This window comes from Opisthorchis viverrini, assembly GCF_000715545.1.
Source record: "Opisthorchis viverrini unplaced genomic scaffold opera_v5_449, whole genome shotgun sequence".
Lineage (NCBI taxonomy): Eukaryota > Metazoa > Platyhelminthes > Trematoda > Opisthorchiida > Opisthorchiidae > Opisthorchis > Opisthorchis viverrini.
The window spans coordinates 42,676-105,073 of NW_008752109.1; the positions used below are offsets into that span (position 1 = coordinate 42,676).

Here is a 62,398-nt window from a genome sequence, read left to right on the forward strand (position 1 = left end):
CCAACTTCGCTTAATTTGTCCAGTACATCTGCACTAACTAGATCACGCGTGTCGTCTGTACGACAAGCACGCGACAAAATCCTGTCCCGATTGCAGCCTTGACCGTTAACATGTACACTAAAACTTCCCATCCGTTTTGTTTACGCGGCTACCACCTGGATCACGTGCCATTCTTACGACCTTCAACCACATCAGATCAAGTTGTTTTCAAGTTTGTGCAGCTATGAAGTAAGAATGGCCACCCCTCTTCACATTGCGCGCAATAAATAGGCGTTCAGCTCAGTTTCCGTTTAATGAGATTTCTCACTTGGGTTTGCTCCTCAGTTCAAACTCTTCGCTTGATGCCTTGTGGTTTTGGGCTAGCTAGAGCGTCGGTCTTCCTTCGTTATTAAGATTTAGTCCCTGGATAATTACTGTGCCATCCTTGGATAGGGCTGCAGCGGTCACTCTCTCTTTCCTCCAACCAACTTCGCTCGAATTGTCTAGTGCTTCTGCACTCACTAGGTCACGCGTGTCGTTTGTTCCACAAACACTCAAATCACGGAACAAATTCGTGTTCCACTGGCAACCTCGACCTACAAGTACACTACTATTTCCCATCCATTTTGTTTACGCGGCTATAGCCTGCATCAAGTGCCACGCTGAAGACCTTCAACCCTATCAGGTTGAAGTTGGTGCAACTGTCAAATAAGGATGGCCACCCCAACTTATAAGGTTGCATGAAAATCTTCGACATACCTTGACTGGTTTTGCCCTTATTGGGGCTCATCAGGTAGGCGCAGTCCCCGAGTTTCCGTCAAAGTTATGTTCTACCTGATGTTCTACCACATTGCATCAAACCATGTTGAATCAAACCAGGCTTTTCGGATTCGTCGCGCTTTGTTGACGCTATATATTTGCAGTTGGGGTATAGAGGTCTCAGATTCCAGTGTTTCATATGAGTTCAAATGCCTTGGTTTGCTCCTTATCTTATCTGAAATCCTTTCACTCACTCTTCTGTCGCCACATCGTGAACACAGTTTGTCACACGATTCCCGCTGTTGTTTCTTCTTTTTGCAGGGAAACGGCAGAAACTTCGCTCAAGTTTTCCAGGCGAAGGTTTGAAGTGAAAGGTGTACGCCCAGTTATGATCCCCCGATGTTGCGGGTGGTCCTGCGCCAATTGCTATCATCGTGGACATTGTCGATGTTGCTTTGCTTCTCCTCGACACTTGAATAATTTCATGTACGATGCGAATTCTGATGATGAAGCAACAGCAATCATGGGTTCAGATGTCTGTTGCAACCACTGCCAATGTCCCTTTCCAGTTGATGCGATATCTTACTATGCTCGTGAATCGGAACAGCTACGCAAGTTGATCGAAGAAGAGGGTTCACGAGCCGTCAAGACTAAAATTGGCATCGCTTTCATCACGTTCACCACAAAAGAAGCAGCTACTCGGTGTGTTTCGCTGTTTTCCATGGCATCTGTCGGGTAATTATCATCTCTTTGACCGAAACGGCTGCCCCTTTAGAAATGATACACTAAAATCTCTAAATGTCCCAAAATTTGGATTTTCCGTTCCTCAAGTGTTTTTGCAGGCAAAACTAAATTATTTTTTTCTGTCTCCAATTAGTATGATCAAGCTCCAATGTACTTGGAGTTTATGACTGATCTTCCGAACGCTTTAGCTGATTTTCGTTCCTTGGAAACTTGAACTGTTGAACTTGGGACTACGTCATATTTTCGTCTTTTTATGGTTGATTGTTAGTGACAACACTTGTGCGTCTTGTCAAGAAGAGGTCGTTCAACAAAAGGTCTATGTAAGACTGAAGACGCATGAACACAGGAGACACTGGCGCCTGGCCAGACAGAAAATTTTGACTAGGGCCAATCAGGGCTTTGGATAAATCTGTGGTCACAACCGCCTACACGGACACTATGTGAGTATCAGCGCCGCCTGCTGAACGAGACGAATAAACAAGATTAAAAGGGGGCGGGACAACTTAATTTAGTCATCTTCCGATTTTAGATACCTCATTTTGGCCAATTTTGATATTATGTTGAAGGTGTCCAAGATGTTCCTGTTAACCTATCGATCAGCCAGTGTATTTTTTCCGCTCTCTTTGATAATTTGCACTGTTGGTAGCGCTCTCCTCTTCCAATGTCCTTATTTTTCACTTGCTGTTTGTAGTTTTGCCAGTGCTTTGTCGGTCTGGCTGAACAATTTTCAGCCAGGGTCGTAGTATGTATGGTTGTGTATGTATGGTATGTGTATGGTGTGTATGTGGTGTGTATGGTATGTGTATGTATGGTTGTGTATCTACACACAATACCGAAAGTACTGAAGAGCCCGGCATGGTTATACCCGAAATAGGTCACCCCTTCCTAGACTGCCTACTAAGGAAACCCCGCCTATTGCTGCCTCATTTTTCATGAACTTGAGACTAGGGAAAAGACAAGTAAAACCTTAGGTATTTCCACCGTCTTAGGCACCAAGTGATTCTATATAGATTTTACTATTTGTCAGAGTCACTCAGGCCGGAATAAGGGGTTTTGCGGTGGGCCACCTGGAGTGAATGTTTAAAAAACTTGACCCATAAGACGATTGGAAGGAGCCCTCAAATCACCTGAGGTTGATGACCACGATTACAATTCATGCGCCCTTTAGGTAACGGGAAACTATCCAGGATGCCCATTGCACTCTGAACAACGTGTACTGGTGAGTTCCAAAAGGATTCCGTCCAGTCACGCGTCCTTGGAGGGAAAGTCGATGACAGTCTTGTGAAATGCGCATATCGTGAGAGTGGCAACTGCCAGGTCCGACACGGCGAAGCCATTCCTGCGTCCTCCCCTTGAATCCAGAGGTTGGCTATGCCAAACAGCCACAACCAATAAACGAATTATCTGTTTTTCACTTGGCCGCCCATATGTTTTTCGTCGTCATGAGAATGCGATCTGTTACTTAGTGGACGCTCAGGTCATTTTCAAACCCCTTTTTATTGAATTCACTCTCCTGTTGCTCTCATTGCTAACTGTTTGCTTCCAGAAGTTTTCGGGGGCTTCGTAATAAACCCCGATTTTCTTTTGCCTTCTGTAATCCCGGTGGTATCGAATCGCCTTTACAGGGTTTATCGGTCATATCACAGTGGAATTCGATGTAATGTGAACTTGCCAGCTTCCAGCGTATCTACTCTCCTCCGTTCGCGCTCCTGGACGGTTGTATATGCCCCTACACCGAGTAACATTATTTGGTGAGTGGTATTATTTTGACCTAGTTGCCATCCATTAAATGATGCTTACTACTGATGCTACGGGCAGTGGTTGTAGCTATATCCCTTCCTAAATGCAATCGACCTTTTTGGAGTCTGTTTATTATCAACCAGTGGTTCCAAATCCATTTTTGAGCATGCACCATTTTTAGTACAGTATTGCATGGTCTGAGTCCAGATAGGTGTTGTAACACGAATGGTAGCCTGAGACTTAAACTTTTGGTCGGCAGATGAAGGTAGTGTGGTTAATTTGAGTCCGTGGTGGAGTGGCTTATGCGAACGCCGAGTAGCTTAGTGACGATTGCAACGCCTGAAACTTACGTTGGCTGAGGACAATCGGCTGTCTGCGCACACATTCAAGACTGTCTTCGTGTTATACAGCCCATGACAACTACGGGGTTATCATTCACTGTCGTTCAGATTCTCAAATCACGCTTTCGAATCTGCGGCCAACAGTACAGCATTCGTCCTTGTGTGCGGCAAACGAACTCATGGATTTGGAGAGAGCGCCGAACTTTATACGCTACTAGGCTAGTTATGGACTAAACGTTCAAGCGAGTAACGCTGGAGTCTTACAATGTGGTTTCTGACGTGCAATATATGTATTTACGTCGTAGATCCTACCAGGACTTCAGAATAGAAGTTAACGTGGAGACCTCGTGAGGGTTCGTCAATGGGGAGAACTCCTGGCCCATAGGTGATCCGAAAAGAAAGCACCAACCTTCTTGAGGTAGTTCGCGAGCAAAACGATTTGTAGAATTTTGTCCTGTTAGGTATCCGGAGAATGTTTTCTGCTGTCCGAATGCTATGAACTTTACCGTCGTAATTTGGAGGGCATGATACTTTCGGGCTGTCCAAGCCAAAGAGGAGACTTGGTTTACGGAGTCCCGTCTGGAGCTTTTGACTGAAGAATAGCGAGGAGTATTTCGGAGACCGCAGGTCACTAGGGGCTGCCAAGCATAAACGTACTTTAATGTGGCAGGTGACCGTATGCGATGTCCAGTGCACCCCACGAACATAGGTGCCAGTGGTCGTTGGCTTGTTCGCTGAGTTGCGCAATTTGATTGCAAACGTTTCATCACCAATCGAGGTGACATCATCAGTGCGTTATTGTGGAGCGTAGCGGTGGTATTATTTTAAAGAAAACAATAGGAGTGGATGGGGAAAGGACCCAGCCCTAACCTACCACAATCATTATCAGGTAATTCCACTTGCAGAGATCCATTTAGGCAATCTGGATGAAAGCTGACAACCACAAGGCCTTTAACAACTATATCTTGCAGAGTCTCCAACAACGCACAGGAGGGACCACGAGGATCCCATCTTGAAAGGCACCGACAGTGCCTGGACTTTTCATACCCCTTTGCCGCTTCGAATGTTGGTCATCTCAGCTGTTGCCATTTTGTAGTAAGCGCTCGCTTTTGCAAATGGTGATTCGCCATGCGCCATGATCAAGCCACCGCAGGCTTTGGTCCTGAACACATCCTTCTGTTGAAGTCCCCCTTGCCCAACCAAACACGCTTTCTGAGTGTCTCGTCGCGAATTCACTGACTCGAGCCACTGGTACTGTACAATGTTGTGTATGTCTTCTGAGGTTTAGTCGTTTCATATGTTTCGCTGTGAAATAACGAAATAATGAGGATACTAGTTGCTTCCTTTGGTCTATTTCTCCTCTATCTGTTCTAGGCAAAACCTCGCTATTTCCCGAACCGTTTGGTGGGTTCGTGCAGTCGCAGTAAACTTATTTGTGTTTATCGTCGTTTTCTTCCTCACGACGCCTACTTATGTTTTAAACTTGGTGAACAAGCTGCGGTTGACCGAACGATTGCAGATCAACGTGAGTTCATGCGTACCATTTTGTGATCGGCTTCTTAATCTCCTTGGTGGTTTGACTCAGTAGATCGCGTTGCTTCGTTTCAACGTCTTTCCTTCGCATGTGTGCCGGACATTTTCAGCACACTTCAGCAACTCTCATACTCCAACATCTGTGAGCGCGTGAAACTTTGTGGAGAGTTTTTTTCCTGAATCTATCACCAAAACCTGTGCACTTCATAATCTAATCTAATCTCCAACATAGGTACCTTTGGGGTGGACGCGACATTAGTTTGTCGATGGGAGGCAGGGCCTACAACGAGGCAGTTCGTTCAATGTTACTTCACGGTTGTGAAGCATGACTGTCTTTGTGCGTCGGTTCATTCGAACCATTACACATCTATCATGGAAGTGCCACGCTGAAGTTCTACGCATGGATTTGAAAACGAATCAGCTGCTTGCCCAACGCATAAGTTGATTCGGTGGTACCAATTACGCTGGTTTGGCAGTGTACTCCATAAGCCGAGCGATCAATTACTTCTTCGTGCTCTGTTTCTGCTGCAAGTTCCGACTAAAGGATATCACAATGCAGTCAGCGCATAAACTAGCATGAATAACATAGAAAATGGTTCCGGCGCATGTCGTCTGCTATTTTGAGGTATCAGAGAGCCGAGGTAGCTAGTTCTGTTGATACGATTTCCATCTCAGACGAGAGGTCAAAAAGATCACCTAGCCGTCCGTGGCAACCATTGGCAGCAGACCCCTCGGAATGCAGTCAGAAGGATTACCGTAGCGTTTTTTTAAGTTGACCAAATGACCAGCGTCACAACCACACCAGCAATGAACCGCCTAAGATCTCATTCCAGATTCCAGATATTTCATGTACGGATAATGAACCCTCTTGAGCATGGAGCTTAGAACCTTCTCGGGAGGGTTCGATAAGATAGCCTGCTTCTTGTCCGTCCACCTCAGTCAACTCGTACGTCTCCCTCTCCTCTGCATTCTGGCAACCGTTCTCACAATGAATTCTATTTTTTTGCTCTAATAATTCCGTCCGCCTCTACGTTGCCTGTTTGAATACCATATCTTTCACATACCATAGTTCACCATAGTTCACCATTGTTAGGTTGTTCCGGCAAATGTTCCACTCAAACATGGTGGTGTCTTTACTATCCTTGCTCTTGTTCAGCTGGTTATCGCTAATTCTGCGGATTTCAAGGATAAGCCTTCCTGGGAATCAGAAAGTATCCTTTAGTTGATTTTTGATGTACCGACGTCCTCCCTCCGCGTGAACATGACCGAAACTACACCATACCTCTTCCTTCTGGAGTGCTTGTAATGTATGTGCGAAATCTCACTGGAAGATGTTGCAGTTTTTCTCTTTTTTCTGCCGCACTGTTACTTCATTTATTGTTCATTTCAGGACCCTTTTGTTATACAGTTCATCCCATCAATCATTCTGTGGTCCGTCTCTGCCTTGTTACCTCTGCTGGTGTACAATTCGGATCGCCTCGTGGGTCATTGGACGCGATCTACTTTACATTTGACAGTAATGACGAAGACCTTCATTTTGCTTATACTGATGGTTTTAGTGCTACCTTCGCTGGGCTTGACATCGTGAGTTGGCTCATTTGCTGGACATAGAACGTCTGGATCGTCATGTTCATTCTGCTTTTTTCAGACTTATCATGTCACATCGCAGGGAAGATAACACACAGGTCTTCTTATTCGTACCGTCTTCGACGCATGATTTAGTCTAAGAGGTTGAGCGGCACAACCCCGTGACCCAGCTTTATTCAGTCGCCGTATTATTATCTCCCTTGATATGAAGGCGGAAGTACACATATTCATCCCTGATGAGCATCTCTTGAGTTTTCGTTCTATCAAACCCATTTTATTTTGTATAGAGCGTTACGAATGACCATTGTGTACAGAAAGTGCAAATTTTATTCATCCTAGAGTTCAGACTTTGTATCAGGCTCTTTCTCGTATAAGAGTAAAAAAATTCTCAAAATTAATGTGCTGAACATTCGATGTCCATTTCCTGTGCACTATCTGCTAAGTCAATTCATGTTGCTTTCTAAGTTCCGAAACAAGTAGACTGTGGATGTATGCATGGACTTCGTTAAATAATGCGAAAATATGGCTCGTATCGCCGGTTACTACAGCATTAAGCTGTTTTCCACATTGTTGTTTTTATGGGTACCATATGGAAGGCTGTTTTGTAAATTTCTCGTGGGTCAGCTAGAGGCGGGCAGAGTAAAGAGCCCATCGCAGTGCGAGGCTTTTGTCATTATAAATCACTTTTAGGCAACGCTTCGACGTAGTGGCACGGCAGCTGTCCCATAGAGTCATCTGTCGGAATGCTAACGTAGGTTTGGGGCATCCGGTCGCAAAAATCGCATCAAACACTAAACCGTGGAGGTGAGAAAAAAAAGAATGACAAACAAGGCTCACATGTTAGAACCAGTCAATGCATAGAGGGAAGCTGGACATGGATTCTTCAGCCTAATGGGAACATACAAAGTGGCTGTTCATGCACTTCGCAAAAAATTAGTCTGAAGCAGGCGGTAGCATTCGTAATTCGATACAAATCCAGTTGGCTTCTCTGCACTTTGCCTAATTTCGTCTGACCAGGATTGACAAGACCGAATTGTAAAGAAAGTAAGGGCTTCTCCTGGTTGCTCACCAAACCAATCATTGGTGATATTTTATTTCGTTCGTTCTCTAATTCATTCAGTCTGTTGACTACCCACTTCTCACGCGACAGAAAGGACGGAATAATCAGATACAATAATACCACAAGTTAAACTCCTCCTCCGAAGAGCCACTGCCTACGGAGAGACAAAAACAGTGTTTCACGTCTGTAATTACCCGTAATGTGACCCACTACCAACAGGCCATCTGCTGGGGAAGTCCAGTGATGTCCCAGTGACGGATCCTTTGGAAAGGGTTAATGCATCCCCGAAAGCTAGGAAGATGAATTCAAGTCTGGGTGATGGTGCGAAAAATACGCAGCTACGAGCGGGGCCGAGATGGGTCAAGAGGTTAGAGCGCTAATTAGCTGACCGGAAGGTCCGTGGTTCGAACCTGACCTCTGTCTCCCAGCTTCCCCTGTCCAGGCTTGGGTAGCCTGGCAGTATCCCAGTCCTCGTACTTCCTTCTGGTGGCATGGCAGCCAAACACCGAAGGGGTGCTACAGCTGAACGACTTTTTTTACGAGCGGGTACTATGGAGTTAATTTTGCTACATAACCACAACCTTTCGCGGCTAGCATAATACATGCCCTCGATTTTTTAGCGTCTCCTGTTTATCATAAGCATTTCAAGAGGTGCGTGTGATCGTCACCTTCCATCAAATAGCACCATTTTAGACCCTTCATTATGGCTGTTCCCCTTTCGAGGAACCACCCTCAGAATAGATCGGTTTCATCTGATTTTTCGGAGCGTCTCTTGGTGGTAATGGCCATCACAAAGCAGAACACCCCACGCGGGCGAGCATAGTTGATCGATCTCTTCAGGTGCACTGCTTAGATGGATGATTTACCGCGCGATAACATGAGTTTACCTCCTTTTAGGTATCAAACGATGTGACGATTTGTCGGCTTTCGCTCCTTTGCCCTGCATGTTTGCAGCACCAAAATGAGCAAACTAATAAACTTCATGCTTGCTTCTTTTCTGAGAGACTTTGATATTTTTACCAGTAATTTTCATGCAGTCATCTCCATAATAATTCCAGAAGCCAGTGGCCAGAACATTGAACTGTCAGAACTGCACCTTGTCCAACCAATCCGATGTTTCAGGGGCTCTGTGAACACTTCTGAGGACTTGGATTGAAGAATTTTTATTTCTTCAATACTTTGACATAACTCTACCCTTGTCTGACTCAGCTGAAGGAAGTCCGCTGCTGTGATAACCGATTTTCATTTAGGATCGCATTCGTACGCCTCCAAAATGAAGTTTTTCACTGACGGTTGTAAGTTACTAGTTATTAAGACCACACCATTGGGCCCGCTCCCCTTCCTGTCAGGGTCGCAGGATTGGGTTGGTGATATTGCATGCACATGTACTGTAGGTTTGTGGGTGTAGAAGTGCATTTTACAGCGCAGGGTGTGTAACATGTGTAACATGTATGTTACATGTAACATACATGTAACATGTATGCATGAAAACATGCATAAATTTATTGAAAATGAAAATGTTTGCAAATGAAATGCGCACAAGCTATGATTTGTATCTTGGGTTGTTGGGTCATTTCAAGTGGTGATTCTAAAGTAGTTACCTTTCTATCTTATTCTAATACTATGATGATTCTCGTGAACGATACTGGTCTTTGTTAACAGTTAATCATTGTGCTGTGGGTTGTATACAGGGGGACCTATTCATAAGAGTACCTTTACTCCCTTCATAACTAATAATGGCTGGACTGTTGTCTGTGGTAGTGCTTCCTCTGGTATTTATTCCCATTGAGCGAGATTCCTCGTTTGCATCTTCGCTATTAGGGGAGAACGAATGGAGCGGATCGGTCAAAGAAAATAACGCATTGGAACCGATGCATGGACAAACTGAATTGAAACTAAGAATAAACTGCATATGTTGTATTCTGTATACCGTCTTTCGAGAGAAAAGTAGCACACAAACAGCATCAAAATAATTTCTGGACTTCCTTTCATGGTTTTCGTCTGCGAAAACCCTACCCTACACTCTCGTACATAACCTTCTGGTTGTATCTTTAGAAAGAAGAATACGGTACTTTGGTTTTTTCTTTGGTTCCCTGACTCTGACCCGAAATCTCAGCTTCCGGACTTAACGTAGCTATTGCAAAATACGGGTGAGCGAATCGTTCCGTCGCGCACCTAACCTCGTGTTGGCTCTATGTGTTACCGCTATTCAGCCGTCTTATTAATAGCACACTTTCACCCTTAATCACAAAAGTACCCCTACCCTGGCAACGGATTCTTGCATTCCACACGATGTATTTCATATCTCAACTCATACCGATTGTTTCGTCAACCAAACAATAGTACAGTTTAATCTCCATGTGTCGCTTCCTCTGCACAGAATCCCAGCTCTGCTACAATGGTTATTTCCTGAAATGCGCTGGGTACCGCTTCAACCAGCGGATCAAAACGGCCCTCCACAAACACCCCGTTTTAATTTACCTTCTGCTGTTCTTTCAACACCGCGCTATTTATTCACCTCTATGATCCATCCGACTGCTACTCCACCAATTACGTCTCCATGGATCCCCCTTGGACCTCAGTCGTTTCAATGGGAGTGCGTGTTTATGCCCGACAATGGCGCCTTCTTTGTGAACTATGTGATCACTTCAGCATTCTTCGGAACAGCGCTTCAACTCGCTCGGCTGCCAGAATTATTTCTTTACGCTTGCCGGATTATGTGCGTGAGATCTCAAGCGGAAAAAGCGAGTGTGCGCAAGGTACGGTTTACTTTGTCCAACCACAGATAGCTTCCAGTTTGGATCTGGTTCACTTTATTTGGCCTCCATATGACTGTCACCCCTTGGGCGTGAAAGGCTGTTAGTGACCAGTAACACTGGTAAGGAGAAGGGGGACGGGAACAATTCTCACTCAGAATACCATTATTAATCTAGGTGAAGCTTACCTGAAACATCCGCATCCATGGATGGAAATTAACGTACAATAGACTTAGAAGAGTTGAAAAGTTTTGCGAGCTACCGTTTCCCTCACCGATCAACGGTCTAGAACGTGCGTTCCAAGTCAGTAAATACTATCAATTTTGGTCGCAGTGGAAGTGCCACTGTTGCAGAACCTGTTGGGTATTGACTTTACGTACGCCAAATCTTTTTAGGACGAAACTCAGCCTGTTTCTCACTAATCCGTCACTGAGTATTCGATGAACCTGCGCCCGCTCGACGAAATTTAGTGTCAACAGCAAAGCATTGCAGTAGACCGACCGAGGGTTTGCTAAACTCTTCTGAAACCGTCACACATTGGTCGGTTCTGGTATTCCACCAGTTGGGTCATTTGATATATTCTGGTTTCCTGTGAACGAATTTTTGAAGACATCCTCCCTAGCTATCTTCTCGTTGCCTTATCTTTATTCAGGCTAGCCAATGGGAATTTGACTTTGGCCTCTACTACGCTTGGACCCTCTGCGTGTTTGCAGTCGTCTCGGCCTACAGCATTTTGTGTCCTCTGATAACCCCATTCGGTAAGTGAGCTGAGGTGACTCCGAATACTATTTGTAGACCATTGCCCCCCTATGTAATTTCGTCCATAGATCATAACGCGACCAAATTGACCACCCATGCCAGAAGTTCGAGTTAACTACTGCATTTACTGAGTTCAGGCTGGCTAACTGACTTAGAGTACATATTCATCATCCCCCTTTTTCATTCTATCTCTAACAACTGCAAGAACACGTCCCATGTTTCGGTACTCAACGAAGATCGTTCGCCACGTCAGTAAAATGTGTACATTCCTCGCCATCACAGGCGTGCACACTGCGGTGCATTATGAACTTAACGTGCCTTCTCACCGTTGTGCGCTGTGTTATAAAGAACCAAACATGGTTTTGGCCCCAATTCACAAATGCCACGAAATTTCCTCCAGTGGGACGCAACCCTCAGACCATAGGAGGACCTATTTTCCCTACTCCTGGAACCCATCAGTTTACTAGTAAAGCTACCCATCATCTCGTGATTTATTCGTGGATTGTTCCTCTGTGGCTACAACTCATCTCTAAAACCCAGCATTTTGCCCAGTTTTCTGATCACCCATTCTGTGTGTTACATTTTCGCACAACTCCGCCCATGTAAGCATCTGTGTCTGGTGTACGCTTTAGTGCATAAAAACGACGGACGTCGCTCTCTTTAGGCTTGTTGAGGTGTGACGGGCAAGTGCAGATCATTCCTATTCCTCAGGCGCAACAACACAGCGGTACAGTTGAGTCGGCAATCAGGAGCGTATGATGCATTCGATCCTCTTAAGGATCTGGGATAGTGAGACCTCTCTGCCTTCAATAGGCAGAACACTGATTTAGCGGTGAGCTTGGGGAGACAAGTGTTAAGTGGCTAGACCTGTCGAAGCTCCCCAAATGAACGAACCATGTACAGTCACGAAACGACAGTGAGCACCCTGCTTATCCTGTGGCACCGGCAGAAAGGACAAGCTTCTTTGGAACCGCGAACGCTCATCGACTAAAAATACTAAGTAATCCCCCAGTTATAACACCCTTTCGGTGCCTAGTTGTCATGCCACTTGAAGGAAGCACGAGGGCTTATATACTGCCAGGTTGCCCAAGCCAAGAGAGGAACGGTCGAAATGTGCTGATGTTGAGTTCGAACCACGGACCTTGGGGTCAATAAGTTCACAACCTTAACAGAGATCCGATGTGGCGCACACACCTTCACAAGTCCAAAATCGAGGTCAGCTGACTGCATAAATCCCATTTTGGAAAGGTCTGCACAAACTCGATCGACTGGTAAAGGGTGTTCTCTGGATCGAATGACAGCTGCATGCATGTATGGGAAATGTGAACGATCCTCGACGGTCTTGATCGTCTCCCTGGATGCGGGCACTGAATACGAAGGTCTGATTGATCGGACCCGAACTGCATGAAAATGAGTAGTATATTGCGTCTGTACAATGTGTCGCAATATCTCGAATATCGTAATAACTGGAACATAAAGCGGTCTGGTGCAGCACGTTCAGTTGCTTATAAACATCATAAACGATAGATTCAGCTGGGTTCTAGGTGATTCTCCCGTCAAAACCAAATTGGCATGCTATTGAGTGTATTTCGTTGGTTTATATATTGTAGGATTTGCACCCAAGCACCTGCCGCAACACCAAATGGCTCCATAAATGGATGGAATGGGGCTCAGGGTTCTACCGAATACCTGAGAGCAACACTCGGGGGTAGGTTAATTAATTAAGGGTCCCTAAAATTTCCAGGCTTGAGCCCCTTTGACCTCTCCCTTTGGGGTACTTGGAGCGGTATGTCCGTACAAGTGGGCAAATGGGCCTTCAGGAGTTACAGTGGAATACCTTATCCCGTGCTACACAACAGATTTCGTACTATTGCATGGACATCATACAACTTATACATTTGGTGAAGTTCTGTCAGTTTGGGGCTCATTTGAGGTGTTACCTTCCTGTTAACTGGGTTTCGAAAATACACCTTTTGGTCCCCTAACAGAAGTAAGTTATGAATGTGTTCTGTTGTGTTCTCGGTGTAACTTTGTACCTCAGCTTCAGTTGTGAGGAAATGCATTTATTATTCTGCGCTTGTAGTGAGTGCATTCCGAAAAGCTGGTTTTACTCTCGTGACTGAGTTGGCTGGATGTGCAGATTTGGCGCATTACTCCAGTCAGTCGACAGCATGTCCGTCACCCTGTAAAACTATCATGACCAAACTGCTGTTGTGTACTGCATGTATAGCCCCTGTTTTACACTCATATAACAGGATGGCGCGTACAGAAGTGTTGTATACACGCCCTGCCATAACTAGGCTGATTTCTCCACTTCACCAAATATGACAAAGTTTCTAATGGCCTAGCGAATCTTCATGACTGTTGACCTTTCTACCTTTGGTACATATTATGCATAGCAGTTATCTAGCTGTACAGATATGTTCACCAGGTCGAAGGCAAGACGATGTTTGACTTGTGCAGTCTGATACCATTTTATTGGAGAGTTTCAGTCAGGGTATACTGAGCGGCACGCGTGTATACGACCACAGTTCCCCCGTTTTCTCCGAAGCACAACCCAACATTTCCGTAGTTTGGGATATCCTGTGCAATGTTGAGGACGTCGTCCATCCCAAAATTATATAGGAATAGAGAAATATTCAGGCGATCTCCGTTTGAGATAGAGAAGAGGGGTGGTATCTCGCTATAACCCTAGATATGCCCAACCGTATATACATACGGTGTTTTAGGATATAAGTAAATTCGTCCGGATTTCACTGCCCGGTGAACAATCCGACACGGTGTCATATGCACCTCCCATATCACGAATTGCTAGGAGCTTGGGTCTCTGGTATGTAGCTCCAGCGGTTGTTACATCGTGACTAGTGCGGACTCAGATTTCGCGGTAACCAGCCTTCGTGTTCTGGGTTTAGTCAAAGAAGAATAACAGCCATTAACATCTTAGATACAACTCTGACCAGAATAATGCCACAATAAAAATTGGAGCGGGGCGACAGCCTCAGTGCTCCAGATAGTGGGTATTTCCTCTGAGATTCACGTAGTTCCTAACACGTTAGTTAGTCCTATGTTAGCGCCGTACCTCCAGCTTTAAGCAGTACTGAGTTCCTCCGGGTGTGGGCCACTTTATCTTTATTGGTGGCCGGTTTCCGTGACAACCGTATAAGTCGTTGATGGGTCTGTATGGAGAGGTTACTGTCAAGAAGTCAGAAGGTTATTGGTTTGGGCCTCAGTGTTCGCACACGGGGTCAGTAGAACTGTTGTGCGTACTCATCCGTCCATTGTTCAAGGCGTCTGAATAGCTTGATCAACAACTGACCGTTTGGTCTCGTAAATTCTGACTTGGATTTTTTTCCATCCAGTTGCCTTAGGGGTTGGAACTGTCTACATGAATCCCTAACATTAGTCTAGTATTTGGTTTCTTTGCTACAATCAGACGATGCGAGCTTCCTTCAGAGGCCATCGTTTACTGACTGATTTGCTTATGGCTTTGAATGCATTCATGTTCAGCAGAAATACACCCAAGTGGGTTAAGCAAAGGAAGCTTAGGATCTCGCGTAGTACAGTCGTCTGCCAACTTATTTGGTTTTAACTCAACTGAAACCCAGCTGATCCACTCGATTATGACATTCTCCGACCGAATGTGATAAAAAAAAGCCGCCTCACTTTACTTACTAAAATATTCAAGATACCATATATGAGAGATTTGGTCGTAATTCAGTTGACCTTCTTGTTAATACCAATTTAGTTTACCAGTTGTGTATAATTTGTGTTCAAGCAGAAAATACGATTGAGGGAAACTCGATGCTGCGCTCATGCGATGGGTCCCAAGAATAGTGATATCCGTCATGGGTTTTCGAAAGGTTTTCAGCAACTTAGTGGTATTGTATCCCGTCAACTACACTATGAACTATCAGTTCGCGACCGGAAAGAATCGCTATTGGCATGGAGTTGTCACGGGTTTGTTTTCCTATGGTTAAAAAATACATGGTGATGGTTGACCACCGAAGTTATTTTTTGAGATTGGACAACTAGTAACTACAGCACGATGGCTGTTGTTAACCATACGAGAGGCGACACCCAACTCCCGAATAGCGGACCACAGTTTACCAGCGAAGAGTTACAGAAACTCGATAAACAACGGAACTCGAAGGTGATTTATCTGGCTTTCGGAAAGTAGACAAAGCCAGAATACCATTCTGTTTCCTCTTGGTTCAGAGATGTGGGTTTGTTCTCAACTGGAACTTAACTTAAACTATCGTGAGCGACAGCGACTCGCGCAGATGGATTTGTTGGACAACTAAACATCCATTCATATACATTCGGTTCAGCGTTGGGATCAGTAAGCTAGCTGATTACCATGTTCAGTTGCACTGTTTTATTCGGTTCCTATTGCAGTTAAGGTTCTCACCCTTGTCTTCTTCATCCAGGACTGATCTACTTGATCTTCAAATATCTAGTGGACCGCCATAATCTGTTCTACGCTTATTTACCGAGCCGTATCGACTCTCGAATTCACTGGCTTGCGATAAACTTCATGCTCGCAGCCGTCTTACTGCTGCAGCTAAATTTGTTCATGTTCATCGCAATCCGTCTTGGCGCGATTGGCAATCCTCTAAGCATTACTGCGCTTGCCGGCTTGATTCTTTCTGGTTTTCTGTGGATTACCACCATCGTCACTGGCTGGGTATTTGTTGGCTCATCGGCCACCCGTTTTCGACGCACCTCTACCGTCCGCTCTAGTAGCCCGGTCGATACTGACTCCGGAGAGTTGGTGGGAACGTCATTTCGGACTGGGACGACCATGCGAGTGACGGATGAATATTATGCCGCTGTTGATCGCACCGAGCAACTTGACTTAGACCCACCAATGCCGGTGAGATATGCTCATTCAATATTTTTGTAGGTTCGTTCCTGGGGTGACATTCACCACCTGTTGCACATTACACACTCACAGATTCCTGTATTCAGTCAAACATCCCTTCACTCAGTCAGACTTTACTGTCTCTGCCTTACCACTCACGTTATGAAATCCACAGATGCGCTCATTTCCTATCGATCATTATATATATACCGTTTTGCGTGTTCACACACACCTATTCCTGTTTATTGCTACTTTAAGGGTAGATGACCGATAATCGATCGATGCTTAAATACGTCTTCTGCCAGTTGCATCAATATCAACTTAACTGACCAACATAGTCCTGAAAAGCCTAGTTTACTTCGAAGTGCTAATTTGACTGAATTTCAGTGACCCGCAAAAGTTAATTTCGCGAAGTTATTGAGCCTCATCCATCTCACTAACCGGTTTTACTTCGGTATGTGCTTCTAGTAACATCCGCAAACTTATTCCTATCCGGTTGGTCAACATGTAGATGTCTGATAAACACTGTCTTCCAACTGTCCGATATATCGCCTTTTTTTCTAAACAAGGGCTAGGAAAGCCATATGGTGTCGAGCTCACTACTTTTACCGGAATCCCATCAACATGTGTGAAAATGTAAATAACTATATCCTCTCGTGCTACGTTGTCTCTAGCGTGCAATGTACTTCAGTGGAAGGGGTATCCAAATTACAGACTGGGCATGTGAATACCAGAAGATGTGAGCGAGATATGTCTTCAAGGGCATCCAGCGCACGCCGCATTTTTGGAGTTAGGTTCTGTGCTACACTAATCCTCTCATCCCACCCGCCAAATGCTGCGGACGGGTTTTGTGGCTAACCCTTCTGTTACACTTTTACGTCACAGGCGAAGTGCGTACAAAAAACTACCTTCTGCCTGGACAATCGGGAGGTAGCATCCGCCAACGTTGAGCAAGGATAGCTGATGGTTGAGTTCAGGAGTTGGTTGCAACATCGGCGACTCCATCAATTCTATCTCTGTTTCGAGCACTAAGTCAGCCATGACCACACTGTCGACCTGTCGGTATTCTTTGTTTTGAAAATAATGTCATCTTTAGTACGCAGTAAGATGAGATGTTCAGTGGGTTTCACATCCACTAATTCAATATACCTATGTGCATTTATAAGGTCAAGTTTTACCAAAACAGCGTTCCGAGCGTGAACACCGTCCTACAGCCAGAACAGTTGCGTAAACAGAGCAGTTAACTGTATCCAAGTGTTCTGAAGTCCAAGATGCTCATTTTGCATTGCATTCAACGGGATAAAAAGCGTATGGTACAAGCGGTCCCTCAACAACGGAGCTTCACTACACCTCATCTCCCCTCTCTCCTGCGTGAGGATTATTCGGATTTTTGGCCGTTTCGAATGACAGCTACCCAAGCGCAGAAGTTGGTAACAGTCTTTTTGTATATATCGGGAACAACAGGAACCGCCAATGAGGGCCATTACAACGACATATACGTATGCTCAAGGACCTCAAACAACCTGTACTCTAGTGGAGAGGCACCATTCAAACGCCACTGACTGGCAAAATGTCAAAAAATGACCCTCGGCACACAAAGTACCCTCAACAAAAACATCCTTTTCTGGTTGCTTAAAGGCACTAATGCACCATGCCTATTCACGCCAATATAAGTAACTCCGGTACAATGAGGGCACGCCAGTAGATATCATTTCGACGTCATATATGGCATAAAAATGGGTGCGATGTGACAATCAACAACATGAGAAAAATCTTTTGTTTCAGGAGGGTAGCAACGAGGCGGAAGCGAGGTAAACAGAAATGCACAATACAGGCATCAAATAAAACGCTGAACGAAACTAGTGAGAATTTCAACAATATAGGTGCTCGAGGCACTTCGGGATAGTCAGTGATTGCTGGTTGCGCTTACATTCCATGTTGTCGACACCGGCATAAGTCGCGAAATCATCCTCCTGAGTGTTGATACCTTGGGAATACCAGAACTGTAAGGTGTAAGTTCTGGTGAGCTACTTCACAGTTTGCTCGGGCAATACATCTCTGGGGAGGTTTGGTAGAACTTAATTATACTTAAACTCTCGTGGGCATACTTTCCTCAAAAGGAGATGCACGAGGGCCTCGTCATCCGGGTTTCTTACGTCGACGTTCAACAAGTTCTTATAGAAGCAAATCTATGCTTCGAATGTGAAATCGTTCTCCGGCTGGCAGTGAACTTCTGCCACACTGTGCGTCAGTCTATTGGCAATGGGACCAGCTAAATCTAGATGCCGGTTGTGACGGCATACGCGTTAGTGTTTTCAGCGAGTGTTGTTGTTATCCCTTGAACCGCATTTGCTATCTGGACAACAGTTCCGTAAGGTATCACCATGTTGTTAAGTATCACATCTGTGACCACCATGAAGAAAGTGAAATAACCTATAGTTTTGTTACGATGTTTACCTTTAAGAGCTCATGTCCGACAATACATTCCGTCCAGTGAAGCTAAACCAGTTGCACTGAGCCTAGTTTTTGTCAAAAATCTAAGTATCCGTCAATATCTGCTCCTAGCGCATCAGGTGTTCGTCTGTGTAGTATGAGGATTTTCACGCATCCGCTGTATGTTGTCGATCTTATTCAGTTTCCTGGAGAGCAATGCTGGCACTTTCGCTTCCTTTGTTGCCCTCATGAAGTTTTTCCACATTGCTAAAAATCAACGTTCATGTATGCACGTGTGTCGATAACTAAGCCTGTTGTGTTTTGGGCGGGTCTTCTCTCTAGGTTCTACAAGCAGAGCATGATTTTCACTATATACAGAGGAATGAACATCTTTATGTCGATTTCATATCAGATCCGTTGTTTTTATTTTTATAGACCGAAGGCCCTGTAAATTGTCCCATCTCACCCACAAGTGTATACAGTTATCGACATCACGAAACCTCTCAAGACCTGATTGGAACTGGAAGCGGGGTGGGGCACTTCGTGTCCTTACGAACATCATCCCCGGTTGAGCTGACTTTGGCCGTGCAGCCACCATTCATTGCTCCTGTCTTGCGTAACGTGACGGAAGTGATTCAAACAAATTCACTGCCTACCCTTCCGAACGAACAATAAATTTCTTACTATTACTGTGCCGTCGTTAATTTTCGTCACTCATTTTTTCTCAGCCTTACTTGTTTCTCTCATGCTACTGTCTGTGTTTTGCAGAAACCGATTAACAGCGAAGTTTTTGTCTTTTCTTACCTGCTGCGAGTCGCTACAGCTTTCCTTTGTCGCGGCTTTGATTGTGTTTCTCATCCGGCTTTATATCCCATCTAATACACAAAATGATCACTTTTCCTACCTATAACCGGACTTTCAGTTTGATCCATCGTTTATAATAGAACTTGACTACTGTGCTGAAGACCTAAGTCAGTTTTTCTTAATGTTTTTCCAGTAAACCTGGATTACGTGAACAGTGATTTCCAGATTGTGCTGTCTTCGAGGGATGTTGTAGCCCTTAACTTTGATTCAGCCGCATACTGCACTCGTGATCCAATTAATTAGCTCTCAACGGAGGTAGTTAGTTCAAGTCAAATCACTGCCACACGTTTACACTAGGTGCCAGGCCACATTACTTAGCTACAAAAATCACAGTTAATTATGGTTAATTAGTTAATTAATCAATCAGTTAGTTAATTATGGTTAATTGTGGTTAATTAGGGTGTCTTGGGCTTGATGCTTTCAGCCTGTCTGTTAGTATTTATCGGAAAACAGTCGGACACCAGCACTAGTGTAGCAAGAGGCCGGGCAATCAGATGACTAACTTTGAAAAATGCCTTTTTCTGGGGAAAAATTTGCCCAGACACCAAGTAGTAAGCTGGGTTTATTTCCAACATGTAGTGCGGCGCACGGTCGGGTTCCGTTCGGCTGCTTCCCTCAAATGGTCTAAGTATACCCACTTTGTCAGACGAATGATACTTCACTGTCACTTAATCAGTACATTGGGTCGACTGACTTTGACAATTTGATCTGAGCATATTGATATTGAGTTAGTACATAGGCCTCATACTACAGTAATCATTCTACTGAGAAGCGGTAATTAGAATGAACTGTACGCGCTTGCGACATTGCTCGCATTCCAGATGATCCCCAACAAGGACGAAACACCTGCACAGTGCTTCTCGCTTTTCAGCATAGATCGGCTTCACGTAGTTCTTGCTACTTCCCCCATCTTCTTATCACAATTTTCCTCGTCCTGATCGCATCTGCTGTGAACATCCGTAAAAGTTTTGGCTGACTCTCACAGCAGTTATTTTTTTGCTATCCAGTCTTGTGCAGCCACTTCAGTCCAATCTCTTTGCGCTTCACGATGGTCACTCACAAATCAATGCAGGCACAATCAACTCGTCAGCTCACGGCGACAAGTATGAGCTCATAGCCAGTTTGTATTCACACTCTCAATGATTCATTTCATCCGTGAGAATGGGCGTGAGATGATATGTGATAGGCTCGTTGGCGAATCGGAATCTTCCCAACAGACTGAAAGTTCAGTGAACCCACTTTTTTCAACCTTACTCTGCGTGGAGTCGAGATTCAAGCGTAAAGCCCCCTTTGAATTGCAGTTCTGGGCTTCTAAGACCTTCATCGGTGCGCAAGCTGTCTTCACTCGCTTCGAACTGCTGCGGCGCAGACCTGAACAAAGCACCCCAACCGTCTGAGTCAAATGTGACGAGAGTGAGGTGACTGACGGTGGTCTGTTGCCGTACCCGATGCACGTTCATGATTGAGATCACTTCGTAATCAGCTGACTCACTGCGCTGTCGCGACATGAAATGGGCCAGTTGTGAGACTGATCAAAATAGTGTTGAATCATGCCTGGAACAAATATGGTTATCAGTAATCATTGGTCTGATAAACACCAAATAACAGGTTGCTAACCTTAACCGGCTAAAATGTGTCCGATTGGATGAACCGGAATGGATAATATTCTTTGGATACTCTTTCTGAAGCCCATATGATGCGAATATTAGTATACACCGTAGGTTGCTCCTGATGGTACTCAAGGAAAAAAATTCGTTAAACTGTAGCACCCTTTCGGTGCCTAGCTGCTATGCCACCAGAAGGAAGCACGAGGGCTGGGATACTGCCAGGTTGCACAAGCTTAGACAGAAGTCGAACCACGGACCTTCCGGTCAGCTGATTCGCGCCCCAACCACTTGAGCCATCTCGCCCGTTGGTACTTAAGACTATGCACCAGTTTCAAGTTATTTTTAATTCTAAGTGCCAAAACGTTTACCACCCTATTCGCATCAAATTAGTTTTTTTTATTGCAACTCTAATGTTCCTGAAGACAAAACGAACAAAAAATGTTGAATGAATGGCATTCAAGACAGCACATTTTTGTTGTTGACAACTGCTGGTGAAAGCTCCAGTTCAGTTATTTCATCGGCAATTGGGCTCGGAGTAACGTACCGCGGAAATAAACTCCGTTTTAACGACATATTTTCTAATGCGTCGACAAACTCCCCCGTTGCAACACGAATTATGAATTCAAATACGATGGTTTAACTGAGCTTCAATGAGTTGCAGAAGTCGATGGTGCACCTTGGCAGCAAGTAGTGAACAACACATGGTTTTTCATAAGATCCACCGGATATCTATCAGCCAAAGGCTCGCTATCACATGCATCTTAGTTGTACTCCAGAAATATATCTCTGGTGCGCACTTATCTTCTTTGTGTTCCCAGCTTCGTATGATCTTCAGTTGTTCATGAATCAGGTTAACTTCAATCAGTGATTCGGTACCTTCCTCGCCATTGAGAACACTCAGGTTAACTTTCGCTTGTCCAGTCCTTAACTCCGTCCCGTATGCGTGAATCCTCGTTCCCTTTTCAGTCTCCTAGATGTAATCCTGTAGACAAGGGTTCATTGAGTATGGGTTTTCCGTTTTGATTAACAAAATCTTCGATCCTGGGCTGAGTAACTAGAGCAGTACACATTTATTCTATAACATCGCATTTTATAACCACTTTAGTAAATCTAACTCCATATCCTGATGATTCCCCCATTCATTTGCTTCCTGTGCCCGTATACTTATTAGTCTTCACCTGTTTTTTTTACCTCCGTACCCGCTGTCCACCTTACCGAAAAGAGTGCCCCGTCCGGTGCTGCTTTACAAGCATGTGTGTGCTGCTGACCTACCTAACAGGATTGCGCACTTTTTGGCGCGATGAACGTGTTCGTTGTGTAGTTTATCTTTCTTATCTTATCTTATCTATCTTATCTTTGTGTAAACAGCACAGTGGACCTTTGAACTCGATTCGTACTTTTAATATTCGGGATCGTCAAACTTACGCGTGACTCAAAGTCCCGTATCCGGAACCTCAATACATTATTCATTAGTCTTCTATCATTCAAACGGTTTTTTAATAGTTTTTTACGGCTAGTCAGCGACAGTTTCATCTGTTATCCAAGTCGGTCGAATAGTGACACTATCGAAGCATGCAGTTTCAGTCCCATCAATAAAAAGAAGGTCCCGCTTTTCATACTTCTTGTGGCCCGCACGACTTACCGGGCCACCACTCAGCTCGAAGCTAACCCTGGAACAGTTGCTCAACTCACGAATTTTAGCTTACGCACTGCTCACCCTTACCTTGCACCTCTTCCTTAGTGATGCATTGCTTCATAAGGTGATTCACTAGAACGATGTATTCGCCATAGAAACTTCGTGTCGGTACATCTTTTTGGCCGGATGTACTGTCCAAAACCTCTTCCAAATTTCTGTCTACATGTTAGCCCCCTTTCTAGATGGAGCAGTTGTAATTTCACAAGAGCTTACTTTAGAATGCAATAACATTTTTCCAGAGTGAATCGCTACAGTTCCTGCATATTTTGGGCACTTTTTTCCAATATCTTTCCTCCATATGATAGCCGTGAGGGAAAAGTTAAGGAGAAATCAGAAGATCGAGGTAGCCATTCTATGGACACACCATGACTAGTACATCGGTCTGCCTTTTGTTTAGGAAATTACGAATCGCGCTCACTTCCGTTCATGAAATGATATTCTGCCTAACTTCGCAACAGGGCATTGTGGCACGAAGCATGAACATGGGATCTCTTAATGTGAAACAGATAACACTGAACCCCTACCTGTAAAACTTTCCCACCAAAGGTATGGTCCTGTCAAGTGACTTCCAAAGACCACAGTCCGAACCATTAGCTTCTGACGGTGAATGTACCGGTGGGGATTGACTTTCAGCGTTTTCTCTCGGACTCCAATTTACGAATGAGATGTAGTCCATCTGACACCGCGCAGTTCGGTGTTGAACGTCTGGGTCTACAGGCTATCTGAGATCCACATCCATACACTTACCTGTAAGTCCCGTACCTACAACACTGACAACAACTGGCTTTTGGATTTTCCGCATGTTTCTGTTAGTCACACTTTCTGACTCATCTATACTCTGAATGGATATCCTGGCTGTGATTCTGGTAACTGGGACTCAGTCCGAACGGCTGGTGATGAGTCTGAACTGTTCGGGAAACATCCCTAGTCGATTCCCACTGGGCCCTAGATCTGCCCGATGGCATGTATCGATCGTTTCGACTTCCAGTTGGTTGTGCACAGCAGCCACCTTCGCTCATCCGTAGTCCGGTAGAACCTAGTCAGTAAGTTAAAACCCTACCACCACTACCCCGATTATGATTTCACCGATTCAGTAGACCGATCATGAGAAGCGAACTCGAATAGTTGGCTCAATGACTCATCACCACTCCAGTGGCATGGATAACGGTGTTTTTCTATCCCGTTTAATTAGTCACTTTAAAACCACTTAAGTTCTCTTCCACATTCTGCATAAACATTGAAAGACAACTAAGACTTGAAAAACTAATAGCATTGACACATTTTGTAGATACTGTAATACGTTACCGGTCCTCGTTGATCTGTCATTGGTAGCCCAATTGATTCTGTGCACCCCGAAATACCTGGAACGTATTCGGGGAAGAAGTCATGTGTGGTGAAGAGATGTCTTGATCAAGTGGTTTTATCAAAAAATTGAGCTACACACCAATTGATTGCTGATCCAACTGGCCCTGTGGCGGATAAGGGACTGCTCAAGCAACTGGATTGGATTACGTATCCCGTCAGATTTCACTTGGTGACCCCGTATAACGCGCACCAAGTTAACCATTGATGCTGTATTACAGGCCGTTCGTAACCGTGCGAAAGCAGTGAGTATTCCGGTGACTGAGCGCAATGCTCCGGCATCGTAGAGGGGTGGTCAGTTCAGCTGTTCGTGTTGAGCTCACTGATCACGCCATGGTAAATGACGCTAACTTTCCTCTCAGACGAGGCGCAGTATGATTCACCTACCAGTTTGGTAGAAATCGCTGAGACGATGGGTCTTGACTCCTAACTGCATTCTAGAAATTGACAGCGGCCCTGGAAAATGACTAGCTGTCTCGACCTGACTAATATGGGGCGTCGTTAACTCTGCCATCAATGAAATATCTTCAGGATCCCAAGATGCACTTCTTTGCAGAGGGGTGACACCAGGTAATAAGAATTTACCTAAACATGGGGTAGAATTTTCCACTACACATTGTATTGAATGTTGTTGCATATCTGTGACTGTAGACCTGATTGATCTAAAATCAACATCTGCTTTCCACGTTATCAGGAAATATTCAACTAAACTTGAACGAGAATTGCTTAACTCAACGATACATCACTAAGTTGTAGTCCTCCGTGAAAAAGACAGCGATGATTACTACCAATTTGAGAACCACCAAATTATCGTCCGATGATTCGTCTGGATTGCCCTCGCTCTGAAATGTGGTACTATGTGTCTCTTCAGATCTACGTTGTCAGTTTATGTCTGTCTGTTCTCTTGTACATGGACCTCCAATTTAAAAATTTACCAAATCCCCATCTACCTTCTAACTTGTTTCACTGTAGTGGATGATGAGCTGTTTCTGAGAGAGTCCGCTTTATGGAGGACTTCTGTGGAAAGCATTACGTGCTTCCAAAATAGTTTTATCGATAGATACTTACTCAAGTGCCTTGTACCAGAAAAGATCCTATCACCATCTCGAACCATTCAGAAACTGGAATATTCAGAAAAATGCACTCTGTTTAATCATTTCGGACCCGGAAAATGGTACACACTACCGATCTGGCTATTATGAGGCGTGATCGACTTTGGGCTAAAAGAAACTGGCCTTGGGAAGTTTTACCAACCGCAAACCTGAATCTTTTGAACATAGTTTGCTTTTGATGAGTAATCTGTTCACTAGAGTTCGAGTAAACTTATGCGATGTAGTTATAAAATAAGTATGTACCCATCTGCTGTACAACATGCAATCTTGTCAACAACAACCTGAAACAACAGACATCAAGAGATATCGGAGATATTAGTGGAACCTGTTCTAGTTATTTTGGGTTATCGGATTCACAGGCATTGCCAGACCCATTAATCTGTAGAACAACATGTATGCACATTCCGGTCCTTCAAAAACACGCTGAAAACTTTCTGGGTCTACTTCCGTAATACAGTCGTCGTTGATGTCAAACCATCTACCAACTCGTACATCAGGTAGATTCCTCTCCGAAACGGTATTTAGCCTCAGATTCTCAGTGTCCAATTGAGCGGAGAGCACGCTACGTCCATTTTTTTCAGGAGTACGCTGAGCCTCATCCACAGGTATATGTTGACACTCCAGGTGACAGGAAGACTGTTCCTCCAAACTACTGTAGTGGATGGCTTTGAGGTGGGTGGTATCACGTATCGACCCAACCGGTACACTCATTTGCGGTAGATCCTGGCCTTTCGTGCGCTGCATAAATGGTATCGCATCCAAAGATCCGTAGCCAGGTGGTTGACTATCTAGATACATGATTCTCTCATTCGCTTTTTGAGCCCGATGGGTGCAGTGGCGGCCAAGGTCACTGTCTGTTTTGCTGGTATTTATTCGGCTAGTTGAGTGACTTCCTTGGGCTTCAAGACTAGGTGATCCATCAAACAGCTTAGAATGCCAAAGGGGTGAAGAAGAACGATGAGCAGTTGACGAATGCAGGCTTTCCATCCCCCTGTGTGCAATGGGAGAGGGAGATGTTGAAGATGAGGAAGAATGAGATGAAGTGTGCCTCCCAAGTGCGCTGTTATGCTGTGCTGCTTGTAGGGCTGGCAACGTATGTGATATACTACCTTCCGACAGAAGCCCCGTACTGTATGCACCGCAGTCTGTAAGTGTGGGGCTGTTGCGCGATTTTGATTGGACAGAACAGGGTGTCACGAGTGTATTGTGTTTATTACATCTTCTCCTGGACGCCGGTTTCAAGTTGCCGCTATCTCTATGGGCTGGTCGGGAACGTACGTTGTTCAGTTTCTTCACATCCAACGGCTGAACACGGCGAATGCTTACTGCATCCGTCATTTTCGCCTTTGAGATGTTCTGTCTTAAAGGGAAGTGAATGTTAGAAAGGTCTGGAATCCCCTTCTTGTTTCTCATGTCTTGACCAGGTCGATATGTTCCACGTTGGTTTTGATTTATCTTAGGTTTTCCGTGCTCCACAGAATCAGAAGTCTTCAGACGATCCCGGTTTACTTCAGATGAATGCGCATCTGTAGCCAAAGACTGTCGCATGTATGCAGCAAGAACAGAGGCAGTGTCCAACCTCAAATTGCTTGGAGCTTTTGACAGTAAAGCCCTGGATACGTAAGAGCCAAACGTGTCGATACATCTATAAAGCAAACACACTTGTGCCGGTAAAATAAGATAAAAACATCCGTGACCATAAGTAATTTGGAATTAAACAACACCACTTTCGAAATTCAAATGACTGACCAACCGTCTTTTATATGCTCGGTTTTCCAGAACCCACAGATAAGGTATATGAAACACATTCCGGATACGTAAACACTGAAGTAATTGAGAGCCCGCCAACAGAATCAAAATTTTGTCAACTTTTCAACAAAACGATAAATTATCCTTTCTACTCTCAACAGCTTACCATCCACACACTACCCCTGGAGTTTCAGGGTTGTAATGACAGAGTGATGTACAACGTTCAAACAAAAATCTGAATCGCCTCAATCTGGGGAGCACTTAGTGAATTTGGATGCATTTTGTCACCTTATTTCGAACCTCAAAGTTTATACCCTTGCCTCAGTATAACGTGTGCACGTTTCAGCTGGATTTGGTTTGGTTTAGCTCATAATTCTAATTTGTTAGTAGTCTGGTAAACTAAAAATAGTCAGCTAATTGTTCCTAACTCTTCACGACCCAAACAAAGGATACTGATCCACGAGCTTGGGGGTTTGCAAGTGAAAGTTTTAGAATAGGGGTGTCAGACCCGCTGTCACTCTAATTGCATTGCAGCCTCTATTCAAACAAGCGTCGTAAAACTTTTGTGGATTAGGTAAGGGGAACCATCTTCGCATCATTGTTGTACGTTTCTTGACCCACCTGAATGCCATCTTATTTGTGCATGTACCACAATAACTAAATTCAGTGAGGTGAGATAAGGTGAACATGGTAGCCACCATCCGGGTTCGCCTAGACTGATCGACCGCTCAGTGGATTTCGCGTCAAGAAAATTGACATCTCAGGGAAAATCACGCGGCAAGGTTAGCATCAAGTTGGTGAAACTTTCACCAAGCTTTCGAAAACTTTGACAAGCACAGAGGTAAAAGATTTTGTTGTTTTATTTTTCGCAGGTTGCTCTGAATATAGAATGTTCATAGTTTGTGCCTGTCGTTTAGACAGAAACAGGAGGCGGTTGTGCAGTTTGGAATCGAGCCTACAACAGTGGACAGCAGCAGTATCCCTTCAGGGCGAGTTAAAGGAAGGTGACGACGAATCAAAACTATCTCAGGTTCACATAGCCGGATTATCGATGAAACCATGTACCTCGACACGATGCTTTGAGAGTCACAGTCGTGTAGACTTCTAATCCCTTGCAGTTGAACTGGACCATAAATATATTCTTCAGTAAACTTGAGCCGTCGTTCAAGTTAACATGCCAGGGTGAGGTCAAATGATAACTCTGAGCAAATGCTTTTTTCCACAAACGAACCCAGACATCAGGCCGATACGAACGTATTTTATTTCATTAAAAATGCAAACTATACGAGAATGCAGGTGCACGAGGGCAGCGTAAGCTCCACACATCGCCTGTCAGTGGCAAGCAGGCATTTCACGAGCAGAAATATACTCTTGGCTAGCGTATAGATTAAGTAAACTTGCTCCTTTCTTCATAACCCCGGCGTCAAAAATAGTCTATTAAGTCTGGTAGCGCAAGGCGACCTTCAGCTTTCTTACCGGCTTCTGTTGACACCGGTAATGGATGAGATAGCTGTCGTGGATGAGTCGTACATGCATCAGAACGCCCCAGCTTGTCTGGAAGGAGCTTCAACGCAGGGCTTAGCGTCAGGATCCGTAGATATGGATAGATTATTTTATCTGAGTTAGCTGAGGTAAACAACCCACGTGTTGCCAGTCACCTTTAATTCACTCATCACTTTTCCGCGTTTGATTTTCATCGTCCCTACGATCTCTTAGTCCCTATCGGGTCTGCAGCCCCGTTCAGGGGCTGACAAACCGAAGGATACTGGAATATCCAGCACCAAAGGCGATGGCTGAGCCATGTGCTACGCCTGCCGAATCCTAGTCTTTTGAGACCGGTATCGCCCTCCATGTCTCCTTAAGGATGGCACAAAACTTCGAGGTAGACAAGTTGTGTTTAAGCAGGATGGTGTGAAGGAGAGTACGAGAGGTTTGAGTTCAGTTCAGTTTTATCGTCACAATCTGTGCACCGAAGTGCAGCGGTACCAGCTGCCACAGCCTCACTCATCGAGGATAAGGAGGGTAAGGAAATGAGAGCCACGAGTCGAGGGCAATAGCCCCGTTTGGGGAGTATGGGTGTTGCCAGTGTGATCCACTTTCCAAGATGGGGGCCTGCAATCGACCCCCTACGCTTTGCTGGGAGCATTGCAAAGGATGGCAGCTAATCGATCCCAACAAAGTTAGTGCTATTAGTTTCTTTCCAATTTTTTCAGCCCACACTTCATTCTATAAGTGAAGCCTATCTATGCTAAAAAACCTAGAAGCACTGCACAGCTGTTTAAGCCTTATCGGAAATCCTGTGCGGTAAGCATCTCACAAAACTCCGGGTAGTCTCGAACCTACAACATCCCAGTTTGTAGTTCGAACACTTAACCCTTCGGCGACGAACGGCTGATCATTGCCCTTAGACGAGCTACTCCGCCACTCATCCTTCACTCACGGAAACCACATTACATGGTCACGTACTGATTGACTAGTGACGATTTCTCAGATAGAAGTTTCACTCCCCCTGTGAAATTATCCTTTTCCGGATCCAATTATTGACTGATGGCAATGCGAGGAGATATGGCAATTTGCTGTTGAGATTTTGTCCTGTAAAGGAAGTCAATTTGTGCTACAAGGCGGAAAAGCACTGTACAGCACTTTCATCTTTGTTGGGATGAAAACGCACTAGGAAGAACACATCTCACGAAACTTCACCTCAGAGAAAGAATATTTCCACGAAATGAGTGAAACTTCTATCTCAGAAGTCGCAGATTGGCTTCACTTATAGGACGAAATATTAGCCAAAAAATACCAAACTTCACACTGCCATCAATCTTTCTAGATCGCCTAACTGAGTTTCTGCAGGTGTAAGGATCTCACAATACCTGAAGTAAGCTAGCATCGGGTACTTTCTCCACCCACAATTTCGCTGACAACTTTGAATCTTGAAATATAATTATATAATATATATTACACTATAATATATTACATATTAACATAATATATATGATATATTACGATATTACATGTGTAACTTTGTGATTATATCTGAGTGAAGCGTCAATATCAAAGCTTTTGTTGAAGTATTTGAGAGTGATGATGGTGTTATGAGCATCTGACCAGGCTAACTGGGACTCAGTCAACCCAGTAGTCGAGAACCGGTGAGTTGTAAGGAGACAAGTCTATATGCTGAAGTGAGTACCGATAAAGAAACTCCGAAAACTGTTCATGTGCGGATTACAACCCACTATCATGTACCAGAATTTAAAAAGTGCCGTGCCGGATGGAAAAGCGATCCAACACACTGATGATTTCACTAAATGCAAGAGTGAAGAAAATTTTTTTCGACACCAGCGGCTTCGGCGTTGGACAAGCCTGTGGGCTACAGCAGACAGCATGACACCAGGAACGCCCACAGAAACAATCAAATTAGATGCTTAAGTAGTGGTTCTAATGTATAACCTTGGGCTCTGGTAAATAGTCATCTGGAAACTTTTTTTTGCCCTTCAGGTAAAATATGGGTCCCCAGTGTGCACACTACCAATACTGATGACTGGATGCCACTATCTCCTTACCAAGTGTGGGGTATTCACACACGAACCAACCTACCCGGTGTACATGTCAGGCTTGTGTATTTTCCACGACATTTTTCCAGCCATTTCCTCAGAATAATGAGACTGTACCATGTTGAAGTTTGTCTTCCAAGAATAATCTGCAACAGCGTCTTAGCCTTCTCAGCGTGTAGTAAGGTTCTCTATGTTTCCCGTGTTGCAATAAGCGTACCACCACCTGCCATCTGGACTGTTTGTACCAGTTGCTTGAAGGTGAGGTCGAGTCCATAAACTATGCAACTAGTAGACAGACTGAACGGTACTGATTTAGAAGGTCTGATGCCTTCAACATCCTAGAATTGAAGTAACTCACTGCTCTGAAACTGAGGACCGCTACTGGGAATATAATTTCCTGGCAAAGCATCCTTGGATAGAACTAGCGAGGCAAGTTGATCACATTTGTCGCATCAACCTTACTACAGAAGGCTGAGAGCCGTCTACCATAGAAGGTGTTATAGGGCATGTTCCTATTTCGCTAGTGGAGGCACAACGTTAGTTGTGATTCAATATTGAATGTTAGTAGCTCATGTTGTTCGCTGAGCTTAGTAATTTGATTCCAAACGTTTCAACACCAATCGAGTTCACATCATGAGTGCGTTGTTAGGGAGCGGAGTGATGGTTTGGTGGTTGTGCGTTGAGTAGTGTTGCCTGTTTCTTTATATACATGCTGCTAGCCGGGATAGACTTTCGATCACCGTAAGTTGTTTGGTCAGAAGATCCCATTGGTTTCTCTGTTATCTTGTGTCCTGGTTCATCGATGCCCACGTGACCCCTGAGCTTAGCACCCCCGTCCTCGTACTCTGATAGACGCTGGTGTGACCTCTGTTTTTGACACTTCCGAGTCCCGGCTTGTGACCCTTATTGATCTGACTCCAAGGCCTTCCTTGTTTCTCTGGTTGTGAATCCTGTCAGGGCGCGCCCAGACAGAAGAAAAAGCACGTGTGCAGAGAGTGACGCATCCCCAAGGTCACCATCGGTTCGACACGTCCGGAAAGTAGGTGAGTTGGCGGCTCCCACGAAACACGGCTCTCACCAAACGGCTTAGCAACACACGACCAGCGTAGTGGGCCTGAGTGTTGACGACCGGAACACCACCATTGGCTATATGGAGCGAACAAGTGAATGACCATATTTGGCCGTTTAGTCATCCTATATATTTACGCAGATGCTCTGTACGTTTTGTCCTGGCAATACAGCCGTGTCCGCAGTCCTATGTCTTCTCCCTATCGCGTAGTCTGGCAGGCTCAGTGCAGGCGTAACCCATAGCTCGGCCACCACTGCACAATACAGCAAATCCGATATTCGGTTCTCCTTGAGTATTCCGGTTGAGATGTTGGTCCTTCGCACTTAGTGGTCCGTAAATAGGATGGAGCTCCGTGGAGTGGTCCCGGAAACTCCCTTCCGTGTGCCAAAGTTTTTGCGTTTTCCAGATTGGCCTTCTTGGTCCTCGTGCGTGGATATCAAGGATAGGAGGTTATGTCTCCTGACAGCCGCGTTGTGCTCCTCTGTTCGTGTGCATAACTCCCTCCCGGTCTGTCTAATATAGAGTTTGTTCCAGCCGTTGCAGTTGATTTGGTATATAACATTGTTCCTCTTGGTTTTGTCTCGGTCGTCCTTCGGTCTTGGGATAAGTTTCAACTTGCAACAACAAGAACAAGCCACCAGACGGGTAGTTCTGCCCTACATGAAGAATATATCGCAACTCTTAACCAGATTACCAGCTCAAAAAGGAATCCTCTTGGCCCAAAAACTGAATGCCACTCTAAGGAAACTAGCTTGTTCATCGGACCTTTTCCAGCTCAAATCTCCATACAGGCTGTTCAATCGGGCGTCTTTTTCCCCTGACTAGTTCAAAGCCAGCAACAAAGGTAATACGGACTGACACAGACATTAGGGATGCTCAACTTGAAAAATCGCGGTGAACAAAAGACACTCACAAGTTTGATCTTACCTCACGTCGAAAACCATACGTTGAAGAAATTCAGTTGTTGTTACCGCAAGCAAGCATTCTTTGGAGCAATCCTGCCTTCTGGACTTACCCAATGTTTTTCTCAAATGAGGTAAGTGTACAGGAAGCGTAGATATGGCAAATACCAACATCACTACTTAGTTCACAGTACTGGCAACGGCAGTGAGCGGCAGCTGTGGGTCATTGTGAGTCAACAGAGGGTCATAGATAAGCCTTTAATCGCGGTGTATGGAGGCTTGATCACAATAGACTAACCGAACTTTTGGGAGATCTTATTGTGAAAGACAACTCAGTGGCAGCAGTGTGTTGTGTAGAGATGGTAGAACTTCACTGAGACCGAGAAGTTATCAGTGTGTTTTCTTGAGGGTTGGTGTGTCCTGGGTATAGTGGATATTTTCTAAATCTGGTTGATAATCGTCAGACTCAAAGATAAGACCATTCACTAGCTCCACGGGGGGAAGTACTGCATTTCCCTTAATACGGCTGAAAACAGTAACCCTGGTTTAGTTGCAACGACAAATGGATACGACCACAGGAGTTCCCAGTATTACGGTCTCTGATGAACGCGTCATTCAGGTAAACGACATTGCCTCGTATTTGAGGTAATAGCACGTCCACAACTTCCCGAAAGGTAACTGAGATAACCCTGAAACCAAATGATAACCAGCTGCACCCCAATCGATCACGACAGCCGTTGCTGCTGAAAGATTCTGGGGATCCTCCAGCAACATAAGTAAGCGTCAATCATATCCAGTTTAGCGACGGACACCGGCAGAGGACTGCAATGTAACCCCAGTGAAACACTGATCCTGGTTGATATTTAAGTACAAATTCAAAAATATCCGTCATGCATGTTGACAAAGACAACTGGAAAGGTCCAGGCGGAATAGGATACTGGTCGCAGAGCACTCAGTCCATCTAAAAGTTTGGCTCCGTCATTAATCAGTGGCACCGATCTTTTCGGATGAGAGGCTCGCCTGCCTCCAAGTGACGCAGATAGCACTGCTACGACATGGAAAGAGACATTAAGGACACTCTCGAAAACATCCGTACAATATCAGCGATCCATCCTCGAGCATCAGCATCAGCAGTAGCATCCATAGGAAAAACGATCAAGATTAAGGTGCATTAAAATAAGTACATCTGAGCACCATGTGGCTGTAAGGTGACATCAGTGGGATCAACCTAGCATCCATACTTAAGCCCAATGCATGAAAACTGGGATCGGTTGCGTGCTGTCCTGCGGAGTTTCTAACCACGTGGACGTAGCATCACGCGGGCTGCAGCCAGTAACGTGCGAAGATCTCTCATCACTCATTTTTACAACAGCCTCTTCCATTTCACGATGCGACGACATGACCTTTTGCTAACAATCGCTCGGAACACAAGACAACGCTTCTTCGTTAGACAATGGTTTGGCGTGTGTAGTTCATGCATCCTGGTAAATTTAATCTGTTACCGTAATCAGTCAGATTAATTTCCGAATCCCCACTTACGCTCCACTTCATTGCTGAGTTGCTGCAGTCAACTTAGTTTACTGTGGAGACACGGGTGATCAACAACATGAAGAGGCCCAGAGTCCTCGGATCGGAGGTGCCGGGTTCCACAACCATAGAGTAAGACCGTTCTCACATTTGCCTTGTGTACGCGAAACCTTTGGCTTCAGTCAAGTTCAGTCAAATGACTCAGGTTGGTGCAAATGGTTCGCGCCTTGACTAAACGCGCAATAACTTTCTCTCAAAGTATACTCATGACCTATGCAGTTGTCAAGATACGTAACCAGATCAACAAACCCAAGCTCTTCATTTCAGAGAAACAGAAGGAGATGAAGGACCTTGGAGTAAAACATTGTACTGTGAATGTGCAAAGGTGCCGAAACATGGGGTCAGCTCCGATATTCTAGTTAAAGTACTTTGTGCGGACAAGCAATAGTCAAACAAAACGATATCACCGCAAAATTCAAATCCATTATTCTCTCCCTAGACGTGATTCTGTTACCTAGAATCGCGGTGACTCGGAGCGTGCACTCAATGATGACGTCGATGACAAAAATGAGCAAGAATGGAGAGAGGGGAGAAACCTGACAGACTCCATTAACTGTCAGGAAGCTTGTGAATAGATCATTGTACACCATCACTTGATAGGAGTTATGGGAATAAAGGAAATGAAGAGCTTTCAAAAACTTCAATAGCACCCCATCCCCTCTGAACAATAATATTTATAGGAGCCAGTCCAGCCACCAAGCCGAATGTTCCCTAAAAGTTGAGGAAAGCTACGATTGTTTGTCGGCCTTATAAATGGCGCTGCTGAGACGACGTTACATGAAGGTGTAAACAATGCACCCTCAGCCATGTCGAAACCCTGCTTGGAATTGCATCTCACATGCTGAAGATAGGTGTTGCATTATAAGGAAAGCCATTAGTCGCTGGGAACGCTTGGGACATCCGGTTTGGTTACCTTTTTGTGAACATGGGTACAAACAGTGATCAATCCCAACTATTTGGAACACACTTTTGTTCACAAGTAAGTGCGGATAACTTAGTCTAAGAGGAACATAATGATCCTCTTCTGTCTTAGACCAACGCTGGGGGGGGGCCAGGGGCCCTATGCCACCATAAGGCACAAAAACATTATCAGTAGTCCTTAGAATTTAAAAAAATCCGAGGCAGATCAACTCAAGTCGCCTATTTTTTTTTACTTATTAGCAAGGTCAGATTCCTGAAAGCAACTTCCGAACGCCCGGAATCTACTGCTCCATCAAAAACTCAACTGGAAAGCCGGCAAGCATCCAGGCCAGTCAATCATTCAATCAATTCAGCAAAACCTGATGAGTGTTCTTGCGGCCACAGAAGCACGACCGAATGTGATCAGCGTTCAGGCTTTTCACAGAGGCACGATCGATGTTGATGGGTGTTCACTAACACCTATCAGACAGCCTGGATCAATGTCAGAAAGTCCCCTTTAAATAGCGTGGGGCCGTTGTAACTTTCGCTCTCTCACTCACTCGCTTGTTCGGAATACAGCTGTTGTGTTCCCTTCTGTGAGTCTTTTCTCTCCGACACTAGGCACTGGAGCGGGTCGGCAGCAGATACCACAGATTGACGAATCAATAGATATAACGTTACTGTAAAGTGTTTGGTCTAAGGCCACCATAGCCAGGTAGCCAGGTAATGTTTAGGGACAAATCAGTCACGAGCGTTAGTGACACTTAGAAGAATACGCACAATCGTCATTGATCAATCTGAAGTAACGGCACGCTACATTCACTGAAGGCCGGTTGCGACTCCTTTGGGAACGGCGATCGTGTCGCCGAGTCTCGAAAATCTTGAGATATAAATGTGATGTCTTTTCAACCGGATGTGGACTAAACTTGCTTCCCGTCATATAACTGATTTGGTGCCAATGGACTCAGGGGTTGGCCAATCGACTTCGGTTTCGATCAAGATTTTGGCTGTAGCTTAAGGGTTGAAGCATGTTTGTGCACACTGGTTGAGACTGACTACAATCATTCTCATTTCTCGCTCACTCCAATGACGTAAATAGACATGCAACTCTGTCCAAAGACATACTCACGCACACAGGACAGAAGATCAACCAAGCCCTACAAGTCTCCACGGACAACTACGGAACACATGTAGCAGCTACGCTGCAGAGAAGACCCGTCCCACATTCGGAACTTCATCCAGGAACTCTCAAATGTTGTCCTCAAACGATAAGTCACTTTTTGGCTTATTCTGTTCTTGCATTGTATTTATTTTTATCAAGTGCACATAACTTTTGTAATCGTCATCATTCTGGTAAAAAGGACATTTCTATAGAGGAGAATGTCGGTACCTCAGGTAGCGTAGATGGTCGTTGGCTTGTTCGCTGAGCTGGGCAACTGGTTGCAACCAAATTGCCCAGCTCAGCGAACAAGCCAGCGACCAAAAAGGACATTTGTTAGTGATTGTCACCTCCTGACAATCAACCTAATTACGTTACAAGTAAATCACTAAAACTCCTTTCTTAGCGAACACTATAAAACAAGTTATGAAATGATGTTTAGGGAGAAAACCTGGCACCTAAAATAGCAGTCTAAGGATTTGAGGAAGATTTTGTAGATATCCTCGCGCCATGTCAACTCTTACTTGAGGTAGTCAACAGTCTCTGATGGTGCGTTAACTAACATCAAGCTAGTTACCCTGCGTGGTTGCAAAAAATCCCCCCCCCCATAAACCAAGCCAGCGACCAAAAAGGACATTTGTTAGTGATTGTCACCTCCTGACAATCAACCTAATTACGTTACAAGTAAATCACTAAAACTCCTTTCTTAGCGAACACTATAAAACAAGTTATGAAATGATGTTTAGGGAGAAAACCTGGCACCTAAAATAGCAGTCTAAGGATTTGAGGAAGATTTTGTAGATATCCTCGCGCCATGTCAACTCTTACTTGAGGTAGTCAACAGTCTCTGATGGTGCGTTAACTAACATCAAGCTAGTTACCCTGCCTCAATATGAGTACAATCTAAACGCATTAAGATTACTTTAACTACAATGTACCGTCGCGTCTCTAGTTATGAGGCTTTTGTGTTGTGTATAGATAAACTACCGCCCGCTAGTGTTAGCTCTTTCCTGACGATGCTTTTGTTCACAAATTTTATTGACATGGACTGTCCGTTAAATATCGACGAGTTTGTGAAGAAGGCGAATAGAAACTGAGAAATCGGCTTCCTGAGGCACCCCACACTCGCTGGAAATTTTGCATAACTTTCTACCAGCACTGCTTTTTGTCGGTAAATAAGTTGCATTAGATGGATAGAAAGCATCATTTTGTTTCGCCGCTTAGAGCTCTATGTACCAGAATTAGCTGTTTAAGTTTGTGAATCAGACCCAGAAACGCTCAGTCTTGCTCAAAGTTTTCATGACCGTATACTAGGAAAAGGCTCCAGTAGCGGTAGTGTACCTTCGTGCTTTGCATGCGAATTGGTTTTCATATTTAACTGCACTTTCATAAATACCGGTATACATTAGATGGGTGGACTTTGGTTAGGAGTTATCCAGATGATTTCCCATCCGTCAACCATATTTGGCACTTCTAAGACGAGATGAGACAAGTGTCACAGAGGATTCGTTTTCTTAGGGTGCACTGATTCTGTCCAAATAGTTTGGCTCTGTGGAGGCGTGTTTCAATCCTAACGAGTTTTAGGAAATTCTCGCGTTTTCGAAGTATTCAAGATTTGTGGCTGTCTTTTTCTGACCTGGAAGAATTTAATCGCTACCAATAGAAATTAAGGCATTCAGCCTGGATATCGAGGTATGGATGGTGCATCTTAGTGCACCTCTTCGTAATTGTAGGCTATAATTGAGGGTTTTTTCTGCGCCCTGTTCAGGTTGCTTAAAAGAAGTTGAGGCAAGAGTCTGGACATGTACCAAGTTTTCTACAGACAGCATAAGTTCAAGCGGAGATTAGGGCAACAGAACTAGGTATAGAAATGTATCCTTAGGAATACAGTGAATTTCGTGATCTGAAACACATGCCATAGTTAGTCGGCCTACTGAGTTGTCAGAATAGCTTTCTGACCTCGACATCTCTAAGTAAAGAAGATTGGCTGGCCAAACGCAGGCGACAGGGACTGGACGTAAGTGAGGGTAAGCCGCGCCTGCGGACTTAAAATCAGTTACGCTGGGAGAAACGTAGTCTAAACTAACTTGACTCTTGATTTGAAAGTCCCCCCACGTTTGTTATCCCAAGCACTCTTAAAACATACATGAAAGTGGTTCAGGTCACCGCAAAACAAGTCTCGATTTTAGGGTCAAATTCAGAGAACTATTCAGGAAACTTTATCCGCTGTTCGAGGAAACAGTGAATTTGACGCAGACATCTGCTAGGTAGACACTCATATAATAGCCAGATAGCCCATACCTGAGTAGCCGAAAGTGAAGTTATACTTCTACCCTGTATGGTAGTGGCGATTTCATTTTTTCAGAACGCTGCAAGGAGTTTCCTGGACGGTTACATTCCACTCTACTCAGGCCACTGGGTGGTCAAACAGTTAACCAGAATTATTGAAATATTTTCAGATAAACGTTTCTGCGCGACAACTTGTACGCAGATCGCATAGATTGTCAACTTGGACAAATGCACTCATTCGCTAATCGATGTGGTTTTCGTGGGGGCTCAACGGAATCTCTCGTTTATGATATTCGTCAACTGAATGTACTGCTCAAAGGTCGCCTGATGTTTCGGTTAGTACGATATTCGAAATATCGCAGTACGTTTTGCGCATCAATTCAGTTGAAGAATACCATAAACGAGAGATTAAGTCCAGTCTTTCGTGAAAACCAAATTGATTTGCGAATGAGTGTATTTGTCGAAAATAATCCAATTTGGGTTCAAGTAGAACATGAATTTGACGGAAACTCGAGGACTGAGCCTAAATGATCAGCCCCAAAAAAGGCGAAACCGATCGTGGGCTGTCGAAGAGTTCTCAGCAACCTTATGAGTGGTTTCCTTCACGAAGATTATCTGCTTGTTTTGGAAACGGTATGATGCATAAAAAGTGTTTTCTGACGCATAGGTGGAGCGCGAATTGCAGTCCAGAGCAGATTTTACACCTTTTAGCACGCATTTCGAAATTTTACAGAAACCCTCTTCCATGTAACCATACTCCAATTGACCAGGATTTCGCACTCCGCAAACCGGACATCAAATCCTGCACTTTTGTTGACTTGTTCCACAAAATCATATGTCTAATCAAACAACCTTTGGCTTAAAAATTAAACGAGAGGAAGAAGGCCCTAGGAGTCGAGTTGACCAATAAGAAAATTGACTCATAAATTCGAGAGAAAATGGGAACACTTGAAAGGTGTTCTAAAAGGAGCGAACTTCTACTTTGGGACACGCACCATCTCCATGAAGTAGAGGGCTTTCTAGTTGGATATAATTAGTCTAGCGCACACTCTGCACCCACACAAGTTTCCAGGACAGTACAGTATCATCCAGCTGAATCAAGTCAACGTAGTCTCAAGTCTAAAATGTGTATGAGAGTCCAACAGGGACTCAGATATGCTGCTGCTCAACACCTTGCAGCGGACTGTGAACCACTAGTCTAGGTACCTTAACAGCTGGTCGTGCAGACGGTGGTTTGATCGTTTCCATTTGTTTTTGCTAGAGCTCCGTCCCAACGTATTTATATCCCAGTTGAAAAATTGCAGAAAACGCTAGTAATGTGAAAACGGATAGTTGAGAGCAGCATTTCTCAATCAGCAGTAAACAATTCCAGGCAGATCTGCACTCCTGACCGGCGGTGTCCGGTTCGATCTCGGCAGGCTTGCTCCAAGCAAAGCGTGATAGAAAGAGGAGCTGCGCAGCAGGTAAGAGCTTAAGAAAGCATATATTCAGTTCCTTTGTCAAATGTAGCCCACTGTGTTTGGTAATACAACAGAAAATCACCGGTGAAGTATCCAACAGTCAATACTGCTGGGAGCCACAACCACCTGTCGGAAGTTTGCTTCCTCTATGTTTATGTGCTCGGAAGGACCAGTCTGATTTTAGGGGTGGGATGACTGAAAAACAACGTCCCCAAAAAACAATGTCCCCATGAAGGTAAAATCGTGTATTTGAAAATTAGTTTGTAAATCACTTCTGCAATTATGATGGAGTAGATCTTTCCCACTTTAAAACCCTCCTGTTTTGTACAACCTGTATTTACAAACGGCGTATCAGGCGTCCGATGAACCAATTGAGTTTGATATATGGTATCACTGTGTCATGAGGGGGGATTCAGACGGAACTCTGACCGCCACACCGTCCTCTTAACGCACCGCGCGAGATCAAATATAGGTTTTCCCCATGTGAAAATATTTATCGGTCTTACGGTGCCCGATCTTTTACAAATTTAATCGAACGTTCTTAATGCGGAGAATATCATAAACGAGGGATTCAACTGGGATTCAGATGAGCCTTCCGTGAAAACCAAACTGATGTGCTAATGAATGCATCAGTCGGGTTATAATGCAACCTTCCTGCAATAGAATAACAGATGTCTGCGAAAAACATGGAAGATTATTCATACCTTAGGTCACGTTGTTTTGATCTGTCTGCGAAAACTATTCCCGAGATACACTCAGTGTCCGAGCGAAATAACGGTCGCATTGCGGGGGGTGATAATAGCGAACCAGGCTTTTGTTTCCAGTTCATCAATTCCAGGTTTTTCGGCACTAGGGCGACAGTTTCCACATCACTAGAACTCTTACAAACATTTGCGGATGAGTGTCGTAACACCACCGACCCCGTTTTATGACCACAGAAACTGACTGTTTGCTCCAGCTTACTGCCAATAATGCCAAAGTCCACTGAGCTCGTTTGTATGGGTGGATAATCATTAGCGTACGGCTGAGGGGACGTTGCGTCGGAAGGTTGCTTGTGATCATTCTTGTTGCCTAGGCCGTTTTTTGCAGTTCGCTAACCCGCTGACGAACCAGTCGGAACGCGACACTTGTTACTCTATGAAGAAAAAATCAAAAATGTGATCCAGACATTAGTGAAGAAGATACTGAATGAGAGACGATTATGATGGTAATTATATAGCTTACGTATGCATACATATATATCTAGTGCCTCGTCCCTGGTGCTACCAACCCTGGCAAACACGGAACTCCATGGAAGAGTTCATTACTCCCACGCATACCTTAACTGTCTACGAATATCTCGAAAAAAGCTAGCCAATAGCTTTATCTTTGAAGGTTTTTTATTGGCCCTTGTTTTTCTACTGCAGCCTTGAGGAGCATGTCACCGAATCGTACCGGATTTTAGTAACATTTGATCGCTTCGCGAAAGCCCCAGTTCAAAGTTGGTCGCAGATTAGATTGCGAAAATATGGTTTCCTTCGTCGCTTCACAGCAGTCTTGTCTTATTTTTAATTGTCGATGCCTGTGGGGTTGAAGTGCTCCGTGGGCGTCAGCTCACAGATACTGAGTACGCAGACAGTACTTATTCTTGAATTTGATGCCATTTTAACGCAGACTGTATTACATAATCTAAATAATTCTTCCACACGGTGGAAAAGTGCAAAGTGATAGTGTAAAACTGGGTGGACTCGAACCTCAACCTCGTGCTTGCGGATGAGCCGACTGGGATAGTAGACAAGTTTATCTACCTGGGCAGCTGCATCAGTCCCGGTGGTCTTGCAAAAGATGATATTTCTATCCGGATTGGGATCTGCGTCACATGTGGTGTAGGCGTGACATCAGCTTATCCGTCAAGGATCGAGCTTACAATACTGCGGTGCGATCCACATTATGTGTCAGAAATCTGGCCGCTGCGCGCCGAGGAAGTCAAAAGGCTGATTGTTTAACCATCGATATCTTCGGAGTACTGCCCGAGTCTGATGGGAACATCGGATCAGCAATGCTGAAATACGTCGAACGGTATTCGAAAGTAATAACTCGCCCACGATAGATAAACTGATCACACTGCATCGGTTGAGCTGGCTTGGTCAGTCGACCAGCTTCCTCGAGGGGTTCTTTTTTTCAGAACCACGCGAAGGGTGGAAACGGGCCAGGGGAAATCAAACATTAACTTGGCAGCGAAGTATGAAAGCCAGTACTAGCAAACTCAGCTGCGCTGGTCATTGCTGTCTCCCTGGATGGGGATCCGGAGTCTGGACACATAAGTAGTTGGAGACACTGTTAGAAATGGCCCAGTTGCGCCTTGAATGGCGCTCGTGCATCAAAGATATTTCCTTCCCACTTAAAAAGTCACAGATGACCCCGTATTTACGCATCACTCATGTCAGATCCCGTCTCCAATGTACTATATACCCTAATCCTCCCTCAATCACCGGTCAAAGAATCTGTGGCAGTTATAACCACTACGACTGGTGCGCCACTCCTACAACTGATAGTGCTAGTGATGATGATGACGATGATGACGATGATGATGACGATGATGGTGATGATGATGATTATGATGATGATGATGATGATGATGATGATGATGATGATGATGATGAACTGGTGCACGCTTGACGAGCTTGAATTAACGCCCCTGAGCAGATGAACGTGTCCACGTCGGAACGGCGTAATTAGTTGTCCCAGTGTCTTGAACACTGGTTGTACCGACCGAGTGGCCCGTCTTTCAGGACCTCCTAGTCAGGAGACTTGAAACTTAACGGACACTTTTGCAGTGTGAATGAACTATGGATTCCACAACCACCCACATCTGTGAAAAAGACCACCTGCTAGGGTCAGATTACAAACCTTACAGGTGGTTATTAAAAATGTCAAAATACCTGTAGGTTAGCAGCCTTACGTAAAACGTTCTGACGATTAAACAACGAAGACCATGAAATCCAATGAAGACCATCATAAACGCGGGATTCGGCTGCGTCTCTTGTCAAAACTAAATTCATGTGCAAAACGAGTGTTTGTCGAGTCCAGCTAACCTCGTTCATAAAATTTACCCACTTTATTGTAAATGCTTACATCTACCAAGCGCTAGTTTTTGTTACCATCTTTAATCTCGATCAAACTCTTCAAAAATAAATACTGCGGTGAAGCATGCTTGTGCGAAATTTCGTTCATTTGGCACAGGTACGTTTGTTGCGTCATCGGGCAGGTAAATTTACAAGCTGCCATTGTCCTAAAGAGAAAATTTACCCTTTATATGGGGCCACAAAGTGGTAAACAGAGCGGAAACTGCTGGTTACGATCTATCCTTATTGATACGAATGGTCGTGATGAAGCACTGCACATGACTCGTGTTAACGAAATGTGAGAACCTGGCTGTGAGAAATGTCCAAAGAAATGGGAAAATGGACAGTCGGACTTCGGGATTAATGAAGGAGTGCGGCATTTCGGTGGAAAGCTATCTGCAGTATTTCCTGGGACCTAGGAAGTATAAATTGATTTGAATGTGTTGGTCAAACATTGATGACGATTTCGCTAACAAACTGAGGGGATAAAAATTCGCAACGGTCACATGAACTTCAATAGAGTTAGACTGACTCATTAAAGACTTATCTGAAGAACGCTGGGAAAATACCAGGCAACAGAATATCTAAGGTGAGAACAGTGCTATAAAAGCTCTCAACACCACCGGCCAATGGCAATACTTATGTGAGAAATCGACTTTCATTCGAATGATGGAGAACACTCTCATTGGACTTTGATTATCCAGCTGGCTAAGCTTAGCTGTTTTAGTCAATAGTGGAGTTTGCAAAAGTCGGTGACTTCGCACAAAGATCGACCGATTCTAGGTACCACTCAGACAATCAGACAGTAGGCCATTCATGAGCGAGCATATATGAATATTCAATGGGGCATACACTAAGCAATGAATTACCATTCGTTAACAAAATAAATCTTTCCCAGAGTTAAGCAAGTCCTTTCGGACGATTTCTTGGAACTTAGCAGGTGTCAGAGGGATAGAAACCTGCAGTCCTGTTCAAGCCGAGTCCGCCTAGCGTCTTCACAATGGTGTCACCTGCGTCGCACAGTAGATCAAGTCAGCGGAAGCAAGCTGGGGATTGGGGGCTATGGAGACACAACTCTTAGGATTTTTTTAATCTGGTCAGCTTTCGCTTGGAAACGAAAGAAAGACAGGTGGCGTGGTCTGACATGCAACTGGTGAACTTGTCCGTCTCACCCCCAGTTCGCTGAATTTTCGGCCGGAGGAAGATCCCCAAGGCCCACCGCTAGTGCTTGCTATCTTCAAACTCTTGTCTGGAACAAGCAAACGATAAATGTGAAAGGTTGTTGTTTTATACATAACCGTTTGTTTTGAGTCCATCCACAATACATGTCTGCTTTGCAAACATTAGAGAAATCGTGCAATTTTCGCAGCCTCTGTACAGCAGTTTTATTCGAGACTGAAATGTACGATGATATCACGAATTTTATGGTGAGGTGTCGACAGATGAACGTCACCCAGTGCACCGAAATCTTTCGCAGTGAAACATCTGCAGAGTACCGCATGCAGTATGTAACAGCAGCAGGGGATACATTTAAGTGCTGTGGTGCGAACAACTCAAAGCGGCTACAAATTCTGCAAAATAAAACATATGCTCCCCCCATAAAAAATGCTCAGCATGAAGGAAGTGTACAAGAAGTGGCAGAAAATGAACCATTTTGCAAGTCACCGTCGTTCAGATCCTGATATATTTTTCACGGACCGATAATGGCCAGTGAGCACTCGTCGGTATTCGCGATCATCTTAATAGGAGGACCTTGGAGTACATTGGAACTTCCATATCGATTCCGCAGCTACTATAAACATCAAGTAGGACATTAGGTTGACAGAACCTCGCGGACTGAGCCTACCTGCTAAGCTCCAAGAAGGACTGTCGAAAAGTTTTCAACGTCCTTATTATTGGTGTTCCTCCAGGAAATCAGTCCAAAGAAGTGATGTCGGGGATAGATCTGGCGAACGTTTGACAAACATGTGGATGACGGATAGAGAGAAACCACGCTGAAGGGCAAACTACACCTAGCTGTGTCGTGTCCGCTTGACTTCTCTGTAGTTGAAGCAGGTTAAATTCTAATCCTCGGGCTCATACTCTTCCGGAAGCTGAACTTCATTAACCTTGATCACGCGAAATCTGCAAGTCAGTTGTCATGCGAGTTCTATTCAATTGTCTGACTCACCCACTGTTTCTGAAAGTGCCGCTTCGATTCAGAACTAGGATGCTTTCATGGGGAGTTGGTTATTCGTCACCTTCAGTAAGACAAGCACCCGTAGTTAAAAAAAATAAGAGAGCATATGGGCAGGCAGACTGGATCACTTAATCCATGATGATTTTGAAACAGTCAGCTGCAGTCTAATTATACACCGGCCCTAATGCTTTAAAAGTTGCGTTACGAAAAGAAAGATACTGCGTTTCTAAGCTATGTGCCTAACTCAAGTGGAGCAGGTTATCTATGAAAGTTAATTTGCCAACGGAATTTCGGCTGCTTAGGTTGAGCACAAGATCTAGCTGCTCAACAACAGTTGGCACCTAGTTTGGTCCGTCTCGATGGCTTCGCATACCAGTGAGATTCAGAACTTTGCAAGACTTTCAGGAACAATATGCATGCCCACTGGCGTTCTCATCCACGGTCGGACAACCGAAGAGCATGATCAGAACAGGATATACGTCTAACACGTGAGGAAGTTGACCACCGAGTTAACTCTCAAATTTTGTAAACATGTGCCCACTGTAGACGGTTTTAAAAGGGATTCAGAGAAAATCGGGGCTGTCTTATTTACGCTGATCCTTAATGACCCAAAATCAGTAGCAGTATGAACGGAACGGAGAATCAGTTTAGTCTATTTCGGTCTCGTTCTACCGACCCAGGGGAACCGCTTGTAAAATTAACACATAACATGCAGTGGTTTCGGGTTGGACAACGAAACTTGCAATTTTTAAGAGGTTAAGAAAGCAGTGACCGAGGCACTAGTGCTGACGTAGTAAGATCCATGACTACCAATTATTGTGCAGCGTGATTGCAGCCAGCTAAGCATGGGCACAAAACATTTGAGCAAAGACATCCATCAAGCTATAGAATCCGAAGTCTGATACATGCAGAACTTACCCAAACTCAGAGTATACACTCACGCATATATTCGCTTAAAGGTCAAACCACGAGTTCGAGGTCGTTTGCATGACTGATTGTCATTCTATATCCGATGGCAAGAACAGAAAAGACCAAACGAGATTCTCTTGGGAAGGAACTTATACAAATGATTGCGTCAAGCTGGCCCACTGACAGACAATAATCGCTCCGATACCTGCGAATCTTGTTCAAGGTTCACAACCAAATAGCTAATATCTACTCTTCTTAACTGATTACCAAACTTTTCTAGCTTTAACTTGCTGTCGACAACGCAGATGTATGAGGATCAGGACGTTAGAAGCCCAGAAGTTGTTTTACATAATACACATTCCCACAGCTCCGGCAAGATTTCAGTTGACTGGCTTGTCGGTCTCGTTACTCCGGTTCGGACGTCAGAGTCAGATGTCCTTAAAAATGAGTTTACCATTCAAAAAAACCGCCCGATGTAGTGGATGCGGGTGGGGAGGGAACTTGACGTGAGCTCTGCCGAACGGTGAAAAGCTGACGAAAGTACTAATTGCAGGAGGGGGTGGGTGGGATGGTAAATAGGCTAAGACGAACATCTTGAAGTACTGGTGGACCAACGGGGCAGATAACACGAGATGACTCGTGCAGATGGGAAACAGGCCGCATCATTTGAAATTTAGTTGACTGATTTGACTTGTGTATCCCTTCCATGCAGGCGGAGCGTGAGTTCTCGTCACGTAGGATGATGGGTGGTGATAAGTCCGTCCTAAGTTTTCGTGCTCGACCAACCGATTCAGTCAAAGCGGATACCATATTCTCAGGCCCGGGTGACCGAAAATTGCGCGTTACATTCAGGTTTGTCATATGCAGGGGCGGGATGGTTCAGTGGTTAGAACGCGAATTTACTGGCCGGAAGCCTGTGGTTCGAACCCGACCTCTGCCTCTCGACTTCCCCTGTCTAGGCTTGGGCCACCTGTCAGTATCATAGCCCTCGTGCTTCCTTCTGGTGGGATGGCAGCTAGGCATCGAAAAGGTGTCACAGCTGAACGATTGTCTTATCTTTTGTCATAAGTTGCGTCCAGTGAGTCAGGAAAAATTAGCGACTTGTGGGATCTGCGATACGATTATTTGTATGGATGCTACCGTAATATTACTGCTTACTACTTACTTACTTACTACGTAAGTTCTCAGCCATATGACTGAACTAGTTACCACAAGATGAAAACTAAATTTTGTGCTAGGGAAAGAGGTTGTCAATCTGACACCGACTATGAAAAACAGGTCATCTACAGCATCCAGGCATGGAGAAGAATAAGCACTGCCTAGAATGAGCCTAACGTTTCTCGTAATCACGTCAGGGCAAGAAAAGCAGTGTTCAGATGAGAGTGATGTTAAAATAACTGGCGTAGACGAAATGAAACTTCCTAACGGTCACAGTCACGAAAGTAAATTTGCTATTAAGTGAGATTTACTCCATTCTTCTCAAAGCTCGACTTTTGACCAGGCTTACTAATTGCTTTACCTGTAGAAAAATGGTTTTTATTCCACGTCAGAGTTTTTTTTTAAATGAGTTTTCAGAGTGAACCGGCAGAAAGACACTACTACTGTAATGCGCGACAGATGTCAAACTGCGCTCCACCGTTAATTGCAATCTTTTGTTTACTTTCAGAAGCGGCGGAGGTAACCAGGTTAGAACATGAAGACATTCCTGAATACCATCCAGAGGAGATAGATAGCCCTTCCCAACGACTTTTGTATGTTTATATGTTGGTACCCCCGCATTCTATGGTTGTCACCCATCGACCCCACGTGTTCTGTTGCTCGGAGAATAAAGTGATAAACCTATGTTCTTGCGCTTCTCTGTGGACAGTTGGTGAGAGCTACCCACTTACCTATATATCCAACTAACACATCGCATTCTTCCTTTTTAGCCCCACCTGGCTGCTATCATCAGAACACCCACACAGTGAGTTTAGATAATTTCATACACGCAGATATATTACACCACCCAAAGTAGGCGTCGCCATCGCTTGAATGTGAGTCGTTAATCTACAGTCGCACTTTCAGGAAAGTGTGTAGAGGAATAGATTCATCTATTTGGCCTATCGTTCCAAGCACGCTTCACCTAAGCTACAAAGGGGAGCGCCGCTTATTAAATTATCAGCAATGGATCGAGTGCAGAGTCTTCTGTTTTCTTCGTAGAGCGAAAAATGTGCTAAAGACGAACACTTGTGCATAAACGTTTGCGGATGTGCACTTTTGACATAAATATACGTGCATTCCCATTGGGTACTATCAAGAACCCTGAGTAAGAAATAGCCCTATGTAAGAAAGCGCAATCGACCCAAAACATTGGCAGAATGTAGAATACAATGTTTTGGAGGGTCTAATTTGGACAGGCAACGCAGCCCCAAGTGCTCAATCGGATTTGAGTACAATCAGGATACTCACTTGCATGCTTTTTCTTTTTGGCTGCAAAACCTTTGCACTCTGATCTGTCGATCTCGTGCTCCCAGAGACACACAGAGAGGATATCGTGTTTTTTTTTAGGTCTATTGATCTCTCACCTATCTGTTCGCTTCACATGATCCAAGTCACATTTCCTTTCACTGCGAACCACCGGCAGATAATCTTACAAGTGTTGCCACCTGTCGCCGTTACTGCGAGCGGACCTACTGCACAATGGCTTCTGTGGCATGCCGATTTAATTTTTTCAACACAAGAGAGCGCGTGAGAGTGTGGACTCCCGTGAATGAAAGGTTGAGTTACTCATGCAAACCGTTTTTGCGCGAATCTTAAACGCTTACAATGTGCTGCCATACAACACAAATTTTTGGTGTTCCAGCACATTGAGGTGATTGGGGTTGCGCATACGTGTCATGTTATGGTGAGCAACGGTCACTTTCCATCCTGATGGCGCCTCGGGTTCTTTCGACAAGGAACGACTGGCCTAAGGTAGGTGGGTTAATCAAATGTTGTACAAATTTACTTTTGAGAGAGATGTGGCAAAATTTAATTAGCGGATTGGTGGTTACCCATGTTCAACCCAAATGCATGGATCTCCTTTGATATGTGATACGCACAACGCATGCGACAATCCATTGGATAGCTGATTTGGTTTCGAAATCCCCGTGGGGAATTTGGTAGCTTAATTCAGTGAGAGTTGTCAGCATTGAGGAACTTCATAATTTCTAACAAACTTCCTTATGTTGTTCGGAGTTACTTTGTCTTTCTTGGGAGGGGATTGCATGAACCATATTAGGCGGACGAACGGTTTCTATGGGGAAACACAAAAAATCACGTATACCTCTTTGAAACTTGAGATTACTTGGTTGAATTACCTCTGTACAGGAAAATAATTGCGCGTGCTAACAGGAGCCTGGTTTGTTGGTTTAGAGTCGCTACTAAGACATCTATCAGTAAAAGATCGACGGCTGTTTCTATGAACTTGACTTATTGAAGGTATTTCTCACCCCATTTAATTCGCTTGCCGAAGTGCTGTCATTATTCGTCTCCGATATCGTTCCGTAAGGATCCTTGATATATGCGTGATAGTGTCCCCCACCGGTGCTCCCGCCGACATGCAGTACCACGGAAAATAGATCGTACTTGGCTGTCTAAATCCAGAAAAATGAAAAATAAAAATCCAATTAATTAAGCTGTAGTCTGAGGTTTTAGTAGAAACTAAAGACTGGCTGCTGAGTATTATCCACAGCACCAGTCCTAAATTCCCGCCTAACATTGCATCAGTTGCTGGATTTGGTTAAAACACCATCATTCAATTTTTTCTGCTTTGAATGAGGTACCGGAAAACCGAATTCACTAACTTGCAAATCCGCGGGTTGATAACAAGATAGTAAGAGTAACTTCGATTGCCGTTTTCTGATGCAAAAATGTCTCCATTTCTCGAATTTTTGTGATCCACCAGTGCACTCTGCCAATCTGTACGCTTTTCATCATTTGGTGTTAAGGGGTCTGCGCGCACCGTTGTAGTAGCTTGTTGCTGGTATAGTCTTCCTAGCTTCGAAGAGAGCTGCCGATCATGACGACTTAGGGCAGAGGATTTCAAAATCAGTATGTCCTCTTTCACCTTTCTCCAATCACCATCTATTAATACCAATACTACCCCTGTGCCGGTGTGGTTCTAGAAACTCCTCCGCCAACCCAACTCGATACTGCTTAGTTACAGGGACGTTTTCAGGTGATGAATTTGATGGTTTTGCATCAGCCGTTATGTTCTGCAGAAAAAGCGAATAGATGCGTGTGCCACTCAGCAGATCTGTCTGCCATAAAGAGTTCTCTCGGCCCCGAAGCTGTCTGTTGCCCGGGTCGGTGGAATGCTCTTGAAATAGAGGAGTCGAGTGGGATGACTCCAGGCCCCTCGGCTCAGTTCAGTAACGGAGGTAACAGCGTTGGTGCGCATTTGGGTTCAATTGGTAGAGGTCTGAAGGATCTATGAATTCGGCTGCCAGGTTCGGTAATTTTGCTGGTTTGATTTTTACGCACTATGTCACAGTGTGTATTGAACTGTCCATGGCGACAAAGACCACTATTTAACTTCTCACCTTATTACTTTACGGTTTTCTAGCGATGCATCAAACTCAATATATCGCGAAACAACGTAAAAACAGTCGTCTAAGCAAGTAAAAATATTTGACATACCTCGCAGTTCTCATGCCAGTGCTTGAGTTCCAAATTAGGCACTATTAATAGACTTACGGCATTGCTTTCAGAAGCTAGATATTTCCGCATATATTCTAAACTGAAAAGTAGATCGCCTAAATAATCGAAGGTGGCTGAGCTCAATTTGTAGCTTTCTATACAAATAAGAAAACGCACGATATATAGCGTGATCATCATCGCCACAAAGCTGACAACATGAAAAATGGTTGGCCAAGCCATTGGGATCTATAGCACTTGTACAGGTCACAGATGGTGGCACAAAAGCCCCACATACTGGTGGCCGGCTTTCTATTTTCGGCTCATGGCGATTGACATAGTCCAAATGGCTTCAGCTGCAGTACTCAAAACGTTATTAAGAATACATGTTTTTCCCGTTTTCCTTTACCGTCATTCAACTTACAGCATTACTGATTTTCGCCCATATCACCCTCACTGGGTTTTCTGGCACTTAGAGGGGTTGCACATAACATTAATTATGCACAAGTATTCAACAATCACATTATGATATCAGTTGTTGAAGTGCAAAGCACACTGACTAGTAGGCATAGTATGGCATATTAAACATTTTCGACGACAGCTGATCGAGGAGACAATGATGCATATTGATTTGACAGAGTAAGGAGCAGATGGACCGCGATGAAGTTGCAATGAAATTCATCTGGCAAAAGGAATCGGAAGTTTCTGAAGGCTAGCTATAAATTCTTAAGATGCCGACTCTCCGGTAAAGACTAGGGTAGAAACTTTGAGTGTTCCCGGTACGAAGAACTATCTGATCAATCATATTGGCGTGAATTTCGATCCCAAGGAACTTGCAGGCACTTTTTCATTTTGACGTGCAGAAGTGAATGACCGAAAAAGATCTCTTTTGAACGGGTCCGGAGGGGTTTTTAAAGATTCTGATAGATTAGACACCAGTGGTCTCGTCTGAATCGCGTTCCCTCTTGAAAGTAACTGCCACTGTTGCACCTCTATAGAGGGACTATCCTGGGTAAGAGACAATCACGAGAACCGTGAATTTGGATATAGTTGAAGAAAAAACTGGGGTTTACACCTTATCCGAAGAGAGCGTAAGGCCACACGTCACCATTCTGAAGCCGCCATGATGTCCTGACCACCGAAAAACCCAGAAATATTTTTGGAAATTAAAAGCTTCGGCTTCTAAGATTCTACGATGACTAAGCCTTGATGATACTACAGGTGGTATGACACAAATAAATTCAACATAGAACAGAATAGTTTTTCATATCTATGAAGTGGTCTGTTCTGGTCGGAAAACCATATTTCGATGACAATGTTCTCCTGAGGAGACACAAGGTCAGCTAAATAGTTTATATATTATCCAGTATATTTTCTCTTGGAAAACTGTTCAACTGAATGGATTGAAAGCAATAGTTCCAACCATCAGCGGCTATCGATTTTAACTGCCGACACAGTTTTTCTCCATGTACACACAAAATTCCAGTTGAGGTCTTTTAAAGCAGGAGCATCCCAGCCCAGTGAGTTTTAACGCCACCTGAGGGTGCAAGCCTGGCTACAGATTACAATCATATGGACTGCAAGTGATTAGGCCTGGCACATTGTTAATCAGCTTTTCGTTGAGAAAGTCACTTGGCAAACACGTATATTTGTTACACAACATTCACAACCTGAAATCGGCACTGCTAGCCATGAAGGACAACCAAGCGGTGAAGCTGAATCTACAAACGCTTAAAAGTCGTAGCTGTGAGTAAATAAAACCTTAGCCATTCGCCTTGCGACTGGAGAAAGTCTGTTGAGGACTAATCGAACAGATGTGGCATAACTCATGAAACTGACCAACAAAGCATTGAAGTGCTGGAGGTTGGTCTTATTTCATCCTCGTTGATTCAGTTACCGGATTTGGACGATCAATTACAAAGTTACTCTCAAAACCTACATTACTGAAGGTCAGCGGCAATTTTATCAGACCTGAAACAGACAGTTCTTTTTAACCGTACGAAGGTACTCAAATTATTAATATGCAAGTGCGCTAGTCCTCTACTTTATGTGGACTACGTTTGGTGAGCGCAGTGCTACTAGTTTGAGGGGTGCCCTATACGATGGTGTTAATGAAGTGAGTGAGCTCTCATTTCCTGTATCCAGAAATAAGCCTTTCTACCCAAAACTATTTTCTAGCCATTGGTAATACAACAGCATTATGATTATTCCACTTCGAAGTGATATTTTGGTGAAGGTCGAAAAGCATATAATTGATGCATCTTGAGACAATCTTAAGCTCAATTTTGGGGTATATTTTGAGCTGGCCTCTGTGAACAGATATCATTCATTCATTCATTCATTCATTCAGTCAGTCAGTCAGTCAGTCATTCATTATGAATAGTAACACTGGTCTTGATCAAAAGGAGGTGTTTGTTTTACTATGGTAGTTTTAGCCACTCGTTTTAGTACCTGATTGTGTTACTTCGGAAAATCCAACCACTCCTATGAACACCCTTTTATTTTCAGCAAAAACGTAGCCACTCTTCTCCCACGTGAGACTACTTGGTCCGTTCCACGTGCTTGGTCCGGAAGTGCTTTTGAAATAGATGAACTGGCACTTTAGCGTGACTCGAATTCCGGTAACTTGCCATCTTTGAAGAACTGTCCGTTTCAGCTTATTAAAAGCGCTTTCAAGTACAGTTCCGTAAAGAAAAGCATGTTTTGGTGTTACATAGGGATAAAATTTACTGCCGCTTTGTCGAGCATCACAAGATTTGCTTGCTTTTGTGTATAAACTTGATACCAGTTTTCCAGAAGAGCAGTGTTTGTTGCTCTGTTGGAGTGGTTGGGAGAAATTTCCTCCGGGCGAAGACCCAAAAATTCTTAAAATATATTGAAAACTTTTAAACCTGTTATTCACCAATGAATCAAATTAAGAGGTGGTACAAGATGGACGTACCCTATGTGTCTTGTCCATAAAATACCCACTCATATCCAGGATAAAAGGGAAACTGCATCGCTTCCCAACCTTCACTGATTGCATTAATTTTGAATCGAAGTAGAAACGCGAAAGCGACAACGTTAGAATTGGTGGTAATTCTTCGAAGCGCGTCATCTGAAACAGAATTGACAGACTACGTGGGTATGCCTGATCACCGTGTGACTGGATAAAGTCATATTTCACGACACAATATATGGCAACTTTTACGAGCTAAAATATTCACGTTGACTAACTAGAAGCATTGGTTGGAATGTGTTAGATGCTACTCAGCTAGCCGGTAATCTGATGGGATCCCCGTGATCAGCTAATTAATAGTTGCCAGTTGAATAGACAAGTATCTTCAAAATTGTCTAAATATTGGTCGCTCAGGTGGGTTGGTTGCCCTTCAATCAGGTGTTAATTGATCCCTTTGCCGAGCTCAGCAAACGACTTGTGAAAGTTTCGTTGCCACGTATGATAACACCGTCAGTTAATGGTTGGATAGGTCGCCCAATAAAGATGGCTGAACGAATCAACTGTCTCCTGATCAACAGTCAAATATCCCTGCAGTAAAGTAAGTGTTGCAAATGATGGGGAGCTCGCGTGCTGTCCCTGGTTGCAGGTTTCCATGATGAGCTTGGCACCTGGACTGTAAACGCTTCGTCACCAACACAACAGACGTTGACATCCAAACACTAACTGATGACATCTATGAAGAGAAATGTTTACAGTCCATTTTCAAGACGCTATATACCAGTCAAATGCTGAAAACTTTTGGACAAACCACCACACCTTTCTTGTTTTTGGGCTCATACGTTCCCAACATTATGCTTAACTTCAATTAAAATTGTATGCAACCTGTAAAACGATAGAGTTAGTTGGGTTCAGCTGAGTTTCTCTGTAAAGCCAAAAAGGTATGCAAGTTCACCTCGTGTTTCCAATCGACAAGCAAAGCTCAGTAAACAAGCTTCGTTCTCCCAACCGTTATCCGGGTTCGTGACGATCGCTTTAGCCGATATGTCTCTTCTGTTTAACTTACACACTGATGGTACCAAACCTAATAGGTGTTAGCCTATTAAAACTTATACGGGACTGGACGGAATCCGAAAAGCGGTGCAAATTACTCAACTAAAGTAACTTTGGAAAAGTCGCTTTCTGTATTAGCATTTCTAGTTGTTGACATTATGTTAACCAAACGGCTGGAGTGAGGTGGTTATATTCATCGAGAAGTATTCGATAATGCTTTTAAAGTTCCAGGTTGATGTCTAGTCACTTGTGGCATGTTTACGCTCGTTCAGGAGAAAAACACTAACAAACAGTGATGTGCAGTGCACAGTAGCGTCAGACATCGGATAGTGGAGTGGAACGGGGCCGAAAGGCAAAATGGTTTTTCGTAGTCTGTACTAGTATGACGGGAGTATAATGCTTTATGAATTCCGGACAGTCATGCAGGTTCTGTCTTCAGGAATATCAAGATCTACTGTTGAGTTCGAAAAGCTGAAAACCACAGTTCCATAGGAAGTGAATTTCACTCGCTCACACTCATTTTCAAACTAATTTGGTGCTAATGAGAGACCCAGTATAATTCAAACTCAGCCTCGCAATTGTTGCATTCTTCAACCGAATGTATTTTATAAAATCTACCCTGTGCTTCACTTATATGATATTCAGGGTATCTAAACGAGGGATTCGGCTGGGATTCATTTGAGGTCTGCTTCATCACCAAAATCAGTTTACAAAGAAGTGTATTTCGTCGAGAGAGAGACACAATTAAGGTGAAATTGGACACACCATGGGACTGATCTGCTGGCGTCAACACCGTAGGACTCCGAGACGAGTGAGGTCAGCTCAAGCACGGAAGAAAGTGGTGAAAGTCCGATAATGCAATTCACCATTGAGCGGAGGCTTCAGTCTCGTATTAAGGGACGGACCCACCAAGCTGTCAGCATGTCGTGAAAATATGCAATGCGCCAACGAACTCACCACATACCTCACTCTCACGCTCATGTGTACCGCCGAAATGGGCAACTGGGAGCGCGATGTGAAGTCTTGCGAATCACAAGGAAAAAGAGAAATTCGGACCCGCGCACTGTGTGTTGGACATGATGCGACTAACCATGAGAGCATCTGCGAACGCTCCATTCTACGCACCTCCACAAAATCCGATCAGCTGGCACAGTTTTTCGGCCATCCAATCCGCACATTGTGTTTCCTCGCGGCTATGAACGCGCATGCATCCGCGCACGTACAAATGCACGGGGATTCATCGGTGCTATCTCCTCGGGCACGTAGCGCGCGACAGACAGACTCAATCACCCTGACCTCGGACACGACTGCGTATCGGTGCAACTGAAACAGGCGGCATGCCAACTAGTCATAAGGCTGTAATGAAGATAGGCCGCCTGAGCTGAACCAAGTTATATGCTGATAAGTGCGATGAGTACGGACGAACAGCCAGGCTGGCTCGCCAATCGAATGATGGACAGCTTCCGATGGGCTGCACGCGCAGCCAAGACGTGAAGGCGGACAGCCAGTTGTTTCCATGGCACCAAAAGGAAAGACGATAAGCTTCCGCTCGGACCGCAAGCGATCTTGTCTACTGCAATTTCAGTGTCAATCGTCAGTTCTGCTGCATCATCATCGTCATCATCAAAGACAGTAACATCAGTGTTGGCACTGGTGTTTGACTGCCGTATATATATATATATATTCTCCAGCCAAGCACAGGCGGGGTCACGCGGACCCCATCCTCGAAGGCGTACAACACCAACAACACCCAAACTCTTCGTTATCTCTTTCACGCCTTTCTGCCAAGTCATGCGCCGTCCACCTCGCGATTTGCGCCATTCAGAGGAGGAGAAATACACTCACCTCGGTAGACGGTGTTTTGGCATGCGTAGCACATGACCGAGCCATCGTAATCGATGATTCTGGATGATTTTCCACATTGAAGTACCTGCAGCACAAACACATACCCGTTCTATAATCACCTCGTTACTAACACGCTGACGCCATCTAAACCAGCCACGCTTCTGAGGTATCGGTGGTCGGAAACCGGAAGACGCCTCACATTATCTGTCCGTAGAGGCCATGTCTCACACCCATACAACAACACAGTCCTTGCTGTAGCCTGGTACACACGACCCATAGGATCCAGTGGGATGCTTTTTTGACGCCACAAGTGACGCAAGTTAGCAAACGTGATTCGGATTTTTGCACTGACTTCAGCAGACACAATTCCTTCGAGCTGATACAACTGCCGAGATATGTAATCAATCTCCAGTGATTCTCCTTAAATTGTAAAGGATACATTCGCAGATGACACGTTCTGAAGCATGACTTTACACTTTGAAGGTACAAGGCGCATGCCAAAAGATGGTATGATGGTGGTCAGTTTATTCAAAAGGGTCTGTGCTTCGCTTTGGTCTTCAAAGATGAGGGCCATGTCATCTGCGTATCCCAAATCGACAAGGCTCTCATCAGCAACAATTGGAACACTGGAGTTTTGGAGACCGTCTAGTGTTCGCTTCATGATTTCATCAATGACTAGGTTGAACAAGAATGGAGAGAGTGGACACCTTTGTCTGACACAACTTTTTGTAGGGAAGCTTTTGGAGAGCTCGCCATACACTCTCACCCGCCCCAAAGTGTGTGAATATAGGAATCGGATTAGGTTTACAAACTTCTGGAGCGAGTATAGTTGACAGCAATGGTCGATTGACAGAATCAAATGCATCCTTGAAGTCAAGGAACATCAGGATTGTGGGTCGTCTGTACATGTGGCGTTGCTTTAGCACCTGACGGAGTGTGAAGATGTGATCAACGCAGCCTCTACGCGGTCGAAATCCCGCTTGATTCTCACGCGTCAAGGCTTAGCGTGACACCGTGAGACAACGAAGAATCAGTGACGCCAAAAGTCTTGTCACAACAGGCGTCAAACTAACACCTCTGTGATTACTACATTCACTGCGAATAGCCTTTTTGAAAACGGGCACTACTATTGATTCCCCCCAGTTGTCTGGGATGGTCTTCTTCTCCCAGGTCTACTGCAGCAAATTTTAATAATAAAATTAGGGTTTCATGGAAAGCATGACAAATATTATGAACCTTTTGCTAGAATATTTTAGGCCACATCGGAATACCTCAAATGCGGCCGCCAACTCTGAAGAATAACTGCCAATCATCGCTAAAATTTGTCAATTCGGTCAAAATTTGACTAAAAATCGGCGATTTACTCGTTCTTCCTACTGGGAAATGAAAGGATGCTTATGTCGTAATGTATTAGGTAGTCTGAATTGCGGGGAATCTAGTGGCAGTAAGGCCTTCATCACATGCGAGCTACCATACTCTTCCAATGGAATTGAATGTTGATGTTACACGTCTATTAGTTGCAGCGTCCTACGGTACATGGCCCAAGTTCAAGCCTCTAGAAAGTCGAGCCATAAGGTAGATGAATGCATGTTCCTCCCTTTGCTACTTTTCATAAAGGATGCTGCAGAGAAAAGCAACTTTATCTCAGTTATCTAGTTTACTGTTGTATTTATTTCCACTGTCATGGTCAATTGTAATATTATTTCGATCACTACGATTATCAACAATTTTAGCGGAATTGCTTTTGAAAACCTCACATGGGTAGAATTACAATAAAAAATACCAGCCTCTTTCGAGTCTTTGTCCTTGAACATTTCTGGAAGCCATTTTGTGAATGCTTACACTGCGCACGCTTTGCTCAGTTTCTGGTCACCGAGCATATTTGTGACACTAGAAGCTGAATAAGACTGATTCCACAAGATGTTTTGTTTACGATCAACCCAGTGCGACATCAACCGAAAATCGACCCCCCGGAAAATTGTCCGATATATTCCGAACTTCGTGGTATGGGGATTTGTGAACGACTATTGCAAGAGTGTTTTGTTGAACCAACCCACTACTTGCATTATGATTATTGATAAGCCCTTAGACATACCTTGATGGCATCAACTTTACATCGGCATCCATCACAAAAGTATTGGTTTTCGCCTGTAAGCCGCTCCATTTGTGTGTGGGCGGCTAAAGAGTCCTCGACGGAATCGTGATCCATCACCGAGAGATTGATATCCTGAAACTCATCCTTTCAAATGAATTGTTATGGATGTATATGTCATTTATCTTTGTGGAGACCCACCTACATTTTGCTCGCTAGTTCTGCCACACCGTAAGCAACGAATCTGTAAAGAGTTACGTTATTTTATTGTTGCTTGCGGTAGCTGGCTCAAAAACTCACTCTGGTGCACTGAACACCACGGAACAAATCGCTTATCAGATTGGTCTCATCCGTTCCCTTAAGAGCAATTTCAATTTGCTCAAATAACAGACGGTTCAGTTCCTGAATGTCTTGATGCACACACACCTGTGCCGTTAGCAATTCTAAGCTAGGAACCAACTTACCTCTTCTTCCGTCCAGCCGAAGCTATCAGTCAAGGGTTTCGAGGAAATCGCGCCTCCCCCATTTGTGATAAGTGATGCGAACAGATTTAGCATCTCTTGGATCATCTACATAGTTAAATTTGGGAGACCACATGGTTCGTACTGACCTTTTTCAGTTTCTCTCTTTTCGTTGAATGTGTGAGTCTGAATAAACGGTCTAAAGGAAGAAAGAGACCGCCATAATTATATTTTCACGCAATTCTATAAGAAATGGAGTCAGATCAGTCAGAATACGCTAAGCGTAGTTAAATAAACGTCTACATAATAATCGGAAGACGAACACTACACAATGAGTCTGTTTGATTTCAAGTGGTCCAGTTTGCATACCTTGGTAGTTATTCCGCTGATTTATAATCGAGCCATTCAGTAAGCGGATGGGTGAATTGGTGTTCCACATAACTCATAAGGAGCACTCTGTACAGAGTCATGTGGCTAATTAATTCTAACCGTCACATGACTCCGTATTCTAGTGATCACTTTGGCCATAATCATTTGGTCACTCTCGGTCTGGTCTGTTAACACAAGCACAACTATGCGGTCATTTCAGACTGCAGCATGCATTTTCAAAACCATTAGATGGGTTGAAAATGCTCCCATCGTATCTCAGAATGCTCAACCCTCAGCTTTGGTGTAACTGAAAATGTTATTTACTTTCATAAACTTCCTGGTTCTTAAATCATGGTTATCTCTTCCATGTTGTAAGTAAAAAAGACTTATTTGGGTTAAAGATGGTTAATTACTTGGCGAAAACACATTCCATCCTACAGTTATTTCGGCCGGTTCTTAGACACACCCAAAACCGTTGTTCGAAGCAGGGAAAATTTCATTCAAAACTGTGGCATTTGATGGTAGTTACTGCTAACCCTAATGTTTTTCAAAGGTCAAATGTCCGTTAAAAATGTTTTTACGTACTCGAAGTTGACTTTGGACGCAAAGCAAGGATTTTTAAACGACCGCCGTGGCTCAAAGTGATCCGTTTGTGTTTACGGAGATTCTACGGAAAGACTCATTTCTCTGATAATTTTCTTCTTTATTGCGCTTAAAATGCTTCAAAAAAGCACATAAAGACTAATTGTGTTTTTCCTTCAGGGGTGAATTCGAAGAGGGTCAACCAATCGTGGCTTATATGTGAAGGGTTTTTTCGTTGCAGTAGGCATCCCGTCAGAGAACGAGAAATTCGTTGATAGCAAGTTTGGGGCTTTTTGGTGACAAACGGTGTACCTGTTTTCTGGCCAGGTTTTAACTTTACCGGTGTACTGATTCCCTAATTATGATATCTTGACACTGGGCACAACTACAATCTTTTCGACATGATCCCTGTCAACCGACACCTGACTTGCTAAGAAATGAAGAAGTGCAGCGTTCTGATAACATAAGGTATACCGTCATTGGGGGTGTGATATGTTGCAGATGAATTTCGGGAGATTCACTCACTCACTCACTCACTCACTCATTCACTCACTCACTCACTCACTCACTCATTCACTCACTCACTCACTCACTCACTCATTCACTCACTCACTCACTCACTCACTCATTCACTCACTCACTCACTCACTCACTCATTCACTCACTCACTCACTCACTCACTCATTCACTCACTCACTCACTCACTCACTCATTCACTCACTCACTCACTCACTCACTCATTCACTCACTCACTCACTCACTCACTCATTCACTCACTCACTCACTCACTCACTCATTCACTCACTCACTCACTCACTCACTCATTCACTCACTCACTCACTCACTCACTCATTCACTCACTCACTCACTCACTCACTCATTCACTCACTCACTCACTCACTCACTCATTCACTCACTCACTCACTCACTCACTCATTCACTCACTCACTCACTCACTCACTCATTCACTCACTCACTCACTCACTCACTCATTCACTCACTCACTCACTCACTCACTCATTCACTCACTCACTCACTCACTCACTCATTCACTCACTCACTCACTCACTCACTCATTCACTCACTCACTCACTCACTCACTCATTCACTCACTCACTCACTCACTCACTCATTCACTCACTCACTCACTCACTCACTCATTCACTCACTCACTCACTCACTCACTCATTCACTCACTCACTCACTCACTCACTCATTCACTCACTCACTCACTCACTCACTCATTCACTCACTCACTCACTCACTCACTCATTCACTCACTCACTCACTCACTCACTCATTCACTCACTCACTCACTCACTCACTCATTCACTCACTCACTCACTCACTCACTCACTCACTCACTCACTCACTCACTCACTCACTCACTCACTCACTCACTCACTCACTCACTCACTCACTCACTCACTCTGTTGCCGATCCCTCTGTTTTCTACGTTCCCATCAAGGGTTCGTAGTTTGGCTTAGTTTTCCAAGGAATTCGTGCGCCTGCACTACTAAGCAATCGAAGCCTCATTAATTCCACCTATGTTCAGCTGCATATTCATCCACTTTCTAAAGGCTCCACCGCTTGAACTTCCTACCACTGAAATGACACTTAAACTATTGTGAAACTGACCAGCTAGTCCAATGAGGTGTTTCGGTTTGTGACGCCAAACTTTTGACTCCATTGACACTTAACTAGACACTGTTGGAAGCTTATAACTGAACGTGAACTCGGTTTGCTGATAATCCGCGGGCATAAAGGATCACCGTTTTCATGCTTTCAACACAAAAAAGAGTACATCTGCATCCACTGTCACCGCCAATACGTCAATAATTAGTAATAGTCTAGCATGGATCCGATTACTCTTGGTTACAATAATAGCTGTTCACCATCTAATAAACCACTCTAGTAGAGAGGATAAATTAATAGAGGAACTTTCTGATAAAATAAATTTAGGGAGATTGTTTACTTACAAGTAAACTCCGGAGTGTGAAGAAGAGTTTGCAATAAAGTATTCAGGTAACATGTCCCTCCTTGATTTTGTAACCCTGTAAGTTTGTATCTAGGCTTTGCTGGCCAAGCAAATTCAGTCACTCCAATCTTTGATCCACTCTTTTTATCGAATGCTTGATCATCATGATTGGGTGTGGGCAGCATAAGTAAATTCTGGCATTTTACGGTAACCTCCAGACACACAGCACGCCAAAAGGTAACATAATTTGAAGTTAAGGAAGCCAAACTAAAATCAATAAACGCCTTCGATTATTATGAAATTTCCACAGTAATAATCATGACAGAAGACGGGAAAGTGGGTAAGTTTGGATTGCTCGCGGATACACTGTAACTAT

At 44.2% G+C, this 62,398-nt stretch overlaps 3 protein-coding genes across 3 annotated transcripts; 1 reads left to right on the top strand and 2 right to left on the bottom strand.

Moving 5' to 3' along the window:
* Positions 1-1,059: 1,059 nt before the first annotated feature.
* On the top strand, positions 1,060-21,314 carry T265_15353 (hypothetical protein; the record flags this gene model as incomplete). The annotated part of the gene is made up of 13 exons (XM_009177701.1): positions 1,060-1,440; positions 3,108-3,233; positions 4,938-5,134; positions 6,487-6,680; positions 7,980-8,110; positions 8,172-8,289; positions 10,092-10,502; positions 11,152-11,257; positions 12,208-12,405; positions 15,686-16,131; positions 18,988-19,182; positions 20,434-20,519; positions 21,105-21,314. Coding segments are annotated over 13 exons (2,730 nt in total), but the record flags the coding sequence as incomplete, so codon positions are not given.
* Positions 21,315-25,523: 4,209 nt separating this feature from the next.
* On the bottom strand, positions 25,524-55,902 carry T265_11128 (hypothetical protein; the record flags this gene model as incomplete). The annotated part of the gene is made up of 5 exons (XM_009177702.1): positions 25,524-26,854; positions 40,958-40,994; positions 49,522-49,665; positions 50,711-50,865; positions 55,821-55,902. 5 exons carry the CDS (start codon positions 55,900-55,902, stop codon positions 25,524-25,526), a joined length of 1,749 nt encoding a protein of 582 aa, XP_009175966.1.
* A 184-nt stretch (positions 55,903-56,086) lies between these two features.
* Positions 56,087-59,201, bottom strand: T265_11129 (hypothetical protein; the record flags this gene model as incomplete). The annotated part of the gene is made up of 7 exons (XM_009177703.1): positions 56,087-56,499; positions 56,541-56,625; positions 56,980-57,215; positions 57,307-57,466; positions 58,636-58,767; positions 58,933-59,058; positions 59,097-59,201. 7 exons carry the CDS (start codon positions 59,199-59,201, stop codon positions 56,087-56,089), a joined length of 1,257 nt encoding a protein of 418 aa, XP_009175967.1.
* Positions 59,202-62,398: the final 3,197 nt, after the last annotated feature.